Source organism: Cannabis sativa, chromosome X (genome assembly GCF_029168945.1).
Source record: "Cannabis sativa cultivar Pink pepper isolate KNU-18-1 chromosome X, ASM2916894v1, whole genome shotgun sequence".
Taxonomy (NCBI): domain Eukaryota; kingdom Viridiplantae; phylum Streptophyta; class Magnoliopsida; order Rosales; family Cannabaceae; genus Cannabis; species Cannabis sativa.
The window spans coordinates 67,541,213-67,613,301 of record NC_083610.1 but is presented as its reverse complement, the minus strand read 5'-3'; the positions used below and the strand labels follow the sequence as shown (position 1 = coordinate 67,613,301).

The 72,089-nt window shown below is 32.0% G+C and overlaps 8 protein-coding genes across 8 annotated transcripts; 4 read left to right on the top strand and 4 right to left on the bottom strand.

Annotated features, from left to right (window-relative positions):
* Positions 1 to 13,500: 13,500 nt before the first annotated feature.
* Positions 13,501 to 15,159, bottom strand: LOC133032323 (uncharacterized). The gene is made up of 2 exons (XM_061106229.1): positions 14,926 to 15,159; positions 13,501 to 14,865 (listed from the first exon to the last, which is right to left on the bottom strand). Exons 1-2 carry the CDS (start codon positions 15,157 to 15,159, stop codon positions 13,501 to 13,503), a joined length of 1,599 nt encoding a protein of 532 aa, XP_060962212.1.
* A 13,251-nt stretch (positions 15,160 to 28,410) lies between these two features.
* On the top strand, positions 28,411 to 29,426 carry LOC115713858 (uncharacterized). Its single transcript, XM_030642343.2, has 2 exons — positions 28,411 to 28,621; positions 28,722 to 29,426. Exons 1-2 carry the CDS (start codon positions 28,516 to 28,518, stop codon positions 29,225 to 29,227), a joined length of 612 nt encoding a protein of 203 aa, XP_030498203.2. The 5' UTR covers positions 28,411 to 28,515; the 3' UTR covers positions 29,228 to 29,426.
* Positions 29,427 to 29,961: 535 nt separating this feature from the next.
* LOC115713840 (1,4-alpha-glucan-branching enzyme 1, chloroplastic/amyloplastic) lies at positions 29,962 to 36,468 on the bottom strand. The gene is made up of 15 exons (XM_030642327.2): positions 36,225 to 36,468; positions 36,058 to 36,133; positions 35,854 to 35,967; positions 35,159 to 35,366; positions 34,979 to 35,048; positions 34,626 to 34,895; positions 33,555 to 34,461; positions 33,187 to 33,303; positions 32,925 to 32,987; positions 31,977 to 32,084; positions 30,881 to 30,982; positions 30,686 to 30,753; positions 30,524 to 30,605; positions 30,271 to 30,387; positions 29,962 to 30,162 (listed from the first exon to the last, which is right to left on the bottom strand). The coding sequence occupies exons 2-15, from the start codon at positions 36,112 to 36,114 to the stop codon at positions 30,079 to 30,081; spliced, it is 2,367 nt and encodes a 788-aa protein (XP_030498187.2). The 5' UTR covers positions 36,115 to 36,133; positions 36,225 to 36,468; the 3' UTR covers positions 29,962 to 30,078.
* A 7,533-nt stretch (positions 36,469 to 44,001) lies between these two features.
* On the bottom strand, positions 44,002 to 44,769 carry LOC133032322 (glycine-rich cell wall structural protein 2-like). The gene has a single exon (XM_061106228.1). The coding sequence runs from the start codon at positions 44,767 to 44,769 to the stop codon at positions 44,002 to 44,004; it is 768 nt and encodes a 255-aa protein (XP_060962211.1).
* A 4,421-nt stretch (positions 44,770 to 49,190) lies between these two features.
* On the top strand, positions 49,191 to 49,856 carry LOC133032321 (uncharacterized). The gene has a single exon (XM_061106227.1). The coding sequence runs from the start codon at positions 49,191 to 49,193 to the stop codon at positions 49,854 to 49,856; it is 666 nt and encodes a 221-aa protein (XP_060962210.1).
* Positions 49,857 to 51,356: 1,500 nt separating this feature from the next.
* Positions 51,357 to 51,992, top strand: LOC133032320 (putative glycine-rich cell wall structural protein 1). Its single transcript, XM_061106226.1, has one exon. It carries the CDS (start codon positions 51,357 to 51,359, stop codon positions 51,990 to 51,992), a length of 636 nt encoding a protein of 211 aa, XP_060962209.1.
* Positions 51,993 to 58,330: 6,338 nt separating this feature from the next.
* LOC115713831 (small nuclear ribonucleoprotein SmD3b) lies at positions 58,331 to 60,286 on the top strand. The gene is made up of 5 exons (XM_030642318.2): positions 58,331 to 58,649; positions 59,346 to 59,398; positions 59,526 to 59,592; positions 59,676 to 59,732; positions 59,926 to 60,286. Exons 1-5 carry the CDS (start codon positions 58,491 to 58,493, stop codon positions 59,983 to 59,985), a joined length of 396 nt encoding a protein of 131 aa, XP_030498178.1. The 5' UTR covers positions 58,331 to 58,490; the 3' UTR covers positions 59,986 to 60,286.
* Positions 60,287 to 65,625: 5,339 nt separating this feature from the next.
* LOC115713817 (BTB/POZ domain-containing protein At2g30600) lies at positions 65,626 to 70,348 on the bottom strand. The gene is made up of 13 exons (XM_030642309.2): positions 70,221 to 70,348; positions 68,797 to 69,787; positions 68,388 to 68,717; positions 68,055 to 68,285; positions 67,550 to 67,711; positions 67,262 to 67,474; positions 67,124 to 67,171; positions 66,986 to 67,044; positions 66,768 to 66,900; positions 66,601 to 66,675; positions 66,423 to 66,503; positions 66,280 to 66,348; positions 65,626 to 66,024 (listed from the first exon to the last, which is right to left on the bottom strand). Exons 2-13 carry the CDS (start codon positions 69,613 to 69,615, stop codon positions 65,806 to 65,808), a joined length of 2,439 nt encoding a protein of 812 aa, XP_030498169.2. The 5' UTR covers positions 69,616 to 69,787; positions 70,221 to 70,348; the 3' UTR covers positions 65,626 to 65,805.
* Positions 70,349 to 72,089: the final 1,741 nt, after the last annotated feature.

Sequence of the window (72,089 nt, the reverse complement as noted above, 5' to 3'; positions counted from 1 at the left end):
CATATAGAACACTCTATATGTTCCACGATATAGATACGCTATTAATTATCCATTGTTATAATCCTAATTTGATCAATGACCCTCTAATAGATGATCTACATTGAATAGGCATTAAATTACCGTTACAACTTCAATGTATTTTATCCTTAAAACACTTAGCTCTGTATAAATGATATTTCAGCGAAGTGAAATGAGATCTCAACCATTTATCTCTGTTTAGCCAAGCTCGAAGGATATCATCGTTTCACTTCTAAATTCCTATAGAAGTTATAGACTCCATATTTATGTTGGCGCTCCCACTCAGTTATACTATCATGTTCCCAAAATGTACGTATCACCCTGACCCAAAAGTAGGCTTAACTAACAAATCAAAGAACATGTATAATACTCTTGAGATCGAACCTAACCATATCAGAATTAAGATCATTTGATCTAGGATCAACGGGTGATATTAAATTGAATAGATATTACGGTAAATTTTAATATATCTAATCAAAGTTCAATATCGGTCCCTTCCGATGTATACTCCATACATCCGATACTAGTAAACTTTGCCAATGCCCTAGAAAGGACATAATGTTGGGTTTTATGCCCTAAATAAAACTCATTTCATATAATCAGGTTTACTTATTAATAAAGATCAGAAATAACATTTTATGTTGCATGGTTCACATGATTTATTTCATGATTATATGTATATAATGTATGAATTCTTTTTAAGTCCAGAACATATGAGTTGGTTAAAGATTATAGTGTTGTCAGCACAGTGGAATATAATCTTTATTATATGTTCAAAAGTTTATTCCCTGATTTGTCAGAACACTGGATTTAGACTGACATGGTATAATCAGCGATAGGTATTCTTACACCTTGGAAAAGTGTTATGTCCTTTCCAGGACATTGGCAAAGTTTACCAGTATCGGATGTATGGAGTATACATCGGAAGGGACCGATATTGAACTTTGATTAGATATGTTAAAATTTACCGTAATATCTATTCAATTCAATATCACCTGTTGATCCTAGATCACATGATCGAAATCCTGATATGGTTAGGTTCAATCTCAAGAGTGTTATTCGTTCTTTGATTTGTTAAGTTAAGCCTACTTTTGGGTTAGGGTGATACTTACATTTTGGGAACACGGTAGTACAATTGAGTGGGAGCGCTAACATAAATATAGAATCTATAGCTTCTATTTTGCAAATAGAAGTAAAGGATGATTTCCTTCGAGCTTAACCAAACGAAGATAAATGGTGGAGATCTCATTTCACTTAGGTGAAATATCATTTATACAGGGTTAAGTGTTTTAAGGATAAAATACATTGTAGGGTGTTACGGTAATTTAATCCCTTTACAGTGTAAATCATCTATATAGAGGATCATTGATCACATTAGGGTTATAACAATGGATAACTAATGACGTGTCTATATCGTGGAACATATAGAGCGTTTCTATATGATTGAGAGTGCAATTCCAAGTTCTAAGTGTGGATTCAATGAGGAATTAATAAGTTAGGGAATTTACTTGGTAAATTCGGTTCGACTTATTGGAAGCTCGGTTATATAGACCCATGGTCCCCATACTAGTTGAGACCATACTGCTTGTAAGACTCAGTTAATTGATTTTAATTAATCAATTATAATTCTAAAAGTTAGACTATGTCTACTTTATGAATTCTCACAGTTTAAGGATGAAATCGTAAAGAAAAGGGTTTCTAGGTTTAATTATTAATTAAGAGACTTTGTATGTCTAATTAATAATTATTTTAAATGACAATATTATTTAATAATCTATTTTAGTTATTAAATAATTAGTTTTGGCATTTAAATGATTAGAATTGGAAAAATGGCATTTTTGGAGAAATTGAAATAAAATTGAGGAAACTGCAAAATCCAAGTGAGGCCCATATCACCCTATGGCCGGCACCTCTTTGCTTGTTTTCCAATTATTATTTTCAATTTTAATTACCATGTAATTGCTAATCAAAGCCTAGCTATAATAGGAAAGTGGTGGATCACACTAAATAAGGCAGTTAATCAATTACACGGTAAAAGAGGAAACTGTTTATTTGGAAAGTTGTGCTCTCCTTTTTCCCTATATAAAGCAACCTTGTTCTCTTCTCTTGTATGAATGCATAAGCCATAAGCCACGAAATTAAGAGAGAAAAAGAGAGAAAATTTCGAAATCCTTGTGAGATGAGTAGTGCCCACACACATCAAGTGGTATCTCAATCATAGTATGGAAGACTATGGAATTTCTGCATCAAAGAAGGAGAAAAGAAGATCCAGGTTCAGATCTTGGTGATGCTCTGCTACAGAAAGGAATCAAGGGCTAGAGATCTGAACAGAAGGAGTCATATTATTCCGCTGCACCCACTGTAAGGTTTTCTAACTTTATATGTGTTTATTTTCATTGTTTTAGAATTCATATTAGGTTGTTAATCCAACATACTTGTTAGTAAATCTAGATCCTGGTAAAATAATTTCCAACAACTGGTATCAGAGCCATGGTAATGATTTACTTTCATGTAATATGAATTAAAACGATGATTGCATGTTTCTGTGTTGATTTGGATGGTTTCATGTTGGTTTATGTGCTTATGTGATGAATGTTAATGTTGTACCAAATTTTTCCATGAAATATATTTTTTCAATTTTTGAAAATATTTTATTTGGATTCTTTGTGAAAAATTGAGCAACTTTCGTTTTTACGGAACTCGATTCCGATAAAAATTGAGAAAGATATGAATTTTGGAAGATTGGATGCTGCATGAAGCCTATCCTGGCAGTTCCCCACAAATTGCGAATTTTTGAGGTTTTTTCCCCAAAAATCCAATTTTTTCATGGGATGGTTTCCCAAAATTCATTTTTCCTTTCTTAAATATTTCTAAATTGAAATGTTTCCAATTTTAAATATTTTCAATTTGGAATTTTTCCAATTTTTAAATATTTCTTTTTTGGAATGTTTCTAATTTTAAATATTTCCTATTATGGTCAGATTTAAAAATTTGTTAACTTCTTTAACATTTATTTATTATTTAATTATAAGATTAGATATTTTGATATTTAAGATATTTTAAATTAAAAGATAACTTTGTCTTTTTATTTAAAATATTATATTAAAATTATCTTAAATGGCAAATTAAATAATTAATAAATTTGAAATTAACATAGATATTTTTATAGATATACTTACCATAATATTTTTCAAATTCAAAAATTTGTTATTTTGTTAAATATTTAATTATTTATAAATTATAAGTATAAAAATGATATTTTTTTTCTATATATATATCATTTTTTCCTTATTAGAAATTTATAAATCATATCTTAAATATTTAAATAACATAGATATTTTTGTAGAGATTTGAATATTGCTTAATTTGAGATATTTTGACATATAATTATGGTAATTATTATTTATTTATTATTTTATTCCTAAAATAATAATTATCTAACCAAATCTATTTTAGAATTGGTTTATTTTATTAAATTATTGTAACGCCCCGATATTTTGCCTTATTTTACAAAAATACTATTTTCATGCATAATTTGAAAAGATAAAAAAAAATAATTTAAATACAACAGTGGATTTTAAAAAAAATCAAAATGCAACAGAGAAGGATCCTTCATTTGTAAAACAAGATACAGTAAGTAAATAATTTTAAATAATGCATTTCCACTGTGTTAGATTTATCAACTGCTTAAAATAAAACTAAGGCACCGCCGGCGTTCTAGATCGTTTGTTCGCCCGTAGCCGCTCACAGTATACGTGCAGGTGACCACACTCACTATACATACTTCCCTGTCTAATACCTGTAGGGGGAAAGTAAGGGGGGTGAGCTAAAAGCTCAGTAAGGAAATGCTTATCAAACAATACCATATAATATCACACATACCATTAATGTATTTATTAAGTTTTAGCAATATCATACATGCTCTTTTATAACTATAACCAAATAACTGTACATATGGAAACCTTTATCATACAAGTCTATACTATTTGTTCACACCGTACACATATACAGAGATCATAACTCCAATATCATACTCATAACATAATCATATCAATACTATAAATAATAATAACATTATCACAACATTGGCATATCATAGCCATTACTTACATAACCCGGGCCTAGCCTGACCCTACAATATCTTGGGCCTAATCTGCCCATATAATAACATGGGCCTATGCAGCCCTACCATTGTTATAGGATAGGGTATCTCTATATTCAACAGTAACATCACTGTATCATACCCACCATAACAATCTCATACACGACTCAGTAAAATGCAGGGTAGGGTATCTCTACATTCAACGACCTTATCCCGTATCATACCCCACCATGGTCCCCCACTTTACCTGAGACGTTAGCATACAACATACAACATATAACATGCAACATACAAATACATCATACAACACACAACCTGAAACATACAAATACAACATACAACATATACAAGTCATACAACCATAATCTATGTATCAATTCACAAACTCATATTGTGTCCATACCACACATTCTCAGTACCATATACATATTCATAAAAACAAATCATAAGTCATATTTCAATACATAAAGAATTTAAATTTATGCAGATAAACACATACAAAACTATCTAATTTCCTTACCTCAAATCCCGCTGCTTAAGAGTTGTTATCTCATCACTACTACCTATAATAAGACATGGGTCAAGGCCCTAATATTAAAATTCGTACTCTTACAGTACAGCAGAAAGATTATTATTTTTGACCAACAAATACACTAATTCAGTAAAAGTTGTCTTCATAAAAATTATAGAAAATTCCATTATCTTTCCAATGATATAAAGATCATTAAAAATGGATTAAAACTGAGAGAGTTATGATTGTTTTACTGAAACTGTTTCTGAGAAGGAATATGGAGTAATGAATTATACGACTTAGCAAAAATACAAACTTTTTGCATTGAAAGGTTCAGAACTAGAAGATAACATCTTCATAAAAGTTTTAGGAAATTAAATTCCCTTTCCAATGATACCAAAATCTCTGAAATTGGAATTATATTCAAAGAGATATTATAATTTTACCAAAACAGTTTTGGAAGAACAAGATTCAAGAAACGAATTACATGATACAGAAGGAAACTAACTTTTCTACATAGTATAACTCCGAATTCACGAAATGTTTCTTCATAAAACTTATGGCAAATTGAATGAGCTTTGAAACCATATATAGATCATTAAAAATGGACAAGAATTGAGAGAGTTATGGTATTTTAAGTGAAAGTACTTTTTCTGGGAATATGAAAAAAACGATTTACAACAATATCATAAAGATGATAATTTTCGACATAGAATATCACCGAAATGGTGAATAGTTTCTTCATAAAAATTTTAGATCATCGAATAAGCTTTCTAACGATACAAAAATTGCTAGAAACGGATCAATATTGAGAGAGATATGACTATTTTACTAAGACAATAATTTTCAGAAAAAAAAATAAAAAAAACGAGATTTCATAATTTAACCTAAAAGTTCACAACAATAAGTGGAAGAACTCTCTTACCTCTTGATGACTCTTCTTAATCAGTGCTAGATCTTGAAATCTCAAATTATTAGAATGGTGATGATGATCTCAATGTTATGTTGATGAAAATCATGAGTGTTGTTTGGCGAAGAGAATGAAACAAGAAGGAAAATTATAAATCTTTGATAGGTAGCGAGATGGATAACTTGTAGGGTATAGGATTTTATGAGTGTCTTCTCTAAGAATTAGAGAATTGTATTCAGGCTGAAAGAAAGAGATTGAGTTTTATTTTTCTCAGGGTTAGAGGCTCTGCATATTACGTATCAAGAATGTGATAGATTTAGGTTTTATAATCTAATTAAACCCATAAAAGAAAATAATAAAATATCCCTTGTAATCTGATACTAATTTAACTCTAAATAGAATAATTAAATAAAAATCTTATTTGTTAGATATAAGTTTTAAATTTGAATTTTAAAACTTAGGGTTTCTATACTAAACTTAACAGGTCGTCACTTTGTACCTTAATTTTGACCCAAATAAAGTTAAAATTACGATAAATCTATTTCTACATAATTGATAGATCTTTGAATTATCTTTTCAACGCCACTGAAATCACCTCAATCCGAGTTCTAGAACTCCAGATATGATCGTTTTAGTAAAACAGTTTTTAATCATGCGAATTTATCCAAACCTACGAATTTTTAACATTAATTCTATAATAATGTTATTTAATATCACTTATACCATTAATTAAAATCCACTAAATAATTTATAAAACCCTAATAAACTTTCATATTGGGCTTTAATTAAATGATTACCTACCTTGTAAAAATACCATAATATTTTACTTTCGTAGTTAATATAACTTTAACTCTCTCTAGAAAATTGGTACAACAATCTAAGCAACAATCTCAACTCACTAACAACACAAATATATAAGATAATTATCCTCACACAATTAATATCCCAAGGAGAGAAAAAAAAATTAAATACCATTTTAATCTGGATATTACAATTATAAGATCTGAAAGTGATATTGGAGATTCTTTCCTTTCAAATCATTGATCTTATTAGATATTTAATTTGATTCAAATAAACCTAGATATTTTAAAATTAGTTTCCTTTATTTGGTTAGTTTAAGAATAATAATTTAATTATATTAATATCTTGATTCACATCTGTTACATGGACAATGTTTGTTTATTTATATTGTTTATTCAAACTTTTTTAACAAACCTATTATTTATCTGATCTAAATTGCTATGATTAACTTGTTGACAGATCATGATCCAATGATCTGATTTTAATCATAGTCCAATTGACGATAGATCTTATAAATAATTTGTAACAGGTAAATTTTGTACTTCTTTCATCTGTATAAACCTAGTAACATGATAGGGCCCATCCAAATCATTTGACCTGTGTGAGCCTATATGTTTGCTTTTGGGCTTAGATGCATATAGGGAGCCCATTTAAGTTTTTACTAAGTAAATGGACTAGGTTGCTAAAATAAATTTTGACATAAGAAAATTTATTTAGGTCCAATTAGATTTGGGCTTATTCAATGAATAACAATTATTTATTTAAAGGTTAAATTTCTCTCTTTTGGGCCTTGTGTGAGAGTTGGGGGCCATAGAAGTGGGTACGACATACTGAACCCAGCTCCCCCTCACATGAACTACCCCAATTGTGAAGGCCCATTTGCCTTATTTAAATAATTGTATTAGGTTAATTATATTAGTCTAACCTAATTAAAATTGAATTAGCAACATAATTAACTTTTAAAATATATGAAATTTATTTTTCATGTAATATTTTAAAGTTAATTTTAGAAAAACACTTAGTCAATGATATATTTTAGATAGTTATTTCTAGTACTAGTTATTATTTCTAATATTTAATAGGAAAATATCATTGATTGTGAAATGAATTGTCTCATAATTAATTTTGGTACAATCTAAGTTTAGAATATTTTTCTGGTATTAAACTAGAATTAATAATTAAGTTTCCTCTTTACTTAATTATTTATTTCTTGAATTTAATACATTTAAATAAATTGAAAATTTCAATATCTAAGTTGATTTTCATCATGATACTTTAATATTGTTATTTTCATGTTATTTAATTAAAGTTGAAAATTATTTTAAGTTTGGAATCTTATTTCAGAATAACTTAAGTTTGAATAATTTTCAGAATATATTTTATTTTATTTTATTAATCATTTCCCAAAATTTCGAAATTACATTTCTTTAATGTAGAAATTTCGAATTTTATTTGAAAAATAGATTAAAGTTGAAAATTATTTATTTAATTTTGGACCAACTTAAATCAGTGACTTTTTCATTTGATGGTTAATTAAAATAAATGAACTAAAATATATTATAATTAGAAATTGGATTCATTAGTCTATGAAAGTCTAGATAGATATTATCTGTTTTGCTTGAAGTATTTTTCTAGTGATATTTAATTAAATAGAAAATTAATATTTAAGTTGATTTTTTAATCATGATACTTAAATATTTGAAATTTTTCTTAGATATTTAATTAAATAGGAAAATTATATTTTTTGTTGAAAATTAATTTTTATTAATTAATTTTGGGCCAACATAAAATTAGAGTAATTTTCCAGGATTTATTTTATTTTATTTTAAAGCATTTTCGAAAATGCAATATATATTTATAGAAAATTAAATTTGAGTTGTAAATTAATTCAAATTAATTTTGAAACAACTTAAATTGAATGATTTTCTAAATATTTATGGAAATTATTACTAAGATGGAAATAATTCACGTTATTTATCCATCTAAGTATAATTTATAAATATTAAATTAAAATTTATATTTGGAATTTTTCATTCTAAATTGGAAATTTTAATTAAATAAATATATATTTAAAATAAATTGATTAAAATAAATATTAGAAGAAAATACACCCCTCATTAAATAATGAGCTCTTTATTATAAGGACATTCGATCTCCATTGTTGGTTTTACATAGCTATTGTTTTAGTGAGTAATCCTCCCTAATGGAGGAACGTTCATTAGCAAGTTAGCACCGTTTAATCTCGAAAGATAAGTAATCTTGTAAGTTTTTTATATAGTTTATGATCACCCTAATGGTGGCGACTATATAAGACTTGCAAGAATATGAAACAATGGTGGAAGCTCATAAGATAGAATAGCCTTGACTCTCGCCTAAACGGGACAACGCGGATTCACATCTTGATCGAATAAAAGGTTGCTAGAATGTTTGACATTTTAGATGAGCTGACAACTCTATTCAATGGATGATAGCTTTGACTCTCGCCTAAACGGGACACTGATATCAGTTTGTTGAAAACCTTGGAAATTATTTAGGATTGTATGTTTTAGTATTTTCACTTGTCATTCCTACTTGCTATGTGCTTCATAATTTCTGAATTGTGTATGAATTTGTATTGAACCATGTTATTTTCTGTTATTAAATTGTAGTTTAATTTCGAATCTTCATTGTTGGTCTAACTTGATTTGTTTTTCTAATGAGATGAATCCCTAATGGATTTTCACCATTAGACTAACATGATAGTGTTAGATCACGAAAGATAAATATTGTATATGCAACATCTAGCTGTTCATCAATTGATGACACCTTAGACTAGTGTTTTACAATATGAAACAAGAAGATTGTATAAATAAGATTACTTTGACTCTCGCTAATCGGAGCATCGTTGGATTCTTATTTAAAACGAAATTATCCTAATTCCTCTTAGCTTATTCATTTCGAATTAGCTTAATGACATATCATTGGATGAATGGTCTATAAATCATATAAAGTCTTATTTTCTCTTAAGAAATTAGATGACGCATATGATTATATTCCCGGAATTCTATCCCTAAATGATATAAATCCTCAATCTTAGATATCTCCTACTTGTATAGGCAAATCATAGAGTTAGATTAGTAGTGGTGGTCAAAGAGAGAATTACTAATTATACAGTTACACTTTCACAAGTGTTTAATAACCATTTTCTTTCAATGGATTCAAACTGTATGAGTTTAGTATTCTGTGACCAGAATCTACTTGCACTATTCTAAGAACTCTTTGATGTAACTAAAGTAAGTCATCAAAAGATACAACCACATTTTATAAATCTATGGCATTTGTATCTTGTTCATAGTGGTTTTGACAAGATCATTCTCTGCAAAGAGTTAATATGCCTATATCCACTGAAAGTAATTTCATCTCATTCGCAGATGGATGTACATTCAGGGGTGGATATGAGTTTTCGTTGTATTCTTAAAACGATCACTCTAGATCTTACCTTATGCAAAAGAAATTTGAAATGTTTGAAAAATTTCATGAATTTCTAGCAATGGTGAAGGTAAGTGGTTAAAGATCTTGCGAACTGATAGGGGTGGAGAAAAAGTTAGTAGATATGCAGTTCAAAGATCATTAATTTGATTTTGAATAATATCCAAACTTACCTCCCCAGAAATTCGAGTTGCATATTGATGATTAGTTACTAGTCGTTGCCTAAATCCTTATATGGTAATAAAATTTCAGAATGATGTAATGGTTGTATACTTAATGTAAATCATTACTAGATTCATGGATGACCTAATCGAAATCTTAAGAAAAGCTAGAACTGCTAACCCTGGTTTGCATGTTTGTTAGCTATTCTAAGTGATTAGGGGTGGAGCATCCCATAGTCATTAGACAAGAAAGTGTTTGTTTAAACAAATACTACTTTTCTAAGAAAATGACTAAGTCTGAAAAATAAAGTAGCAAATAAAGGAGATATTTTTTATTGATTCCAAAAGTGTTCTATCATCTTATTTTACAAGATGATCCCACTGCCTCTGTTGTCTTAACACAACTGAAGAGGTCTATACCATTTAGTTTTCTTTGACATAGTTCACGGTACCTTGTTGTAGTGGGAGAGTTTCTAGGAACTCATCTTCTTATAACTTGGAAGACACTGGTGATTAAAATCCATTGTGAGTTTAAACAAGTAATGGATTGTCAAGATAAGAAACTAAGAAGAAAGCCAAGAGAACTATGGTTTGATCCATTCACATGGAGTAACCTAAAGTTTTCTGTCACAAGGACATGAAAGGAAATTTTTGTTAATAAGTCTATTCAATGGACTTAACAAAACTTAAGGTTCCTAGTATTATAGGTTTGAGTTTATCTAAACCTATGGCTTGTGGTATACCTGGTAATTACTTACTTTAATGCAAGCAACTTACTTTAGTAAGATGCTGAAGCATTTTCTTTCCAATGGCAATCTATAGAAGCTTCACAACTTCTTAGACATTTTATTTATCTAAGGAAAAGTCTCAACTATTCCAGAAAAGATAAAACCATGAAAGAATTTCTTGAATCAACAGTGAGAGGTCTCAGATATGCTTTAGTATGCCTTAGACCAGACACCTGCTGTTGAGTGAGAGTAATGAGTAAGTATCAGATTAATCCAGGAGAAGAACATTGGAAGACAATCAAGTAAATTTTAAGATTAAGAAGAGGAACTATATGTTAGTCAATAAGGGTGTTTTTAAAACTCTTAGACTACACCACATCAGATTTTGAGACTTGCCTGTGTGCTAGAAAGTCTGCTGATAAGATGGTGATTACTTTGGGGGTGGAGTAGTGATTTTGGAGAAGTGTAAAAACCTATCTGAAATCTCTTGGTCTACCAAAAAGAGACTGAATGTTAAAAGTTGCAGGAAAGATACTTTTTCAGTCTAAGGAAAGTTCTATACATTTGTGGCAGTGTTCCAACTTGCCTTAACTACTAGGGTTACTTTCTGAATAACGAAAGAGTAGTTGCCCAAAAGTATAGAATCCAGTATCCCAAAAGAGTAGACATATAGAGAGGAATTTCACATTATCAAGGATTTTGTGATTAAGGAAAAGTAATGGTGGAGAAGAGGTTGTGTTTAATTCAACCTGTCAGATCCCATTACGAGGAGTTTACTACTACTACACTTGATTTGTACATCAAGGTGTTAATGATTATTTGAAATGCACTTTTTGTTTTATATTAGTGCAAGTGGGAGTTTGTTGGGTTTTATGCCCTAAATAAAACTCATTTCAATATAATCAGATTTACTTATTAATAAAGATCAGAAATAACATTTTATGTTGCATGGTTCACATGATTATTTCATGATTATATGTATATAATGTATGAATTCTTTTTAAGTCCAGAACATATGAGTTGGTTAAAGATTATAGTGTTGTCAGCACAGTGGAATATAATCTTTATTATATGTTCAAAAGTAGATTCCCTGATTTGTCAGAACACTGGATTTAGACTGACATGGTATAATCAGCGATAGGTATTCTTACACCTTGGAAAAGTGTTATGTCCTTTCCAGGACATTGGCAAAGTTTACCAGTATCGGATGCATGGAGTATGCATTGGAATGGACCGATATTGAACTTTGAATTAGATTTTGAAACTTACCGTAAACATCTATTCAATTCAATATCATAAGTTGATCCTAGATCACATGATCGAAATCCTGATATGGTTAGGCTCAATTTCAAGAGTATTATTCGTGCTCTTTGATTTGTTAGTTAAGCCTAATCTTTAGTCTGGGTGATACGTACATTTTGGGAACACGGTAATACAATTGAGTGGGGGAGCGCTAGCATAAATATGGAATCTATAGCTTCTATTTGGCAAATAGAAGTAAAGGATGATTTCCTTCGAGCTTAACCAAACGAAGATAAATGGTGGAGATCTCATTTCACTTAGGTGAAATATCATTTATACAGGGTTAAGTGTTTTAAGGATAAAATACATTGTAGGGTGTTACGGTAATTTAATCCTGTACAGTGTAAATCATCTATATAGAGGATCATTGATCACATTAGGGTTATAACAATGGATAACTAATGACGTGTCTATATCGTGGAACATATAGAGCGTTTCTATATGACTGAGAGTGCAATTCCAAGTTCTAAGTGTGGATTCAATGAGGAATTAATAAGTTAGGGAATTTACTTGGTAAATTCGGTTCGACTTATTGGAAGCTCGGTTATATAGACCCATGGTCCCCATACTAGTTGAGGCCATACTGCTTGTAAGACTCAGTTAATTGATTTTAATTAATCAATTATAATTCTAAAAGTTAGACTATGTCTACTTTATGAATTCTCACAGTTTAAGGATGAAATCGTAAAGAAAAGGGTTTCTAGGTTTAATTATTAATTGAGAGACTTTGCATGTCTAATTAATAATTATTTTAAATGACAATATTATTTAATAATCTATTTTAGTTATTAAATAATTAGTTTTGGCATTTAAATGATTAGAATTGGAAAAATGGCATTTTTGGATAAATTGAAATAAAATTGAGGAAACTGCAAAATCCAAGTGAGGCCCATATTCCCTCTATGGCCGAGCACTCCCTTTGTGTTTCCCAATTATTATTTTATTTTTTTAATTGTCATGTAATTGCTAATCAAAGCCTAGCTATAATAGGAAAGTGGTGAATCACACTAAATAAGGCAGTTAATCAATTACACAGTAAAAGAGGAAACTGTTTATTTGGAAAGTTGTGCTCTCCCTTCTCCTTATATAAAGCAACCTTTGTGTCTCTTCTCTTGCATGCTATCAGCCACGAAATTAAGAGAGAAAAGAGAGAGAAATTTCGAAATCCTTTTGAGATGAGTAGTGCCCACACACATCAAGTGGTATCTCAATCATAGTATGGAAGACTATGGAATTTCTGCATCAAAGAAGGAGAAAAGAAGATCCAGGTTCAGATCTTGGTGATGCTCTGCTATAGAAAGGAATCAAGGGCTAGAGATCTGAACGGAAGGAGTCATATTATTCCGCTGCACCCACTGTAAGGTTTTCTAACTTTATATGTGTTTATTTTCATTGTTTTAGAATCCATATTAGGTTGTTAATCCAACATACTTGTTAGTAAATCTAGATCCTGGTAAAATAATTTCCAACAGTAACTGCGCCGAAGTCCACTAGGCCGGTCATCCGAGGATTGCGTTGTAAGCAGTCGGGCAGTCTACCACCACCAATGTGCAGTATTTAAAAGTGCTTTGGGGTGTGTCCGGGCACAGGGTTACTGGCAACCTCACTTTTCCCATTGGGGTAAGTTTTGTCCCATTGAACCCTGTGAGTTGGGAACCACTTGGCGAGAGATCTTTGTCCGTGAGGGCTATCGCCGTGAAGGCTTCTTTAAATAACAAATTCACAGAACTCCCATTGTCGATTAGGATTCTAGCCACAATCTTGTTGGCGATGGGAGTCTCTATGACCAGAGGGTCATGGTGAGGAAAACACACCGTCTTTGTGTCTTCTTCTATGAACGTAATGGGTTGATCCATGAGTCGGGGCCTCTGAGCTGGGAGCTGAGTAACTTGCCAAACCTCACTGTGTTTTACGGCCCTGGCGTAGCGCTTCAATTCCTTTCGGGTAGTCCCTCTGATATGGGGTCCTCCAGAGATCATAGCTACTCTTCCATTGGGTCTCAATGGCAGGCCACGAATCTGCTGAGGTTCCCCTGGGGGAGCGACTGGTGCCAACGCTCCGGACGCACCCCCTGGCACTTCTTGGGGCAAAGGTCCTGCTGCCGAAATCGGGTTGAGATGAGGCAACCGGTTCTTAATCCACTCGTAGAGATGACCCAATCGAATCAAGTTTTCGATCTCATCTTTAAGGTTTTTGCATTCATTGGTGTTGTGTCCAATGTCGTTATGGTATTCGCATCTTTTGTTGAGATCCCTTCGGGAGCTATCTCTGTACAGAGAAGGCGGTCTCCGGTAGTGCGTATTTTGCCTAGTGGCAAAATGCACGCGTTCCTGGGAGTTCGTCAGTTCCATGTACTGGGTGTATTGGGGAGTGTACCCCCTTTTCTGTCGCTTGTCCTCCGTCTGGTTGCTACCTTTTGAGGACCTCTTGCTCCGAGAGCCTTGAGAAGGTCCCGCTAGGCTTGCAGCAGGAGCGGAGTGAGACGAGACTTGTCCATTTATCCCAGAAGGATTCCCATAATGAGAAGATGCAAGAGCCAATGCCTGGCTCTGATTATATCCTGGGGTAGCGGAGAATTGTATGCCGCTCATTGGTGGAGTAGTCGTTGGTAGGGTTCCTGGGAGTTGGACTCCGGGCGCATACCCTGCTATTCCGGTCAGATAGTATCCCCCATAAGCCACTATTTGGGCCTCTTCTAAGTTGATGTACTTTTGGACTCTCTTCTGGAAGTCTTGAAGGTTGGAGGCTCCTTCTTGCTGTAATTCGTTCCAGAATGGAGTCCCTGTACGGATCCCTGCTTGAAGAAGTGCAAGCTGTTGTCCGTCATCAACTTTCATAGCTTTCGAGGCTTCTTCCTTAAACCTCTTTATGAAATTTTTCAATGTTTCCGTGGGCAGTTGCTTGATGTTAGTCAGGGCACTGACCTCAAGATTAACCTTTCTCGCGACGACAAACTGTCTCCGAAAACTAACTTGCAACTTGTTCCAGCAGTCCACTGATCCTGGTTCCAACTTCTTGAACCATTCCTCCGCGGACCCACTCAACGTTAGCGGGAAGCATAAACATTTGGTGTCATTGCTGACTCTCATGACCGTCATTACTCGGTTGAATCGAGACAGGTGATCGCTAGGGTCCGAGTTCCCGGCATAAGCTGCCATTTCGGGCATCTTAAAATTTTTGGGGAGCTCTGCCTCCAGGATGTGCCTGGCGCATGGCTCCCGGTCTTCACAGTCAGAATCTGAGTCATCACCTTTTTATCTCCGGGAGACTCGAGCAATGTCTTTGCGCAGTATGGTAAGCTCAGCCATAATTCCCTGGTTCAGCGTTCCCGTGGAGACCACCGGTGTATGTTTCTTTTGGTCTAGGTGATCCCGTAGGTCACCATGTTTTCCGTTGATCTGATGTCTTAGATCAATGGGAGGGTATCTTTGGCTCTTTCTTCCTTTCTCTCCGGGTTCCTGGTGCACAGAAATGCTTTTTCGGTCCTCTCGATCCTGAGGGCCAAGACTCACTTTTTAGAGTTTGCCCCTCTGCGGACCTTTCCCTTTCGGGAAATCTGAGCGGACCTTTCGTGGATCCTGCACCTTTTTCTTTTTCCCGGGGGTGGAAATAGGATTTTTCCGTTGGTTCCCTTCAGAGGGATACCTTATAGGGCTAGGCTCCCTGGATTTTTGCTTTTGGGTGCTTGGTAAGGACTCTTCTGGTGTTTCTCCAAGTCCTGCAGGGATGGCTTTAGGGTGTACATGGATCCCTGCTGCCTCCATGGCTTTCTGCATGGCGAGCATCACCTCTTGCATCCTTTTGTTTTGCTCTTTTTGGGTTGTGATTTCAGCTTCATGATCAGCAGTCTTTTGTCTCAAGAGCACTAGTTCTGTGTAACTACCTTCGTCATAGGCGTCGTACTCGTCGAAGTTTCCTTCATATTCGTCGTTGTTGGTTCCTTCTCCTACCTCAGAGCCCACGTTAACTCTTGAGGCCACTTCCTCATCTTCGGGATCTTGGGCATCTTGAGGAGGACGAGACTGACGTGTGTTGAGAGTCTCCACCATTGTTGTTTCGATTTATAAGGTTGTTGTCTATTTGCATATGCTTCCTTCAGCTCTCAATGAAAGCACCAAAATGTTGACCGAGGTTTTCGGCAACCGATTTAATAATATATAAGAAAACTTTAGGAAGTTTAATGCATGAGATTTTTACGTGGTTGGGGAATTAATGAGACTTAGTCCACGAGTCTTTTGTATTTATGAGAGTATTTATTACAGAGAATGTTCTTGGTAGTTTTTCTCTCTTTGGTTCTTATGAAACCCAGAATTCTCGACCCCCATCTTAATGTGTTTGGGGGGTATTTATAATGTTTTTATGGGGTGATTCCTAGAACCGAACTACATGTCCAACTGTATATTTTCAGTAGGGGCACGCATTCCCAGCAGATATAAAATGGAAAATACATGGCCTATACCCTAGGTATCTTAGGGGTTAGGTGGATATAATCCTTTATCCAGTCTTGACTGATGTGATCCCTCACAAAGTAACCGTCACGAGGCTTATTAATCATAGCGTAATAGCTGCAGAAGAGGGGTTACGCCGTCAGACTTAATACTTATGGCAGTTTCAATACGTCTTCTCCCATGCGACATTAAATGCAAGGTGACTGTTCAAATGGGGTATGGTGCCTCCTGGAGGTGCTTCGTTATAGCTCTGTCCTCTGGGAGTATGTGGACCCCTCATATCTTCTCCGGGAGGTATTTTCATGCTGATACTCTTGATCTAAAAAGACTTAATCAAATTATCTCAGAACCATATTCCTCAAATCCACGTGTCGCAGTCGCACTGGTCCACGTATTTTGGGAAAAATTAAGGGCAACAATATGTATTTGTTCATGATTATAGTGTCGTCAGCACAGTGGAATATAATCATGATTATATGTTCGAAAGTTTAATTTCCTAATTTGTCAGTTCATTGGATTTAGACTGGCATGATAATCAGCAATAGGTATACTTACACCTTGGATAAGTGTTATATTCTTTCCAGGGAATTGGCAAAGTTTACCAGTATCGGATGTATGGAGTATACATTGGAAGGGACCGATATTGATCTTAGATAAGATATCCTAAACTTACCGTTATATCTTTCTAAGTCAATGTCAATGGTTGATCTTAGGTCTATGGATCTTAATCCTGACATGGTTAGGTTCGATCTTAAGAGTGTTATTTGTGTTCTTTGATTTGTTAGTTAAGCCTACTTTTTGGTCTGGGTGATACATACATTTTGGGAACATGATAGTACAATTGAGTGGGAGCACTAATCATAGATATGGAATCTATAGCTTCTATAGGTATTTAGATGTGAAACGATGATTTCCTTCGAGCTTGGCTGAATAGAGATAAATGATTGAGGCCTCATTTCAGTAATTATATTAGTTTACTGGAGTATCATTTATAGGTAGCTAAGTGTTTTAAGGATAAAATACATTGAATGGTAGAACGGTAAATTTATCCCTATTCAGTGTAGATCATCTATAGATGATCCTTGACTATTAGGATTATAACAATGGATAATCATAACGTATCTATATCGTGGTACATATAGAGCGTTCTATATAACTGAGAGTGTATTCAATTCCAAATCTATAGTGGAGCAAGGCGGAATTAATAAGTTAGGGAATTTACTTGGTGAATTCTAGATCTACTTATTGAAAGCTCGGTTATATATGCCCATGGTCCCCTCACTAGTTGAGATAATACTGCTTCCAGACTTAATCAATTGATTTTAATTAATCAATTATAATTCTAAAATTAGACTATGTCTTATTTATAAATTTTCACTAAGCAAGGGCTTAATTGTGAAGAAAAGAGATTTTGGGGTCAATTTATTAATTTAGAGACTTTGTATGGTCTAATTAATAAATTACATAAATGGCAATTTTATTTAGTAATTAATTATAATTATTAAATAAATAGTTTTGGCATTTATAAGGTTGAATTGAAAAATATGGTATAATTGAAAAGAAGAATAAGTGGTTGAAAAAAGTGGCAAAATTATAACTAGAAACTGGTCCACTTCTTGTACGGCCATTAAGTTATTTTTTCCCAATATTTTATTCTTTTTTAATCCATATAATTCAACCCTAAGCCCTAGTTGAAACACTATAAAAGGAACATGATGCTCTCATCTCATCCACTGGACACTTTGTCAAATTAATGTCAACCTGACTGTTCAACCAAACCTAGATGAGAGAGTTCCTTCTATAGAGATTTCACCTCCTTCATTGTTCTTCAATTATTCGAACCTTGAGTGATGAGTGCCATGCCTACACATAGCAAGTCAAGTACTCAATCATAGTGAGTAAGACGGTGGTAACCAAACCCGAAGGAGAGAAAGAGATCCAGGTTCAAATCTTGATAATGCTCTGCTACAGAAAGGAATCAAGGGCTAGAGATCTTGAACGGAAGGAGTCATTATATTCCGTTGCAATCAATGTAAGGTTTTCTTAAACCCTTATGTGTTTATTTCATTATTTTAGAGAATTCATATTTAGGATGTTAATGAAACATACTTGTTAGTAAATCTAGATCCTGGTAAAATATTCCCAACAATTAAATATATTTTCTTATTATCATTGTCAAATAGAATTAGGAATTTAATAATTTGGTAGTTAACTATAGTCCTTGTGGGATCGACCTCACTCTTGTGAGTCTATTATTTGGGAACGATACGTTTACTTACGTATTGAAAAATTCATAACAAGTTTTTACATCATGGCTTTTCTTTAACAAAGGCTCTCCAGTTACTTCTGCTACATGATCTACCCAACTTTTTGTTTCATCATCAAGTCCCTTTTAAAAGAACAGAGTAAAATACTCACTTAAAAAATTTAGATAACATCTTTCTCCGAGCTCCTTAAATCCTCCCAAGAAAAATAAAATGACTCATTGTGTTGTTGGACAAAATTCACAAGGTACTGCTCTTGATATAACATTTAGATTTACCTTTCAGGTCAAAATTCAGTAAAACATTAGTAAAATCAAATAAAAAGAAACTAAATTAAAATAAAACTCAACTATCTTAATATTAATTGAAACAGTCCCTTGTAATGGTGCCGAAAACTTACCCACCTAAATCACCAGTGCAATTCACTTTCTTTCACGCAAATGAGCTTTCTCTCAACATTTATATTTTTGTAAATATAAAACTTTCATATAGTATTTTAGGAAAGTAACAATGTAAAATAAATCAAAAGACTTACTTATTTAAGAAACATATCCATATTAAATTTGTACACTTCACATGCAGCTAGGAAAAAATAATATTAAATTTTATCATCTAAAATAAAAAATAATGCAATTGTGCACACTAGAGCTCAAAATTAGCTGTGATTGAATTTATTTTTTTCTTTGAATTTTGATTCTGAGTTAAAGAATAATTATTATTATTGATTACAAAAGATGTTGAGAATAATTGGCCAAACATATAATCAAAATTGTTTTATTTATTAGAATATTTCTAATTAAGGAAATAAAATAATATTATTGATTCTGATAAATGAATATTTTATATTCATTGAATCTGGACAGAATCAATTACGTAATATTCTATATATGGTCAGATTTCTATATTCATTACCTGATTTGATTTTCTGAATTAATTGTCAAAATATTCTGACAATTAATGTGGCACAGATACTGATGGAGTATCTCACCTATAAATATAGGGTCTCGGTCCCCGAGCTCCTCACTCATTCTGTTCATAACAGCAAAATCCATCTAAAGAGAGTTGAGAGAGCGAGGAAGCCCGATTACCCACATCAACCAGTTTCCCTTGCAGATCAAAGCTTATGTGGGTTTGAAGCTCAAGAATCAATGGCTGGAGGTATTTCGATCCTTAAATTATAGTGCATATATGATTTATTAATTCCGCATTTTATTCATAATCATGTATGTTTTAGTCTATACAAATAAATGTCTAACAGTTAGTATTAGAGCGGATTATATATCTCTGCCTTGATTTTTTTTTTGAGTTTCATATATATATATATATATATATATACATTTACGGGGTTCTTCATTTATAATATAAATTATATATATTTTATATATACTTTTATATTATATAATCCCGATTATATATATATTCATACTCAATTTATTTTTTATATATACATATATATATTCATCTTCATATTTACGTTCATATATATATATTATATACATTCATTTATACCGTATAATATATATATTTCTGGGTATACTTTCATATTATTATTCATTTATTCATTGATTTCTTTCCATATAATTAATTATCATATTCTATTATATATTTGTATGATATTTATATGGTTTAATATGTATATGCAAGTATATATGTATATATATGTATACAGTATTAATTTTTGTTTATATATATATTTTATATATATATACATTTTCTTTTCATTTACGTATATATATTCATATTTATATATATACACTTTTATATTCATATTTCATAATCTATATGTTCATATGTATACACACATTCATATTTATATTCATATACTGTGTATATACATATAATTTTTCATGTATATATGTTTATATATAATACTCAATGCTTTCATATTTTTATTACATAAAATTGTATGTAATATTATCTTCCATACATTAATGATGATTTTATGCAGTATATACATTGTATACGAGTATATATATACATGAAGGTTTTATTTTTCGGTCTGTAATTTTTTTGTTTTCATTTTTTGGTATTTATTTCGAATCCTCTACTTATTACTATATTCATATAATATTTTAGATCGATTTTATGAATGAAAAGGATTTGAAAACCATCTGAAAACTGAAAAATTCTCTTAAGAACACGATCGGACCCGAAAGAATATTTATGAAATTAAAGTCTACATTTTACGTATTTTTTGATGCTTGAAATCAATATGGATCTCTTAATTTATTCATTTAGATCATTTTTTAATTGATTTCATGAATTTTAGTCGTCGGTGTTGTTTTTCAGGACAGTTTTTTCAAAAAAAAAAAAAGGAAAATTAAGAAAAATTTAAGAAAATTCCAAATTTTTTATTATTTTGATTTATTTTTGGAATTTTATTTTATTTCCTTATTTTTGTTTATTTAGTCAATTAAATTACATTTATTTAAACTTTCCATTCTTATTTAACATATATCTTCATATATTATATGTTATTTAGTAATAAATTATTATGGAAAGTTTTTAATTTGGTAAATTAATTAAATGCTTTATTTTTTACATGTAATTACATTGTGATATTTTAAGAATGTGAATATTTAATTATTCTACAATTAAGTGCGCAATTATTATATTTATTTACCAATTAAGTAATTTATTGATTAAATTAATTGATAATCTGCCATCAAGTATATTTTTTAATTTTGCATTTAATTTATTTCATATAATTAATTGTACTAATTTGTATATTTACCTTATTTATACAAACTAATTATTAGTACAAATATTTAAGATATTATATGGTTATAAATGCATAATTAATTACATATCATGGAATTAAGCATTTAATTTATTATCATACAATAATTGTTTTAATTTGTATTTATTTGGAAAATTTATTTTTAATACAATTAATTTTGATTTGTATGATTTAAATGCTACACATAAATTCTTTTTATAGTGCTAGATATATTTAGAAATATTCAAACATTAAGATAGGTTGAATATTTTATATAGCACATTAAGTTTCATAAAACTTCATAAAATTATTCATAAAATATTCATAAAACTTCCTAAAATGAATAAAATATGAATAAAATGTAAGTAATTTTGTGGTTTGACATAAGAAAACATGAATTTGGGACAAATGCTCATATCTAGAACGGTTTTTAATGATCTTCGGACGACCACACTAGGAGCATTAATCTCAGTGATTGTCTACTATGTTAATAACGAAATTACTTTTAGGTAGAGCCCAATACCTAATGTCAAAGTGAAAATATAATTTTATATAATTAGGGAGTAGTCACAGCATCCTTTTTTGTATAAAATTATATATTAATTAAAATTCACCTTAATGGACATAACTTGTAATTAATTATATAGGTATAATAATTTTACCCCACAGGGATTTTATTATATTTGTATAATTAATTAGGATAATATGTTAAATTAAGTTCTCTTAATTTACCCCACAGGGAGTTATGGGGATTTAATTTAATAGTGTTATCACAAATTTAATTAAAGATAGATAATAAACCTTCATTTTCCAAAACTAATTGTTTAATTAAATCTATCATAAAGTTCATCTAATTTTATTAAATTTAAAATTTAGCCCACAGGCAATTTTGGATTTAGTAAAATTTTAATCTTCAGTTTATACTTTGGTGTCTAGTGAACCACATAATTTTAAATAATTAGGGAGTAGCCACAGCATCCTTAATTATATAAAATTATATATATTAAGTGGATTAAGATCACATAATGGACATGAATTATGTGAACATAATAATCTTACCCTACAGGGATTTTATTATATTCACATGATTAATATGTTAAATTAAATTCTCTTAATTTATCCCACAGGAAATTATGTAGATTTAATTTATTAATTTTATCATAAAGTATAAAATTTTGAAACATTTATAAATAATTAAGTGTTTCATACCTTTCATTAAGATAGAAATATTAAACTTTAAGTTTTTCATAAATTGTGTAAATCTATCATAATCTACATCTAAATTAATCTTATTAAATTAAAAATTTAGCCCACAGGCAATTTTTGTTTAATAAGATTTCATATTTAAGCATGTTTATTCATTAGTAAAAACATGATTCATTTAAACCTCAAAACTATATATGTAATTTTATTACATCACTATTCATAAATTTCTTCCATACTAGTAGAAAATTTCTTCCATAACAGTAGAAATTTTCAAAATTTATTCTGATAACTTCATCTAGCATATACAGTTTTTACTGTATAATTAAGAAAAATAAATCACACTTTATTATCACCAATAAATTTTAATTTATTGTGTATGAATTCATTCTAATATAGTTAATGTGATTATTAACACATAGTGGATTATTTTAGATTGTTATTCCACATTCATAATTTCTTGCAAGGTTTACAAATAAACCTAAGAAAGTCAGTAACTGTGAGCAAATCTTATCCACAGACAAGATAAGTTCTCACATTTAGAAGTTTAAGGAACAAGCAATATAGTAGTGACTTTGTTTTAAAATTGGCAAAGATCTTTATGTTCCAAGATTCTATTGAAACTTGATTTAGACACATTTAGAGGTCTTTACTACAAATGATGTCACTCATAAAGATATGCAAGTTCAATCTGACAATAAGAAATGTTAGTAAATGGTGGGGATATTCATTACACTTGATTTTACTAACTTTATTTAGAACTTGTGTGAATTTCATTAAGAATATGTATTCCAACAAGTCAAAATCGGTGCATACTAGAATTCTATCATATTAGAAATCATACAAGTCAATTAATTTTGAAGACATGGACTCAAATTTTGCATCTCCTTTTTAACGATTACTCACATAAATAATTTTTCTACAAAAGTATAGATTTATATGTTTCAAAGACATTTAAATCTTAAGTAGAGAAATGGTGCATTTTGCATATTAAGATAGTGAGATCAAATATAAAATGGAGAATACTACATTAAAATTCGTGAGTATGGATAAACTCCCAGTCTATTTGTAAAGTTTCTTTAAAAGCATGGGTTCATTGCCCGATACATATGCTTGGTACACCCAAATTATAGTGTGTAACAGATTTAAGAAACTAAGCATTTTTTAGACATGGGGTGGAGCCTACATAGCAAACTCCAATCTTTCCTAAATCTTTGTCTATTGATACTCAACAATGGGGTGTACATATCGAATCGTGTTCTAACCAAAGTTGTTTCTCAAACATATTTTGAGTTGTGATAAGGTTGAAAACCGGCTTGATGACATGTACACATTTTATAAATACCCATATATAGTTAGAGTACAATTGTCAAAGAAAAAATCTGGGCCCTAAACAATAAATGAGCATATTTCATTTGAAAAGCTATAAGGTTTAAGGGTTACATATTTTATTATCCATCTCACAACACTAGAATTGTAGAATTAAGAATTGACTTGATCAGTGGGAGTGATCAATCTAGGAACCTAGTTTCCGAGAAAGATCATTCATATTTTCTCAAACTTCCACCTCAAGTGTTAGATTAATTATGATTCACAACAACCCTTAAGATTAATGGTTATTGAGAATTCATAACTAATCATTAATAATATACAAGTCATTGGTAAAATTCTAATAAGTTATGTTATTTAGTAATTGCTTACAATTTCTAAAATAACATGTTATTGAACCATTTGCTCTTTTAAGAGTTTGTTGGTCCATCCTTAAGATGACTTATTAGAACAGTAAGATCAATGTTTTCTAGTGATTACATTTTGTACAATAAGAGTTCAACTACAATATTAATTTGAGACATAAATTAAATTATAGAATGATAAAGAATTGAAGTTGTAGTACAACATGCCATGAATGAAGAAATAAATATCTTAAAGAGCGATTAATAAAGTTTATCTTTAGTAAAGTTGCCTAATGGGGTGGAGAACATTAATTAAGCATAAGTTTTTTCACCAATAATATTCATTAGGCAACATTGAGAAACATAAAGATATAAAAGAATATTCATTGCTAAGAAGTTCATTTTGAACTAAGAATCAATAACAAAGGAGATTTACATTCTCACTTGTTTTTATAAATGATTCTATTATAGACTTTGGCATTTGTTGCTTGTTTCAATTCATCAATCAGTTCCAAACAGTGAACTAGAGGAGAATGTATACAGACTGCCATAAATTTTTCCTCTAAAAGTGGTGAACATATGCAAGCTTAAGGTGTCTACCTGTAGATTAAAACAAACATCTCACAAATTGGTATTATATCATCTTTCCTTTAGGTTTGAAAAGAGAATTATTGAAATAATTATATACCAGAAGGTTAGTGGGAGTAATATTTGTTTTATACGTAGACAATATGTTACTTGCAAATGATGATAAAAGTTTTCTATATAAGTTAAAATAATTCATATCTCAAATTATTATTTTGAGATAAGGAATATAAATAATATATATAATTTTAATTAATTAGAGAGTAGCCACAGCATCTCTGATTAAATAAAATTATGTATTATTCATCTGATATAACTTTTATCTTTAAGTGTGATAAATTCAACTCGAACCAGCATCTGAAAAATGATCTGGAGTGAGAATAAATTAAGAACATTCATTCGCTTCTATTTTAGAAGCCTAATGTATGCCTAAGATTCTGAATAAGACTTTGCATTACATTTGTTTCAGGATCGTTAAGCAGTATCAGAATAACTAAAGTTAAGACCACTTTATTCTTCATACAAAGTGATGAGGTGTCTTTAAGATACTAAAAAAAATTATATTCATACATATTTTGTTAAGATGAATTGACCATCTGGAAATATAGTTAACCAATTAGATTCTAATGTACTTCACTGGTTGTATTGATTCACGTAAATCAATATTTTATTACGTCCTTAAGATTACCAGTAAGTTATATTATAGAGAATCTTGATTGTTATTTCTACTATAGAAGTCACATTCATTTATTGTTTTGAGGATACATCTCGTATGATGTATTATAGAGTTTCATAGTAGGCCTAGAGTTCAGAATTACAGTTTCATTAGGCCATTAAGAAAATTTTGCGATAAATTCAGCTACAATATTTATGGCTAATAACTCTAAGAGTACTGGTCGAAGCTAGCATATCGACATTAAGTATTTAGCCATAAAAAGGCGTGATAAGTGGTCATTAATCACGCAAACTGAATTGGGTGATCGCATAGATACTTGACTAAAGGCATGCCGCAACACAAATTCAAGGATCATAAAGTAAATATGGGATTCAGTTAACCCATATGTAGTTTTTTTTTTGTACAACCAAAAATTATTTAATGAAACTCTAATTTCGATATTTTCTCATATTTATGTGCACCTTAATTTCATCTAAGAAAATTATCGTAAGAGGACCTGAATAAACATAAGAGTTAGAGTTTATTCACTTAAGTGCATTGCCACATAAAGTACATTGTTATATAATAAATATATCGTAATACATGGAAGATAATATTCGACTTATAATGAGGACATGTCGCTATGATTCGTATGTTTATTATATAATGAGGAACGTTTGGGTTTGAATGTTTTAGTTTAAATGCTGACCAAGTGGGAGAATATTAGAATATTTCTAATTAAGGAAATAAAATAATATTATTGATTCTGATAAATGAATATTTTATATTCATTGAATCTGGACAGAATCAATTACGTAATATTCTATATATGGTCAGATTTCTATATTCATTACCTGATTTGATTTCCTGAATTAATTGTTAAAATATTCTGACAATTAATGTAGCACAGATACTGATGGAGTATCTCACCTATAAATATAGGGTCTCGGTCCCCGAGCTCCTCACTCATTCTGTTCATAACAGCAAAATCCATCTAAAGAGAGTTGAGAGAGCGAGGAAGCCCGATTACCCACATCAACCAGTTTCCCTTGCAGATCAAAGCTTATGTGGGTTTGAAGCTCAAGAATCAATGGCTGGAGGTATTTCGATCCTTAAATTATAGTGCATATATGATTTATTAATTCCGCACTTTATTCATAATCATGTATGTTTTAGTCTATACAAATAAATGTCTAACATTATTTAACACATTATAATATACATATTAATAAATTAAAAAGAAAATAATAGCCTGTGAACCCATTTTTTCTCTTCTAAATTTGACAATTTTTTTCTTATTTCCTAAACCAAATGGAAAGGAGGGAAGGGGAATGTAATTATGTTTTTGAATAATTAGTAATTTTTTATTCTGAACTTTCCATATTATTTGATTGTACCCCTTGAAAAAAAGACTTGTTAACAATTTGCTTTAACTTTTACATTTACAAAAGTGTAGTCCTTATGTTAGGTTCCGTCTCATTATTCTTTTAAATACTAACGTTTCTTTGTAAATTGGTAATTTTATCTCATAAATTTTGACAAATATCAAATCGTACCCTTCAAAATAAAAATGAGAAATATAACTTTTTTTTTTTAGTAAATCTTAAAAAATTAACTTAGGTCTTTAAAAAATTTATTTTAAATAATTAAGAAAATTAAAAAAAAAATAAAATAAAAATTTCAAAACTAATTAAGCGATTTAAAAAATTAATTATTTTTTTATTAAAAAAATCAATTTAGATATAAAAAAATATATTAAAAATTCACTTTTGTAAAAACTAAATTTCACGGGAACAAGTTTAAGTCTATTTTTTTTTTTCTAAAAAATCTAAATTTGTTTAAGTAAACATAAAAAAAAATTTAGTTTAATTTTTTAAAAAAATAATTTGATGTTTTTATTGAATTTTAAATTATTTTTTCTTTATTTTTTTATGATATGAGTTTATAAATATAAATAAGTTTTATTTTTTCTTCACAAAATTTTAGTTTGTTTAATTTATTTATTTGATTTTCAATAATTTTGGTTTGATTTTTTAAGATTGTTTTTAAATAAAATAAATTTAAAAATATATATATATATTTGAAAAATTTGAGTTTTTTAAGTAAATTTAATATATTTTTAGAAATTCTACAATACACTCTCTTAAAATGGGTATATTGATGCACTGTTATCTATTTCGGTATCTTTTATTAATTTAATACTTTTATCAATCTTTTTAAATTTTTTCAGAATTAATAGAAAATTATAGTTTTTACAATTAACTCTTTCTAATAAAATGGAGTAAAATTTTGTATTTTTTACAATTTAAGGGTAAAATAATAATTTTACGGTAAAAAAAAACAAAACTTAAGAGAATATATATAATTATGTAACTCTTATATTTTAGTAAAAAATTTAAGCATATATTTTAAGATGCAAGATCATGTAGTGTAAAAAAAATATTAACTATTCTATATTCTCAACAAAAAAAAAAAAAAAAAAAAAATTATAGAATGCACCCCCTTAAAATGGATGCACTGATGCATCCTTATCTATTTTGGCATCCGAAATAATTTTTTAGTCAAATTTTTTCTCATGGTCATATAAGTTATAACTATTTAAGATATTTTGTAAAATTTAACACGCCAAAAATAAAATTCAAAAAATATGTTACATGTGTGACTATTTTATTTTATATCACGTGAAATACATAATATCTACGTAAACCAATATGAAATATTAGACTAAAAAAATTTTGGTACTGCACCCTTTTATTTTTTTAAGGAGTGAATTAAAAAAAAAAGTACTGTTGAAAATTTGAATCAATCCAAATCGTCCGATCAAAAAAATATGACCGTTGGGAGAAGACGCTCCTTTATATTCTGATTTCAAACAGAGCGCTTTCTCTCTCTCTCTCTCTCTCTCACTGTTCTTCTCCCGACAAAGATTGCCCTAACTCTCTCTCTCTCTCTCTCTCAAATCAAAGAATGTCGAAGATGAGGTCGGTCAAGAAACCTCCGCTTGCGAAATCGCCCACCAGGATTCGACCCAGCCGGATTCCCCAACAGAATACCACCACCCAAACACCTCCTGGTTCGTTCCATTAAATCTTGATTCGATTCTACAGATCACTCATCTCTATTTTATTCATTCATTATCGTTGTTTTGATTTGTTTTATCCTACTGATTTCAGGTTCTCTGAAACCGATCCCTAATCAGTATTCTGAAGATTCTGGTTACCACACGATTTCGCGTGAGTTTTGGGCTCTAGCGAAGCAGGTTCGAGTCGAATTCGGAAACGAGGCGGAGAATCTCAAGCTCAAGACTGGAGCTTTATCAAATCCGAGTTCGAGTGTGATATTCGAAAGGGGTCGATTTTACGATGAGTACTCTGCTAGAAGGAATGAAAGATTGAGAAGGAAAATGGGTATTCAAACAGGTGAGGTGAGGAGTGTTAGTAAGAGCACGCAGAATCTGGGTGTTAATTTTGAATCTGCTAAGAAAACTAGTGCTAGTACTTCGAAGAAGATTGGGAGCTTGAGGAAATCGATCTCGGCGGCTTATTCGGCGGAGAAGACGATGGAAACTCCAAGGTATATGTTGCGAAGCATGAGCAAGGAGAACAAGAAACCACCATTGCCTCTCTACTCAGAGAAATCGGCCATTCCCATTGGAGCTCGAAGAGTCAAGAAAATCTAACCCTACACCATTGCCTCTCTACTCAGAGAAATCTGCTTATATTAGTATTGATTTTTCAATCTTTTATCTTCTTGTTTGGTATTGTTATTGATACAGTGATTTTGCTACTGCAAAACCCCAACATTCCTATGTGAACATTGTTGTTATTAATTGATATTAATCACAATCAATTACTATTACTACTACTATTGAAGGGAAATTGTGTCAAATTGTTTCATTTTATAAGTACAGAACACAATACAAATTCATGTTTATGAATATCCTCCATCACTGAAGAGAAATAATCACTACACTAGTACAGTAAAACATAGACATAGTCTAATAGTTTCACACTTATTTACAAAGAAGAAGTTAAGTTCGAATGTCCCCATCCGAAAGTCGAAAAAAAAAACATTTAGTTAAGAGAGCTACTCTTCTTATTGTGATATGGTTTTGAGGTGAGACTCTTTTCTCTTGATCAATGTGCAGTGTGGATAGCTAGCACTGCATATATGATGAGAAATGGTGCTCAGTTGGAGAATAAATTGGACTGCATCTTCAAATTTGTAGTCACTCTAAGAGATTCGAAACATTTCTAAACAAATTATTTGCAAGATAAAAAACTCATTTAATAGAAATAATACTGTGGTAGGGAAAAATGACATTTTTTTTATGTAAATAAAGCTCCATTTTCATTCAAACCTCCAAAGGCTATATAAATACTGTTCATTTAAAAGCTGACATGGCATCTCTACTTCACAACAAAGTATTTATACATAATTAACTCCATAGCAAAATCTACAAACTCAATAAGAGAATTATCTTATTTATTCACACCATCCTCTCCGGCTACAACAATCTACCAGAGCAACTTAGTCACTCCTCTTCTTCTCATTGCTTTGACTAACTTTACTCCCACTGTTTCCTTCACCAGTTTCATCTACTCTATAGTAAACCTTCAAAATAAAATACATCACAAACAGGAAAAAGAGAAAATAGATTATGCAATGTCACCTTGACAGGAGAGGAGTGATTGTTGAGAAAAAAAGAGAACAAAAACATACCACACAGGTGCGAGAGGGTGATAATACTTTGAAGGAGTTGGGGCGATTGTTAAAATTTGTCTCAGGTACTCCTGGTATTCCTTCCGGCGAGGTGAAATGGTCTGCATCATGGCCAACCTGCCAGTGCCAAATTATAACTAAAGTAAATTACAGTTTTTTGTGGGTAAACTACAAATTTGGCTAATTAAGCTACCACTCTTACTATACTGAGACATTCATGTTTAATAATACGGTACACAAATATTTTTCTTACTCTTCCATGTCCACCAAATTCTAAAGCATCGCTATCAAGCGCAACCCTGTACTTCCCAGGCAAGTCACACCCAACCTTGTACCTGCATATCACATATTCAAACCCACTCAAAAAGAAAAAAAGAAAAAAAATTGCTAGAGCTAAGATCAAAGCAAAAATTACCCATCATATGAAGTTTCTGGATGGAAATTGAATACAAAAACTAGATCTCCACGCTCGAAGACAATGACCTGTAATCCGCAAAAGTACTCATTTTTTCATTGTCCAAGCACTAGAAAATAGAGCCAAAAGCCCAATTGAAAATTGTAACTACACAAATAGTAAAGAAACGGCCAGACATATTATAGACTGTATTACCTTGTCTTCTTCATTCGTGCTGCTTACTATTTGTTTAGATGATGATACGAATGCAAATTTATCATCGAGCGAATTCATTGCCCTATCAAACGCATTCATAAACTGGACAAGTTTCAAGAATAGGGGAAGAATAACAAAGATAAATCAACAATTAGTAACTGCCCATAAATTAGATAAGCAAATCACATATAGAGCTGTTGCCTTGAGCATTATAGAAAGATTCTGCAACACAATGAACAGTAAACAAACACAAAGAAGGCTTGAAGAGAAACTCTGTACAAATTCTCTATTAAAATCCAATAGGAAGATGCTTCAGGGTTCTACACAGAAATAATAAGAAATGGGATGCAACAAGCCTTTGAATTCTTGAAGCAACCAATTTCATGATGAATTTTTTGAAGAAAACGGTTGAGAGCTAGCAAGAGAAAGCAAAAGTGTGATCAGTCTCTTTGGACATGGACCCCTCCAAGACCCTTTAAATAGTGATAGGCCTAGGCAAGTTTCACATGTTGCAATTTGAAAAACGCAACTTTAGAGCCAAAAATGCAAGAAAATGGCAACACGCCGTCACCTTAAGTGGCAACGCATCAATGCTACTTCCTTAGCTACTTAGTGTCTGTATGCTTTTCCACACTACAGTTTCGAAGCTTTCTCCCCTGCCTGGGATCTAAGCTTAGAATCTAAGAGATTGTGTGTCCCAGACAACATGTCGCCTATTAGGTGGCAACACGAAGTTACATAAGCGTCAACGTTGCCCTTGGGTCCTGCGACACATTTCCTGAATTTTGACCCATTATTCTTGCCCAAATCATCCCAAAATTGCCAAATTCCTCCCAACATGTTTAGATATGTTTATATACCTCAATGTATTCATCGAAACTCGAATTTTGTCAATTTTTGAAGCCAAATACTAAAAATTCAAAATTTAATTTCCTTGTAGCACAAAATTTAGTTTTCTTAATAACACACTATTTGTGTATTATTTCTATTTTGTATTTAGCCAATTATATCAAATACAACATAATTAATTTCAACCACTTACAGCTTTACTAATAATACTAGATAATGAAGATGCATTTTCAAGAGTAGTTCAAACCTTATATCGCAAATGCTCAGTATCCACCAGGTTCCACTGTCGTCTGCACTTTTCATAGCTCCATCCATTTCCTTCTCTTGGGAAGTCAATCCACTCGGGATGACCAAACTATAAATTTTTTTTTTAGGAAAAACGAAAAATGAGGAAAAGAACATAAATCAGAAAATGAGGCTTGGCATGCATGTTAAGACAAGAAGAAGCACAAGTTCATAGAAAAAATTATAGTACATGAATTTTTATGTCCTTTTAAAAGGTTTCAGAACTTTACAAAATATATCTTACACTTGAGGTTACTTGTTAATCATATCATTACGTATTTTTACATAGCACACCATACTATTAGTCCTGACAAAATTGTTAAGCAACTGATAGGAATTTCCTGTCAATTTGGTAAGAGCAGTAGCAAATAGATCAGAGAAAATAGAGGCAAACAGCTGATATATAGATATTAGAAGATAAAATGAAATGAACAATGGACAATGGACAAATGGGTATTCGAGAGACCCAGCACTCTTCCAAAAGCTATTGCTTACTCAACCAAACAATTCTTCACCCAAATCCCTTTTACTACCGTCTTATATATACTATCTCAATACCCCTGTAATGACCCATATACTCTTTTTTTTATATATATATTAAACTCCAATCCTAAGGGCTAAGTCCTAACAGCAACATTCCTTTCACCTAAAACATAATGAAGTAATTAAGAGGTTTCAGAACTTCTCAAAATCTATCTTACACATTAGACTTAAGGTAACCTATTAATTACATCATTACGTATTTTTACATAGCACAATATACCATTATTCCTTTCACCTATAACATCAAAATTTAAAGGCTAAAATTTATCAGTAGTAATCCAAAACAAATTACATCTGAATATAGTCAAGTCAGCTGCAGTATTGATGCCATAGTTTAGTAGACAAGAAAATAGGCTAGAGCGCTTACTTCATTTCCCATAAAATTCAGATAGCCTTCCCCTCCCAATGCCATTGTTATGAAGTGTATCATCTGCAGAGTGCGAAATATAAAACATGAAAAAATTAAACTTTCAAATCATAAAATTTATAATGTCCTTGTCATGCTATAAGGACAAATAATTCATGGTCTAATCAGTAACAAAAGATAACCATTCACAAAAATCAACCCGTTCACTAATAAAGTAGAGAAAACATGCAAACGATTATTACTACTATATGGCAAGACAAACCTTGTGAAGTGCTATCCCTCGGTCAACAGTAGGAGAAGCTTCTGTCAGACAGGACATGCCTGAATACATTTCTTTATCCATCAGAAAGAAGGCAATAGTCTTGTCACCGACAATTGCCTACAGGGGTAGTAACAAAAAAAAATTACGGAAGCAATGAACATCATTTTGATAAGACAAATAACGGAGGCCGAGGGAAAAGGAAAACAGATAACCATGGTTTACTTTTTTCTGCAAGACAGATAAGTAAAAGTATTGAAAAATATTTGCAAGAGTTATAAGACATTTACTACCCAAAAAAGTTGAAAGTACTTGATGAAGTGATCCTGTTCATGGGAATTCATATCAACAAAATCAAAAGAGCCAAATACCTGGTCGTGACTCTCAGCATAAGATATACACTTCTCACTATATCTCCTATTAGTCAAACTCCATGAGATTTCCGTCATTAACCACTCCATATCACTCTTGTTCTTCAAATAATCAATCCACTTATCAGGGACAGCCATTGCCAACCGGTAGTCAAAACCAACACCCCCCTCTGAGACGGGCCGACCAAGTCCAGGCATGCCTGAAACATCTTCAGCAATTACTGTTGCATCAGGCAAGATTTCATGAATCAGATGATTTGCCAGCATCAAGTATACCACAGCATCAACATCTGTGGCCTCACTAAAATACTCATTGTAATTTCCGGAAAATCCCATATTGATCCCATGATGATGATACAACATTGAAGTAACTCCATCAAATCGAAATCCATCGAAATTATACTCCTCAAGCCACCACCTCAAGTTGGATAAAAGGAATCGAAGAACTTCCCAATTAGCATAATTAAAGAGTTTGCTATCCCATAATTTGTGGTAACCTCGTTCTCCAATGTGAAAGTAGGAATCATGTGAGCTTTGACCAACATCAAAGCCATTTAGACCATCAGTGACATTGTTACTCGCATGGCTATGAACAACATCCATTAAAACTCGCAAACCAAGGCTATGGGCTTTGTCAATTAGATATTTTAGGTCCTCTGGGGTTCCAGATCTACTGCTTACAGCAAAAAAGTTTGTAACATGGTAGCCAAAGGATGCATAGTAGGAATGTTCCATCACAGCCATTAACTGGACTGTGTTATAGTTGTTTGCCCTTATACGAGGCAAAACATTGTCAGCAAATTCTCTATATGAACTGACAACAGGTTCTGAGCTACTCATTCCAACATGAGCCTCGTAGATTCTCGGGGCCAAAGGTTTTGGAGGACGAGGATGTTTAAAGTGATATCTGCAGAAGAGGAAGAAGATATTACCATTATTAACCACATTTCATTCTGGCCTTTGGCTATGCAACAACTTGGGTCTATAACACTCTCTGTTGTCATAATTGTAGAACTGGTCGTATATTCATCATATGCAAATTAGGGCAATAGAAAAGTGAAAAACTTGTACCTTTCTGATGAGGGTGGGTTCCAATATACACCATCATATGGTGCTCCAAAACTTGATGGGTCAACTGTGGCATATTTAATCCAAGCAGGGATGCGATCCGCCCAAACTCCATCACTGTGCTTGAAGCGGAACTTTACACGTGAATTATGAGGAATGGCTGACTTCCCATCAGAGTCAGGAATCTTGATACTCCAAACTCCAAATTGGTTCTTCTCCATCTTGTGGTTAGAACCATCCCATCCATTGAAATCACCAATAAGTTGTGCTTCCCTATATTTAAAATCATGACTCTTTGTTTACCAAAATGGTTCACAAAGTTTAAAAACCTGTAATTCAAAAGCTAAGAAACCTACTGAGCAGCAGGGGCCCATTCATGGTACACAATGCCACCTTCTTCATTGTTAAACCCAAATTTCAAATAACCTACACACAGGGATACAAACATGAATTTTAAGGGTTTTAACAAATTCAATCTGAAGATAACTATATCACATAGTTTTAACTATTTAACATAGTTTTAACAAATTACTAACCTCTTGCAAATTCCTCAAGCCCTCCTTCATGTTTGGTAAAAAGCTTTATCTGATCTACATATCTGCTCATTCTATATTTGAAGTGATCTTTATACTGTTCCAAGCTTGGATCAGTGCTCAATATACCAATATGTTCCATTTCTTCTTCCGCTGTTATTGATGAGTTGTCATCTGTTAAAACTGCCGAGGTATAAAAACAGCAATCCACCTGAAATAAGTAAGCCTTTTAGAGCCTCATTCTACACTTAAAAGTTATAAAAAAGGGCAAAAAAACGAGAGGAAAGCAATCCAATAGAGAAATGCTAAAAGACACGTGCCTATCAGCCTCCTAGGTGTTATAACATTGTTAGTGTAATTAAGTATCGAGTTACATATAATTTAATATAGTAACTTTTAGGGAATATCGCTAACCAATCATATCTTCTAAGGTGATTGGCACTGCCCAATAACAATACTCAATCCAATAATGTGTTGCGAAATGAAAGAATCTCCTTTCGGGAAGATAATAATGAGTTGGGAACCATAATGTCACTGTGTCACAAAAACTGTCCACTCCACAATTCTATCTTTGAGACTTTTTAACATTATTATTGCTCAAATAAAGCTTAGAACCCCATGAAACTTAACAAACTAAACCAAAAAAAAATAATAGCTCTAATGGCCAAATTTAGACTGAGAACTTCGAAAACACTTACTTTCCCATTAATTGAGTTCCTTGATGGAAACACAACTCTACGGTAAGCTAGCAACGGCTGAGATCCAGAGCTCCCGACTCCAGGTTGCGCAAAAATCCGACTATTTATAGCAACCTTTGTACAAAAATCAATTAAGATTATAATAGCATAAAAAACAAAAAAAAAATTGAATTGAAATTGAAATAGAATGAGAGAGAGAGAGACCTTGGAAGTTTGAAGAGAGAGTGTGGGAAGACGAAGAAGAGTGGAAGAAGCAATCATGGTGTCAGTCTCACTATCACTGCATCGCCATTAGAGAATGGTGAATGAAGGCAATTAATGATAATAATAATAATAATAAAAGTGAAGAAAATAAAAGAATTATTTAGGACCGTTGGTTGGAGTTTGAGCTGAGATTGAGATTGGATCCATTATAGTAAAGTAATAATACGGAAAAGCACTGAGATTGATTGACTACTTGCTTTTTCTTCCACCTGTGAAATGAATCAAAGAAAGGAAAAGAATTTGATTGCCTCTGCTACGAAACAAACCAAACCAAAGCATCAATCATAACATTTAATATATATATTATATATATATATTATTGAGAAATAAATAAGAAATTTTCATGTTCGTTCATTTCTTATATATTTTAAGCTAATTAGAATTTCTAGGCTTAGATTTTTACATGTATCACATCATATTTCTTGAATTTTTTTTTACCGTTAAAATTTTTTTCTAAAATATTGAGATTATTAGACTTAAAGATTTTTGTCTAATTTCATTCAATTTTACTAATTTAGTAATTATTTATGTGTTAAATCATGCTCTCTAGACTTTGATATCTACCAAATCATACCTCTCGAACTTTTAACATGTATCAAATTATATTTCATAAACTTTCATCCATGTTAGATTTTTATTACTAAAATTGGATAAAAGTTTTTCAATAATCTCAATAATTCAATAGAGATTTTTAACAGCCTTAAAAGTTCAAGGGATATAACTTAGTACATGTTAATATTTAAAGGACAAAAATACTAATTAGCTTATATTTTATTAGGATATTTGTAGCAATAATACTAAAAGAGTATTGCTATGAGGCACCCATGGTGCTTAGCACCAGTGTCGCCTTATAATTTGTTAGCGATTTTTTATAATATTTATTAAAGTAAAACAAGTAGGAGCCAATATTGAATTGCACTAATATCGATATTACACCTTACAAATAATACTAAACAACATGAGTGTCCTTTAACATTTTAATGGGTTTTTTTTCTTTTTTGAACTCAGAAACAAATTACATAGGATTAGGCATGTCCCGCTCAATAGCGAGACTTACACAAGAGGGATTAATCCCAATCCACATAGCACTAACTTTGTTCACCAAAACATAATTGGTCAAACCATGAGCGACCCCATTCGCTTCCCTATATATAAAAGAAATACCCATAACAAAATCATGCAACAATAAGTTTCGAATAGAATCTAATATCCCATCCACATCCCTACACCCATCCTCCTTTTTTTTTTGGATTAATTGGATAGCATGTAGGCAATCAGATTCAATACAAAATTGTCGATATTTCCTCTGAATTCCTAATTGGAGACCTTCCTTGATCGCTAACAACTCAGCTTGTAATGGAGACCCTTCCTGCTGCAGAGAAGTTGCTACAGCAAACTGCACCCGCCCATCACAGTCACGTACCACACACCCAATACCCATGCTTTGCCCTCCCTTTTTGACCCCTCAGTCTACATTGATCTTCATCATACCCTGCACTGGAGGAGACCAACGTGCTGTTGCTCTCTGTTGAGTACTATTCTCCCTCTAATCTTGTCCTTGAAATTCACTTAAGAACTTAGCACACCACTCCACCACATCAGCTGGCCGAGCCTCCTTCCCTCCATGTTTTGTGTTGTTTCTTATAAACCACTGTTGCCAGCATAACACCAGGAACATCTCATAGTCCATCTTAGTCCAAGCCTTAGCAAGTCTCATCAAGAAAGTCATGACATCTTCTTTACCAACTCTCTGCAGTTTGTTCTTGAACCCGCTCAACTTCCAGACCCTCTTATTGGTTTTACAGCCCCATATAGCATGAAAGACTGATTCCCTTGCGTTACTGTTGCACCTCTGACAGTAAGGATCAACGTTCGTCCCTCTATAAGCAAGAGCTGCATTTGTGGGCAGCCAGGAATGTGCCATTTTCCAAACAAAATGTATGACTTTTGGGGGAATTTTCAGCTTCCACATCATTTTCCACCACTCTCGAATGTGACTATCATCCGCTTGGCCTACCTCTTTCTGAAGCTCAAGTGCCATTCTATACTCGCTCCGAACCGAATACTCACCATTGTTGCTGTAATGCCACAAAATCTTATCCTCCAAACTGGGATTAGCCACAGGGAGTTGAAGGATGATATCTGCATCTTCCCGGTTAAAGATGTTGTGAATGAACTCCTCATCCCAATCTCCATTATGCAGTTTCAGATCTATAACTCTAAGTTGTGCAGGGATACTAGGCTTTTCGTACACCTTGAAGCTTCGAGGTCGAGGTAACCAAAGATCTTCCAATATCTTAACTGAATTTCCATTACCAATTCTCCATCCATATCCATTAAGCATTATTTTCCTTCCCCACACCAAGCTTCTCCACACAAAAAAAGCATGTGCCCCACACTTAGCATCCAACACTCCCTTCCCCAGATAATAGCTTGCCTTCAAAACCTTGCTGCAAAGTGATGTGGGTTGCCTTATACATCTCCAAATTTGCTTAACAAGCAAAGCTTGATTAAACATTTCAAGATCCCCAAATCCTAGCCCTCCCTCTTCTTTGGGTTTGCATAGTTGTTTCCACTTACACCAATGTGTCTTCTTGTGTTTTTTAGTTGAACCCCACCAAAATCTAACTGCCATCCTATGTAAATTGTTAATAGTACTCTTGGTAAGCCAGAAGCAACTCATGGTATAGGGTGGGATAGCTTGGATGATGGCCTTAATTAGTACCTCTTTGCCGGCCATAGAAAACATAGACATCTTCCATCCCCTTAGCTTATTCCAAACTCGATTCTTAATAACCACAAACACTTGCTTCTTATTACGTCCCACAAGAGAAGGAAACCTGAGATATTTCCCATGATTTTCAACCACCTTCATTCCCATATATTCTCCCAATGCCCTCTTTTCGATAATAATATTCAAATCTTTTTTTTTCGATAATAATACATTAATATTTTGTTACAATTTAAGTACAAAATGTTAATTTTTGTTGTTAAAACAATAATGTAACAACATACATTTAATAATTTATTTGTTTAGTTTATATTATATATTTTTTATGTTACGTAAATATTGTCACGTCATCATTTAACAGCAAAAAATTAGTAATTTGTACTTAATTGTAATAAAATATTAATTTTTTGTATTATTATAAAAAAAAAATTAAATATTAAAGTATAACAATTGAAAAAAAAAATACATATTGTTGTTTTCAACTTTTTATATTACTTTTATATTTATACTATTATTTATACATTATTTTTATATTGTAAAAATGAAATGAAAAAATTTACAAAAAAAATAATTATAATTCATAAAAATATATAGGAAATGTCTATGGTAGAGACCTTGGTTTTGTGCCTATGGTAGGGATATTTTTTTAGCCATTGATTGTTGATCTAATGGTAATAAAGTTGAGGAAATATAATAGTAATAGTGGAACCTAGCTTATAATATTTTTACACATTTTTTGTCTTTACACTATTGTCTTCTTCTTTTTTTATTTTTTTTTTAAAGTAAATTTAATAGTTATTTTATTTTACTTTTTAGTACACTTAATTAGTAATTTCTTATTATTTTTCATATTCTTCTAAGGATATTTTTTTTGTATGTTGCTTTCAAAAAATATTTATTTTAATAAGCTTATTGAGGACCCTTTTTAAAATTTATTTTCTAAAAATTATATTTTATGTCTTTCTTAGATTTATTTTCTTTATAATAAAATCAATTTTTGAGCAATACAACTTTTTAGTTCATAAAAAAAAAAATCTAATAAGTACAATAATTCATAATAAAATTAAATTAATATGTATACATCAACGTATATTTAAATAAATACATAATCAAGTAACTCATATTAAAATAAATGAGTAATTTGCAGTATAAATATCTAAGTTTAACTTTCGATTGTAGATAAATATTTAAGTTTAATTTTTGACAATAATAATACCTAAGCTAAAATTCTTAAACTTCCCTAGGTACGTGGTCATTAAGTGTTAAGTTAATGCCCACATGACAGACCTTAATTAATCTAGATCATTAAATTTTATTTTTTAATTAAAAATTAATTTAAATATACCAATAAAAAAATAACACGTGTATAATAACTTGACACTTAATGGCCAAGTAACTAGAAAAGTTCTTAAAATATAACTTAGGTGTTAATATCGTAAAAAATTAAACTTGCGTATTTATCTGCAATAAAGAGTTACACTTAAGTATTTACGCCACAAATTACTCAAAAATAAATTAATAAACATTTTTTAATTCATATTAAAATAAATTAATATTACACATGATTGTGTAATTGGTTTAAATTTTATTTGTAGGGATGCTAATCAAGTAGCACATACTGTAGCCAATCATGCATTGTAAATAATGTTACATGTGGTATTTGGATTGAGATTGAACTTACCATTTTTACACGTAAACAAATATGCATACTTTTCAATATCGAGTTGTATTTGAAAAACCGTGTTTTTGCAAATGTCAGTTGTATATACGAAAATATAAAAACTGTAAGCGTTTGCAGCAGCAGAAAGTAATTCTGCTACAGCAAAACTGAACAGGCAGAATATAAAATATTTGCAGAAAAATAAATAACTTGACACAAGAGATTTGTACGTGGTATCAGTGTTCTCCCGAACACTCCTAGTCCACGGGGCCACGCCCAGAGAATGAAATCAATTAATAAAGTATCAAAATTACAAAGACAATTGACTTAAACAAGTTTAGACTCCCTCTAAAGAATTGCCGCAATCCTTTGTAATCCACTTTATGAATCTGACTTCTTGAAACACCTTCAAGCCCGAACTCCCTTCGTCTTTGAAGTGTGAGTGCTTACTTCCTCCCGAAGTAAGGCTTCAACAAGTCTTCTCCCGAAGACCAAGTGCTTACTTCCTCCCGAAGTAAGGCTTTATCAAGTCTTCTCCCGAAGACCAATCTCTTGTTCAGTCAAGTAGTTCTTCACAACCTCTAGGATAGAGTAAGAACAGAAATAGAACAACTAGAACCTAGATGAACAACTAGGCTCTCACAAAACAAAGAAAGACTCTCTTCTCTCAAAAGATAAATGCAAAAAATGAATAATGGAAGAGGTAATTCGAATGGTTGCTCTCTAGGCTCTATTTATAGAACATAGAAACCAAAGAGGCAACCACAAGTTCGAATTAGTAGCTGTACAAAAACTTTCCAAAAGAAACACGATCTGCTACATCAGATTCGGATGTTGACGCAGCAGATCTGACCAAAAACGGGAAACTTACTAAAATCGGGTCCGATCTTCTATCAATGCTTGATTCCTGCCAAAAATAGATTAGATATTCTGATTGTATCAAGATACAATCGAAATTAATAAGGAAAAGGCAATAATCAAAGTTTCCCTAAAAAAGACAACTTTCCAAAAGAGAATTCCTTCTCTTTTGAGAAGTTTTCAACAAAGAAAAGTTCAGCTGAAAGTGCAACTTTCCAAACAAGGAAAATGGCAACAACAATCCGAATTTATAAGGTAAGAAATCGAATATGAATGCACAACAATCTTACCATAAATGAAAAAATTATTTTGTCAACTAACTTGCCAAAAAAAGACTTTACAGTATTAACATTAAACCATTATTAGAGTAGTTCATGTTGTTAGTGTTCTGAGTTGTTAATACCTAGTAACTGTTCTTAAGCACGAATATAGTGAGTGTTAGTTAGAATTAGTTGTAGGTGGTAAGTTATGTGTATACTTTCCTTACATTGTAATCGGTTCTCCATGTAGAATAAGAGTAATATATGACTCTCATTATAAAGAAGGTACAACAGGAATAACTACCTTCAACTAATTTTAACCAACAACCTCCTATACCCATCTTTATAACAGGTACTAGTAGTTTGTAACAACCAAAAGCTTTGTAAAATACATGTTTCAGTCCGATTTTGTATTTTGCACACACTCCGTGATCTAACGTCATAATTGCTTCAATCCCTCCATGATCTATAAATTTTGTCGTCCTTGATGATTTGATTGCAATAATATTTCACACCGCATACTTGTGTGCGAAGCTATAGTATCTTTGCAAGTGTCGTAGAGCTCGGTTCTCCATTGGGTTGTAAGCGGAAACATCAGTGCTTATTGGATGTAATGCGGTAACATCAGCTATAAGGCAATGATCTTCCATTTGGTAAATGATGAGTATGCGTCATGTTTAATTATTTGGGATCATAAATAAAAATCAATTAATATTGGTACATATTACAAAATTAAGTTGTTGAAAAAGTGATTATTACATAATTATCTTAAATTATTGATAATTATGCGGATGCATAAGTATGAGACTTTATGTAATTTGGAGGAATACTTTATTCGATATGCAAAACTTAATTAAGTAACCATAAATCAGAGAACATATCATATATACCAATTCAATTAAGCAACCATAAATAGAGAACATATCAAAGTATTTTTGTAAATAAGATTAATTTTAGATACAATAATTAAAAAATCTCATTACTAATTCTAATTTGTTTAAGGGATTATTTTACAAAAACATAAAAACAACAAAAAAATTACAAAAATACGGTTTCACGGAATTTTAAACCTATTTACGATTTTTTTGATTTTATTTACAGAAAATACGGTCTTTTTATGTTGTAATCTTGTTAATTTGTTGTTATATTTATGTTATTTTTTTGTTGTTATTTTGATGTTTCTTTTATGTAGTTTTCTTGTTGATTTTATGTTGTTTTCGTGTTATTTTTTGGAAAACCGTAAAAATGTAAAAAAAACATTCTTTGAACGTAAAAATGTAAATATTTTACAAAAAATGGTGCCTTATGTAATTATTCTTTTGTTTAATCTGTTATCAGTTTATTTTTTTTATGCTCTGCAAAAAATAATCATACTCCAAATTATTATTTTTTCCTTATCCACTTACATTTTATTTTTATAATTTTATAAAATACATTTAACATATAATAGTACAATCTTTTTTTTATAATATATTAATAGCACAATTTCAAGAAAAAAGAAATTCATTTTATGAAAAAAAAAAAAGTTAACCTTCCAATTGTACTATTTTAATTTTATCGATTTTTTTTGTATTTATTTAATAGATACTTTTTTTTTGCAAACATTTGGCCAAATGGAAATGCACTTTTATGATTCCAATGCATTTTATAGGGTAGTAGACTAGTGTCTTATCAAAAACTACTAATTCTCACCTTTTTACTTCGGTGTGAGATTTTTTTTTTTCAAAAAAAAAATTAATAACCTACAAACAAATACATCTTACACAATTTTGACTTTTAAAAGTCATAATAATTAATGGTTAAAAAAGTGTAAATATATTATAGGAACAAAAAGATAGTCATTGCCATAAAATTATTCTATATATATATCTAGATAACATTAGTATTAGTAGTGTTGTGTATCTAGATTCTAGTGTATAATAATAAAATCTATTAATTTAAATTAATAATCGGGTTATATTATAAGTTTTATCTAATATTCCTGTGAAAATAAAAGTATTTTTTATAATTATCGAAGGTAATAAAAAATTATAATATATGTAAGAAAAAAGATATTATATTTGTAGGGTATTTTAAAATATGATATATTACTTTTCTAACAATATATATGTTTGGGAAATTATACTGTTTATAGTTACACATATATATATTAATTTATTTATTTCTTTTTTTTTGAAAAAAAAAAGAAAGTACTAAGGACATAAATAATAATAAAAAGCAATATTTTTCAAAAATAAACCAAGACTGAAAGGAAAGGCGGTATAACCATTTTCTCTCAGTCCTCCTCACGATTCACTTCACTGTATTTGCATTTTCTTCTTTTCCCTCCCTCTCGATCTCGCCTATATACACCATGTTTCAAAATGAGGATAACATTATTCAAAATGGAAAGAAGAATTATAGCCATTATCATCGTTTTTGCCTCTGCTGTTTTCAGATAGTTTTTTCAGACTCGGACCACACGATTCTCCATCACCACCACCTCCACCTCCACCTCCGATGATCGATTCTCCATCATCACCACCACCTCCACCTCCGATGATCGATTCTCCATCACCACCACCTCCACCTCCACCTCCGATGATCGATTCTACATCACCACCACCTCCACCTCCGATGATCGATTCTCCATCACCACCACCTCCACCTCCACTTTCGATGATCGATTCTCCATCACCACCACCTCCACCTCCACCTCCGATGATCGATTCTCCATCACCACCACCTCCACCTTCACCTCCGAAGATCGATTCTCCATCACCACTACCTCTGATGAACGATTCTTCATCACCACCACCTCTGATGATCGATTCTCCATCACCACTACCTCCGATGAACGATTCTTCATCACCACCAACTCTCATGAACGATTCTCCATCATCACAGCCTCCAATGAACGATTCTCCATCACCACTACTTCCGAACGAAGAATCGATTTCATCCTCCAACTCTCCATCACCTCCTCTCAACGATTCACCATCACCACCACCTCCGAACGAAGAATTGATTTCATCCTCCGACTCTCCATCAACTCCTCTCAATGATTCTCCATCACCTCCTCTCAATACGAACAATGGTGCTAGTAGTAGCAGAAGCAGCAACGACATTATTCGTGATGTGGAGGTATATGGATCGTCTGTCATCCTAGTAACACACAGGTCCGATCAAAGTCCACTGACAGCAGAACCAGAGATTAATCTACCGGAACAGATATTTAAAAGAAATCACGACATGTGTGACCAATGTGGATTATAACTTAGGAATGAATCTCGAGTTATTGAATGTTGCCATCACTGATTCCACCTTCGTTGTTTTCTGAATTTGTGTGCGACTAGATGTCGATCATGTCCCCTCTGCTGCTGGTGGGAGGTAAGTTACTAATTTCTATCAACAAATAACTAATTGAATAACTAATTGATTTGGTGCTGTGTTGATTTTAGTTACTATAACTGAATGTTGTAGCTAAATTTTAATTTATCAATAAGCTGTAATATTTGTTTAATATAATAATCATGTTAGCATATTTAAATCGATCATATTGAGTAAACTGAACTAATTGAACTAATAGTTTAGCATTATTTTTGTTGTGTGTAAATAACATTTTCACTCAAAACTCAAACATAGAATTTGTAGACAAGATAGGAAGTTTGAAATGCATAAGTACTCAATTTTTTCTTGTTCTATATTTTTAGCAAGTTTTTTTTTGAAAGTACATTAGTTTGATGGTGCATTGTGCTTTCATTCTGCAGGTGTGGTTTCAGTTGTTTGTCTACGGAAGAGGTGATTTCGGTGGAAGCTAGAACGAGTCTTAATCAATAATGGAGCAGTGGATCAATGTGGTTGCTCAGCTTTTTTTCAGGAGAATTATGTTCTATTCTGCATTATGTTACTATAAGAGAACTTTAGAGCCTTAAGTGTAAATTCTTGAATAGAACAGAGCCTTATAGACATTTTATGTGTTAAATACAAATGGAGTTATATGAGAATCATAGATACTAATCCAATAAGTAAATCATTTATTTTGTTGATCATAATTCCATCGCCCAAATTGAGGGTTCTTAGTAGAGTTCCATCAGAGAAACTGATCATATTGTTAGGTTGTATAAACTACATAAAAGCTTCAATTAGAAGAAAGAGGAAAAAAAAAAAAAAGAGATGACGATTACTTCAATCGAACTATATTTGGAATCCTTCTCTTCTCTTTCTTTTGCATTTTTTTATTACTTTCAAGCTTATATTTTGAATAAGAAAGAATGTTTGTAAATATTTTAATTTTATTTTTGTTAACTTGTCAATTAAATTTTGTTGTTGTGTAATTTTTTAAAGATATGCTAGAAATGAATTTTATAATATTGACTTTTATTTTAAAAGTTGAAAAGTTGAGAAATTAGATATTTTGAAAGTTGTCATGTCTTATTTGTTATTTATTTAGAAGGCTTATTTAAGGAAACTTACACAAATAACTACATGACACGTAAAATATAACTTTTATTCTGTGTCCTAACTTTTTTCAACAAAATACTGCAACACGACAAAAAAAATACAATTTTGCGCCACATGTCAAATTTTGCATGCACAAGACTACAATAACTATTAATTTTTTATTTTTTTTTAAAAAATGGATCTGAGTAAAAATATCAGCCCCCACCCACACCATTTCTTCTGTTTTTAACTAATATTCTATTTATGAGCATTGATATAAGGCACCAGTAGTACTTAGTATCACCTAAAGGTATTATCTTGTGATTGGTACTGCATGAAATTTCATATTTTAATATTACCACTTTATTATTTAATTAATCAATTAATTAAATGTCGAATAATAAAGGCTAATTAGTAATTTTTCCCCTCGAACTTTGACATGTACTAAATCATGTCTCCTGAATTTTTTTGCCATTAAAAATTCCTTTGAACTATTAAGATTGTTAGATTTAAGGACTTTTGTCTAATTTTAGTAAAAAAAATCTAACATGGATGAAAGTTCAAGGGGCATAATTTAGTACATGTCAAAGTTTGAGGGGCATGATTTGGTAGATATCAAAGTCTGGGGAGCATAGTTTAGGACATAAACAATCACTGAAACAGTAAAATTGAAAGAAATTTAAACTTTAATAACAACAGGAATGAAAATAAACCTGTAATACTTTAAACTTTATAAACTAGAAGTTACAGATGTTGGGATCCCAAAAATATTTACAAAATATTATTACAAGTCATTTTCTTTCAGCCGGCCTAAGCGGGAAAACAGAGTTTCAAAAACACAACACTGGTAGACCCCAACCCGCTTGGTCTGATATGGCCCGGACATGTACATTCTTTGTCCAGCTCCTGCACTCATGGCTTATCAGCAATAGATTTACCCTTTCCTGCACAGTAGAGCACCCATGAGCCAAGCCCAGCAAGACAGTATAGAATATCAATAACATGTTTATCATACTATATAAACAATAATGCCAATCTCATATGCCTGTATGTCACAGACTTGCATGTTAAGCTCACATGCCTATTTATGTCTACGTGGCATAGACCTACGTATTGCGCTCACACGTCTAAATACAATAAGGTCTTAGAATAGTTCATCTCGGTTCTGGTTACCGAGTCCAACCTGATTATGCCTTGAACGCATAACCCTTAATCTCAATATATATATCACATAATTAATGGTGCCACAACACTATTTGTCTATTTGCTATAGACATGCATGTTACGCTCACACGCCTATTTGTCTATTTACAAACATTCTTTCTTATTCAAAATATAAGCTTGAAAGTAATAAAAAAAAATTCAAAAAAAAAAAAAGAGAAGAGAAGGATTCCAAATATAGTTCGATTGAAGTAATCTTCATCTCTTTTTTTCCTCTTTCTTCTAATTGAAGCTTTTATGTAGTTTATACAGCCTAACAATATGATCAGTTTCTCTGATGGAATTCTACTAAGAACCCTCAATTTGGGCGATGGAATTATGATCAACAAAGTAAATGATTTACTTATTGGATTAGTATTGTTGACTTCGCTTTTAGCCAACGACAATGAGTCTTTTTGATAAGCGATAAACGATGTGTCGTAATAAGAATACGTAATAAAGCAAATAATAATAATAAGAAGACACAAAAATTTTATAGAGGTTCAGCCCCGAGCAGTTCGGTAATAGCCTAATCCTCGTTAGTTGTATTGACTTAAGAATAAGGAAGAAGATTCCTTTTCTTATAGTCTTATAATAGTATCTCTGAATATATAATTCTTAGATAACATTAGCTTATAGCGTTTCGGCGTATGATCTTTGTTTTACAGTTTCCGTCCCCCTTGCCCAGTGAACATTCCTCACTATTTATAGGGCAAGAGACTTGAGGAGGAAGAGTTTCCTCTCTCGTTACAAAGCGCATAATCACAAGATCGTGGGATCATTGCTGAATGCTAGGATCGTGGGATTGAGGCTGTATACACCGATAGTGGAATTGTGTGTATGCCACATCCACGCAAGTTGATCCCTGAGTTATAGGGATTGAACTGGTGACTCACGAAGTGCTTGGCTGAATTCGCTAAGTATTGCTCATTCTGCACGGCTCGTTGAGTATTCCATCATGGACATGCCAGCGAGGCATCCTGCTCGGCATGTTGATCCGACCAGGTGCTCTAAGTTAATGCCACATGTCACCATTCTTGTGATGCCACGTCAGAGTGCCAATTCTGGGATAACAAGTATCTATGATTCTCATATAACTCCATTTGTATTTAACACATAAAATGTCTATAAGGCTCTGTTCTATTCAAGAATTTACACTTAAAGTTCTCTTACAGTAACATAATGAAGAATAGAACATATTTCTCCTGAAAAAAACTGAGCAACCACATTGGTCCACTACTCCATTATTGATTAAGACTCGTTCTAGCTTCCACCGAAATCACCTCTTCCGTAGACAAACAACTGAAACCACACCTGCAGAATGAAAGCACAATGCACCATCAAACTAATGTATTTTCAAAAGAAAACTTGCTGAAAATGTAGAACAAGAAAAAATTGAGTACTTATGCATTTCAAACTTCCTATCTTGTCTACAAATTCTATGTTTGAGTTTTGAGTGCAAATGTTATTTACACACAACAAAGTAATGCTAAATTATTAGTCCAATTAGTTTAGTTTACTCAATATGATCGATTTAAATCTGCTAACATAATTATTATCTTAAACAAATATTACAACTTATTAATAAATTAAATTTAACTACAGCATTCAGTTATAGTAACTAAAATCAACACAACACCAAATCAATTAGTTATTTGTTGATAGAAATTAGTAACTTACCTCCCACCAGCAGCAGAGGGGACATGATCGATATCTAGTTGCACACAAATTCAAAAAACAACGAAGGTGGAATCGGTGATGGCAACGTTCAATAACTCGAGATTCATTCTCAAGTTGTAATCCACATTGGTCACACCTGTCGTGATTTCTTTCAAATATCTGTTCCGGTAGATTAATCTCTAGTTCTGCTGTCGGTGGACTTTGATCGGACCTGTGTGTTACTAGGATGACAGACGGTCCATATACCTCCACATCACGAATAATGTCGTTGCTGCTTCTGCTACTACTAGCACCATTGTTTGTATTGAGAGGAGGTGATGGAGAATCATTTAGAGGAGGTGATGGAGAGTCGGAGGATGAAACCAATTCTTCGTTCAGAGGTGGTGGTGATGGAGAATCGTTGAGAGGAGGTGATGGAGAGTTGGAGGATGAAATCGATTCTTTGTTCGGAGGTAGTGGTGATGGAGAATCATTCATCGGAGGTGGTGATGATGGAGAATCGTTCATCAGAGGTGCTGGTGATGAAAAATCGTTCATCGGAGGTAGTGGTGATGGAGAATCGATCATCAGAGGTGGTGGTGATGAAGAATCATTCATCAGAGGTAGTGGTGATGGAGAATCGATCATCGGAGGTGGAGGTGGAGGTGGAGGTGGTGGTGATGGAGAATCGATCATCGGAGGTGGAGGTGGAGGTGGTGGTGATGGAGAATCGATCATCGGAGGTGGAGGTGGAGGTGGTGGTGATGGAGAATCGTGTGGTCCGAGTCTGAAAAAACTGTGTCTGAAAAAAGCGGAGGCCAAAACGATGATAATGGCTATAATTCTTCTTTCCATTTTGAATAATGTTATCCTAATTTTGAAACATGGTGTATATATAGGCGAGATCGAGAGGGAGGGAAAAGAAGAAAATGCAAATACAGTGAAGTGAATCGTGAGGAGGACTGAGCGAAAATGGTTAGACCGCCTTTCCTACAGTGAAGTGAATTGTGGTCTTGTGCATGCAAAATTTGACATGTGGTGCAAAATTGTGTTTTTTTTTTTTTTTGTCGTGTTGCAGTATTTTTTTTGAAAAAAGTTAGGACACAGAATAAAAGTTATATTTTACGTGTCATGTAGTTATTTGTGTAAGTTCCCCTAAATAAGCCTTCTAAATAAATAACAAATAAGAAATGACAACTTTCAAAATATCTAATTTCTCAACTTTTCAACTTTTAAAATAAAAGTCAATATTATAAAACTCATTTCTAACATATCTTTAAAAAATTACACAACAACAAAATTTAATTGACAAGTTAACAAAAACAAAATCGAAATATTTACAAACATTCTCTCTTATTCAAAATGTAAGCTTGAAAGTAATAAAAAAATGCAAAAGAAAGAGAAGAGAAGGATTCCAAATATAGTTCGATTGAAGTAATCTTCATCTCTTTTTTTTCCTCTTTCTTCTAATTGAAGCTTTTATGTAGTTTATACAACCTAACAATATGATCAGTTTCTCTGATGGAATTCTACTAAGAACCCTCAATTTGGGCGATGAAATTATGATCAAAAAAGTAAATGATTTACTTATTGGATTAGTATCTATGATTCTCATATAACTCCATTTGTATTTAACGCATAAAATGTCTATAAGGCTCTCTTCTCTTCAAGAATTTACACTTAACACTCTAAAGTTCTCTTACAGTAACATAATGCAGAATAGAACATATTTCTCCTGAAAAAAGTTGAGCAACCACATTGGTCCACTGCTCCATTATTGATTAAGACTCGTTCTAGCTTCAATCGAAATCACCTCTTTTGTAGACAAACAACTGAAACCACACCTGCAGAATGAAAGCACAATGCACTATCAAACTAATGTATTTTCAAAAGAAAACTTGCTGAAAATGTAGAACAAGAAAAATTGAGTACTTATGCATTTCAAACTTCCTATCGTGTCTACAAATTCTATGTTTGTGTTTTGAGTGCAAATGTTATTTACACACAACAAAAATAATGCTAAATTATTAGTTCAATTAGTTTAGTTTACTCAATATGATTGATTTAAATCTGCTGACATGATTATTATCTTAAACAAATATTATAGCTTATTGATAAATTAAAATTTAACTACAGCATTCAGTTATAGTAACTAAAATCAACACAGCACTAAATCAATTAGTTATTGAATTAGTTATTTGTTGATAGAAATTAGTAACTTACCTCCCACCACCAGCAGAGGGGACATGATCGACATCTAGTCGCACACAAATTCAAAAAACAACGAAGGTGGAATCGGTGATGGCAACGTTCAATAACTCGAGATTCATTCTCGAGTTGTAATCCACATTGGTCACACCTGTCGTGATTTCTTTCAAATATCTGTCCCGGTAGATTAATCTCTGGTTTTGTTGTCGGTGGACTTTGATTGGACTTGTGTGTTACTAGGATGACAGACGGTCCATATACCTCCACATCACGAATAATGTTGTTGCTGCTTCTACTACTACTAGCACCATTGTTCGTATTGAGAGGATGTGATGGAGAATCATTGAGAGGAGGTGATGGAGAGTCGGAGGATGAAATCAATTCTTCGTTCGGAGGTGGTGGTGATGGTGAATTGTTGAGAGAAGGTGATGGAGAGTTGGAGGATGAAATCGATTCTTCGTTCGGAGGTAGTGGTGATGGAGAATCGTTCATCGAAGGTAGTGATGATGGAGAATCGTTCATCAGAGGTGTTGGTGATGAAGAATTGTTCATCGGAGGTAGCGGTGATGGAGAATCGATCATCAAAGGTGGTGGTGATGAAGAATCGTTCATCAGAGGTAGTGGTGATGGAGAATCGATCATCGAAGGTGGAGGTGGAGGTGGAGGTGGTGGTGATGGAGAATCGATCATCAGAGGTGGAGGTGGAGGTGGTGGTGATGGAGAATCGTGTGGTCCGAGTCTGAAAAAAATGTGTTTGAAAACAGCGGAGGCAAAAACGATGATAATGGCTACAATTCTTCTTTCCATTTTGAATAATGTTATCCTCATTTTGAAACATTGTGTATATATAGGCGAGATCGAGAGGGAGGGAAAATAAGAAAATGCAAATACAGTGAAGTGAATCGTGAGGAGGACTGAGTGAAAATGGTTAGACCACCTTTCCTACAGTGTAGTGAATTGTGGTCTTGTGCATGGAAAATTTGACATGTGGCGCAAAATTGTGTTTTTTTTTTCGTGTTGCATTATTTTTGTTGAAAAAAGTTAAGACACTGAATAAAAGTTATATTTTACGTGTCATGTAGTTATTTGTGTAAGTTCCCCTAAATAGGCCTTCTAAATAAATAACAAATAAGACATGACAATTTTTAAAGTATCTAATTTCTCAACTTTTCAACTTTTAAAATAAAAGTCAGTATTATAAAACTCATTTCTAACATATCTTCAAAAAATTACACAACAACAAAATTTAATTGACAAGTTAACAAAAACAAAATTAAAATATTTACAAACATTTTTTCTTATTCAAAATGTAAGCTTGAAAGTAATAAAAAAATGCAAAAGAAAGAGAAGAGAAGGATTCCAAATATAGTTCGATTAAAGTAATCTTCATCTCTTCTTTTTTTTCCCTCTTTCTTCTAATTGAAGCTTTTATGTAGTTTATACAACCTAACAATATGATCAGTTTCTCTGATGGAAATCTACTAAGAACCCTGAATTTGGGCGATGGAATTATGATCAACAAAGTAAATGATTTACTTATTAGATTAGTATCTATGATTCTCATATAACTCCATTTGTATTTAACACATAAAATGTTTATAAGGCTCTCTTCTATTCAAGAATTTACACTTAAGACTCTAAAGTTCTCTTACAGTAACATAATGCAGAATAGAACATATTTCTCCTGAAAAAAGTTGAGCAACCACATTGGTCCACTGCTCCATTATTGATTAAGACTCGTTCTAGCTTCAATCGAAATCACCTCTTTTGTAGACAAACAACTGAAACCACACCTGCAGAATGAAAGCACAATGCACTATCAAACTAATGTATTTTCAAAAGAAAACTTGCTGAAAATGTAGAACAAGAAAAATTGAGTACTTATGCATTTCAAACTTCCTATCTTGTCTACAAATTCTATGTTTGTGTTTTGAGTGCAAATGTTATTTACACACAACAAAAATAATGCTAAATTATTAGTTCAATTAATTTAGTTTACTCAATATGATCGATTTAAATCTGCTAACATGATTATTATCTTAAACAAATATTACAGCTTATTGATAAATTAAAATTTAACTACAGCATTCAGTTATAGTAACTAAAATCAACACAGCACAAAATCAATTAGTTATTGAATTAGTTATTTGTTGATAGAAATTAGTAACTTACCTCCCACCACCAGCAAAGGGGACATGATCGACATCTAGTCGAACACAAATTCAAAAAACAACGAAGGTGGAATCGGTGATGGCAATGTTCAATAACTCGAGATTCATTCCCGAGTTGTAATCCACATTGGTCACACCTGTCGTAATTTCTTTCAAATATATGTTCCGGTAGATTAATCTTTGGTTCTGCTGTCGGTGGACTTTGATCGGACCTGTGTGTTACTAGGATGACAGACGGTCCATATACCTCCACATCACGAATAATGTCGTTGCTGCTTCTGCTACTACTAGCACCATTGTTCGTATTGAGAGGAGGTGATGGAGAATCATTAAGAGGAGGTGATGGAGAGTCGGAGGATGAAATCAATTCTTTGTTCGGAGGTGGTGGTGATGGTGAATTGTTGAGAGGAGGTGATGGAGAGTTGGAGGATGAAATTGATTCTTCGTTCGGAGGTAGTGGTGATGGAGAATCGTTCATCGGAGGTGGTGATGATGAAGAATCGTTCATTGAAGGTAGTGGTGATGGAGAATCGATCATCATAGGTGGTGGTGATGAAGAATCGTTCATCAAAGGTAGTGGTGATGGAGAATCGATCATCGGATGTGGAGGTGAAGGTGGTGGTGATGGGGAATCGATCATCGGAGGTGGAGGTGGAGGTGGAGGTGGTGATGGAGAATCGTGTGGTCCGAGTCTGAAAAAATTGTGTTTGAAAACAGCGGAGGCAAAAACGATGATAATGGCTATAATTCTTCTTTCCATTTTGAATAATATAATTCTCGTTTTGAAACATGGTGTATATATAGGCGAGATCGAGAGGGAGGGAAAAGAATAAAATGCAAATACAGTGAAGTGAATCGTGAGGAGGACTGAGCGAAAATGGTTAGACCGCTTTCCTTTCAGTCTTGGTTTATTTTTTAAAAATATTGCTTTTTATTATTATTTATGTCCTTAGTACTTTCTTTTTTTAAAAAAATAAATAAATAAATTAATATATATATATATATATATATATATATAAATGTGTAACTATAAACAGTATAATTTCTCAAACATATATATATTAGAAAAGTAATATATCATATTTTAAAATACCCTACAAATATAATTTTTTTTCTTACATATATTATAATTTTTTATTACATTCGATAATTATAAAAAACACTTTTCTATTTTCACAGGAATACTAGATAAAACTTATAATATAACCCGATTATTAATTTAAATTAATAGATTTTATTATTATACACTAGACATATACACTAGAATCTAGATACACAACACTACTAATACTAATGTTATCTATATGTATATAGAATAATTTCATGGCAGTGACTATCTTTTCGTTCCTATAATATACTTACACTTTTTTAATCATTGGTTATTATGACTTTTAAAAGTCAAAATTATGTAAGATGTATTTGTTTGTAGGTTATTAATTTTTTTTTTTAAAAAAAAAAATCTCACACCCAATTGAAAAGGTGAGAATTAAAATATTTTTTAATAAGACACTAGTCTACTACCCTATAAAATGCCTTGAAATCATAAAAGTGCATTTTCATTTGGCCAAATGTTTGCCAAAAAAAATATCTATTAAATAAATGCCAAAAAAATCTAAAATAAAAATAGTACAATAAGAAAGTTAACTTTTTTTTTTTCATAAAATGAATTTCTTTTTTCTTGAAATTGTGCTATTACTATATTATATATAAAAAGATTGTACTATTATATATGTTAAATGTATTTTATAAAATTATAAAAATAAAATGTAAGTAGATAAGGAAAAAAGAATTGGAGTATGATTATTTTTTGTAGAGCATAAAAAAATAAACTAATAACAGATTAAACAGATTAGAATTAGTAATGGGGTTTTTTAATTATTGTGTCTAAAATTAATCTTATTTACAAAAATATTTTGATATGTTATTTATGGTTGCTTAATTGAATTGATATATATGATATGTTCTCAGATTTATGGTTAGTTAATTAAGTTTTGCATATCGAATAAAGTATTCCTCCAAATTAAATAAAGTCTCATACTTATGCATCTGCATAATTATCAATAATTTAAGATAATTATGTTATAATCACTTTTTCAACTACTTAATTTTGTAATATGTACCAATATTAATTGATTTTTATTTATGATCCCAAATAATTAAACATGACGCATACTCATCATTTACCAAATGGAAGATCATTACCTTATAGATGATGTTAGCGCATTACATCCAATAAGCACAGATGTTTCCGCTTACAACAAAATGGAGAACCGAGCTCTACGACACTTGCAAAGATACTATAGCTTTGCACACAAGTATGCGGTGTGAAATATTATTGCAATCAAATCATCAAGGATGACAAAATTTATAGATCATGGAGGGATTGAAGCAATTATGATGTTAGATCACGGAGTGTGCAAAATACAAAATCGAACTGAAACATGTATTTTACAAAGCTTTTGGTTGTTACAAACTACTAGTACCTGCTATAAAGATGTGTATAGCAAGTTGTTAGTTAAAATTAGTTGAAGGTAGGTATTCCTGTTGTACCTTCTTTATAATGAGAGTCATATATTACTCTTATTCTACATGGAGAACCGATTACAATGTAAGGAAAGTATACACATAACTTACCACCTACAACTAATTCTAACTAACGCTCACTATATTCGTGCTTAAGAACAGTTACTAGGTAGTAACAACTCAGAACACTAACAACATGAACTCCTCTAATAATGTTAATACAACTCGATATTGAAAAGTATGCATATTTGTTTACGTGTAAAAATAGTTTTAAAGTTCAATCTCAATCCAAATACCACATGTAACATTATTTACAATGCATGATTGGCTACAATATGTGTTACTTGATTAGCATCCCTACAAATAAAATTTAAACCAATTACACAATTATGTGTAATATTCATTTATTTTAATATGAATTAAAAAATATTTATTAATTTATTTTTGAGTAATTTGTGGCGTAAATACTTAAGTGTAACTCTTTATTGTATATAAATACGTAAATTTAATTTTTTACGGTAATAATACTTAAGTTATATTTTTAGAACTTTTCTAGTTACTTGGCCATTAAGTGTCAAGTTATTATACACGTGTTATTTTTTTATTTGTATATTTAAATTAATTTTTAATTAAAAAATAAAATTTAATGATCTAGATTAATTAAGGTCTGTCATGTGGCCATTAACTTAACACTTAATGGCCACGCACCTAGGGAAGTTTCATAATTTTAGCTTAGGTATTATTACTGTTAAAAATTAAACTTAAATATTTATCTACAATCGAAAGTTAAACTTAGATATTTATACTGCAAATTACTCATTTATTTTAATATGAGTTACTTGATTATATAGTTATTTAAATATACGTTGATGTATACATATTAATTTATTTTTTATTATGAATTATTGTACTTATTAGATTTTTTTTATGAACCAGAAAGTTGTATTGCTAAAAAATTATTTTTATTATAAAGAAAATAAATCTAAGAAAGACATAAAATATAATTTTTAGAAAATAAATTTTAAAAAGGGTCCTCAATAAGCTTATTAAAATAAATATTTTTTGAAAGCAACATACTAAAAAAAATATATTTAGAAGAATATTAAAAATAATAAGAAATTGCTAATTAAGTGTACTAAAAAGTAAAATAAAATAACTATTAAATTTACTTTTTTTAAAAAAAAAAATAAGAAAAGAAGAAGACAATAGTGTAAAGACAAAAAATGTGTAAAAATATTATAAGCTAGGTTCCACTATTACTATCATATTTCCTCAACTTTATTACCATTAGATCAACAATCAAAGGCTAAAAAAATATCCCTACCATAGGAACAAAACCAAGGTCTCTACCATATGTATTTCCAAAATATATATATAAAAATTCATTTTAAGTAATTTACAACAATAATACCTAAATATATCTCTTAGTTACACTTCAATACTTATGTAAAAAGTTTCCCGGTGACAATACATTTTTACTATACTTTTGGAACTTTTGTAAGTATTTAATAATTAAGTGTCAGATCAATAGTTACACGAAAATATCTTGTTGGTCTAAATCACTTATTAATTGTGTTTTATTTAAAATTTTATTTAAACATTTACAAATTAAATTAAAATGGTTTAAAAAGTAATATATATTTTTTTTAAAAAGGTGTACTTTAATTACCTAATATTATAAATCATTAATTAAATCATTAAAACTTGATTAGTAATTAAAATTTTAAAAAAAAAAAAATCACTCAACTATTTTTTTGAATAAATATTATGTATAAATGTATTGATCAAGTTTTCATTAACTTAATAAATATAAAAAAGTTTTTGTTTTTCGATCAGTACGGTAGTTTCTTAAGCTGGGAAGATGTATTCTTATTTGCTCGAGGAGAACTAAAGTATAGCAGAGTCAATGATTGTTCTCGGATCAGAATCTTTTTTGTATTCTTAGTAATTTTATTTTTATGTTGTTAACCATTTTTTGCATGTCCCTGGCTTTATTTTGCTTCAATTTTGTAGAGAATTCCCAGACACTACAGATGGACCTCCTAAACTACGTACTCGAAACTATTGAGATAAGGTCTCAAGAGGTCCGAGCCCAGGTGACAGCTGCCGACTGTCGTTAAGAGCAAGGGCAAGTCTAACTCCAGAGGGTCCTCAAGCCTAGGGCCCAATACTTAGTGCCTCCGGTTGGGGCTAAAGGGGCAGTTCTGGCTGTCCTGGCAAAGGGGGCTCCCCCTGTGGTTGAGGGCATCCGATTGTCTCGACTTATGTATACGTGGACAGTCTACTGTGACACTTAATTGAGGCTTTTAGAAGAAAGTGTAAAGAGCAAAGCAGAATGTAAATTTAGTAGATTTTACCATCAAAAAATCGGTTTATGTGATTAAGTATTAATATAAAGTTGAGTTAGTTTGAAAATTATTAATCTCTAGCAAAAAGGAATAAAAAAAATATTAATGTCGTTGAAAGCAAGAAACGACACTCCGTTCTTTAAACTAACATCATAGCCGAAATGACGAGAAACACCCTATGTGCAGAAGCCGCCTATATGTTGGTGAAAATGAAAATAGTTTTGGATCCACAGAGCAAAGCTGAAGCTGCAAACTACTGCAAGGTTTTAGGTTAAAAGGGTTTATTAGGGTTTTTTTAACAGAGAGAGGAAGGAAAGCAGTGAAGTAGAAGCCATGAGCAGGAGTTTGGGAATACCAGTGAAGCTTCTCCACGAAGCCGCAGGGCACGTTGTAACGGTGGAGCTCAAGAGTGGTGAGCTCTACAGAGGAAGCATGATCGAGTGCGAGGATAACTGGAACTGTCAGCTCGAGAACATCACCTTCACTGCTAAGGTAATAAGTTTTGTTATTGGCTTTTCCTTGCTCATTTTCAATTTTTAATGTCTTTTTGAGCCTTACTCCTGCCTTTTTTCGCAAGAATTCACAATGTTTTTCTGGATTTGGTGGTATTAATTTTTGAAATTGGTGAAAGTTTATGAAAAACCTAGAACAGGACTTTAATAAACCCTAGTTTCTGTACTTTCCATGAAATAAGCAAGATATGGGGATTATAAGCTAAAATTGTTGAATATTGGACTTTGAGCTGTTCATAGATGAAATTCAATTGGTTGGGTTTAGGTTGTTTCCTTGATCCGGGGACAGTAGTGTGTACTTTTATAGCTCTTAAGCAGCATCATTATAGTATTGAATCATTGCTTATTTTGTTTATTTCTCAGAACTTTACAAGTGTGTTACAGGTTGTTTTAGACAGGAAAATGAAATTTTGCCTACAATTGTCGTATAAAGGCAATTTCTTTTAAATTTGTGTAAAGAAAATTGCCCTGGCAGTTGCTCAAACTGTAATATATTTACTCAAGTAATTGGAAGTTGAGAGGACTAGTAGAGAACTCATTTAAGCGTATAGGTGGTTGGATTGTTTGAAGCATTCCTTCCATTTGGATTAAGTATTTTAATCATTAAGAAAGATAGAGCACTTCTAACCCTGTACTTTTTCCCTAACATTGCTTGGTTTTGTTTACTCATTCTCAGGATGGGAAAGTCTCTCAGCTTGAACATGTATTCATACGAGGCAGCAAAGTTAGGTATATATAAGTTACTATTTGTCCAACATCAATATCAATTAATGCATGTGCACCCTATTTGTGCCAATGTCATCAAAAAAAATGTGCAGCTTTTTACCTTTATCAATTTGATACGAATCTTTTGCAGGTTTATGGTGATACCAGATATGCTAAAGAATGCTCCAATGTTCAAACGTCTAGATGCCAGAATCAAGGTATCAATTTCATGGATTTTCTTTAAATGATTATGTTGTTAATTTCTGCCTGTTCTGACTAATGTTCTCCGATCCATTTGAAGGGTAAGGGCGCATCACTTGGAGTTGGAAGGGGTAGAGCTGTTGCAATGCGGGCTAAAGTAAGTTTTCCCAATTCCAATATCTTAAGAGTGCCCCAATTTCTATACCCAAACAGCAGAAAAATATGAAATTTAAAAGTATTTGAGTGTAAGATTGACACCTACCATGGATTGCTGATTTTAGTTTATAATCTGTCTTGTTAAACTTACATATGTAACCTGAATATGGTGTATATTTTCCATTATTGTTCAGGCTCAAGCTGCAGGGCGTGGAGCACCTGGTAGAGGCGCTGTACCTCCTGTACGGAGGTAATAATCCTCGCCAGAGTATGCATGCCTTAACGATATGTAAGTCCATTGGTACCCGTTGCATGTTACCATCAGAATTTGGTGTAAAAGTTTAGTGTTAGTTTGCTTGGGAAGAAGGAAGGAAAGTAGTAGTACTATAAATCTAATCAATCGGAATCGTGACAGGCTGCTCTCTGTTTGTATGCATGTTTTGGATGGTAAATCTTTTTGACTGTTAAAAATGTATCTGGCTTTTCAGAATTCTTATAGAGCCTTTATTTAATTCACTATGCCTATATATTACGTACTGGTTCGTTCGTGCCTAATATTTTGTCGCAAGCTCGTTAATATTAGAGAAATGCTAAAAATATTAACTTCTTATGTGTCAATATTACTATTGATCCAATTAAGTATCGAGTCTCATATAATTTAGTGTAATAACTTTTAGTGAGTATCGTTAGCCAATTGCAAGTCGACATATTTAGAGGTATTAGACACTACTAGAGTTTAATAACAATGCCCTTAATATTACTCAAAAGCATAAATAATATTGTACTAATGATTGTGACACAATTAAATTAGGCATTTAATGATGTGTAATTATTCTCACATACTATTAAAAGTTAAGTGATCCTGATTTAAAATTGTATATGGTTTTATAAATTTTGTTAAGGTATATATTGTCAACAATAATTAGTATTTTTGTTATTGAATTTTTTACACTATCAATTTGTGTCCTCTATAGTATACGACTCGTTAATAATATTTTTGAAATATAACCTTTATAGTAACGTGGTCTTTTTATCATATTTTATTCAATTTTATCTAAAAATGAGTAATGTGGTGTATGTTAGTTAATAAGTGAATGTAAATTAAATATCTTTTATTTTTTTTACTTTAATTGTTAAAAAACTAAAACTAAAACTATAAATTATATAAAAAAGAAAGTCTTATTTTATTATTCATTAATGTAAAAAGAGTGAAGGGTATTTAATTTGTATTTATTTATCAACTACTATTTATTATTTTACGATAAAATTGAATAAAATTTGATGGGAGGACTACACTACTGTATAAAGTTATATTTTGAAAAGTATTATTAACAAGTCGTATACTATAAGGGATAGAACATTGATAGTGTAAAAAGTTCAATGGCATAATGCTAATTATTCAATTGTTAAAATTGAATGTTGTGTATAAAAATTGTGCAATTCGTATAAAAGTTGTGCAATTTGAATACATTAGGAATAATTGCGGCATAAGTTTCCAGAAAGTCCAGTTTGATGTAGATAAGTTCTAACTTCAAAATTTGACGGTAGTAGTCCCCAAGGTCATAATTTTTATTAGTCTGTTACTACCTAAGTTAACTGTTTCGTTTGTGTATTTTAAAAATGTCACGTGTTGAAATATTATTGGTCTAAATCATAATTTTAATTACAAATAATTTAAAAAATAAAAATATTTTTTATTTTTCATTTTCTTTTCTGTTTTTTTTTTTTCGTTTTTTCTCCGACATTAGGCCTACATTGGGTTGCATCTTCAACATTTATCCTTTTTCAATAACAAAAATTCGTTGGGCCTTTATCGGGCTTGCATCGGACCAGGCCAAAAATTAATTGATTCCAACTCTAAATCTAACCCAAATTTAAAAATCACAGACCTTTAACCCTAAATTTAAATAAACATATCAATAATTTGATATATTTTAACTCTAAATCATGCAAAAAAAAAAAAAAAAATACTTACCTTTGACGACATTGCCAATGGAGAAGTCGTTGGATCTGTTGGTCGTTATAAAAATTAGTAAAAAAGTAAAAGAAATTCAATTTTAGGTACCTTATATAATTTCTTTTTCTAAATATCTAAATTTTAAATTGTCATACAAAAATATTAGAATAATAATTACTGCAACGTTGAAAATATAAAATAAATGCATCAATACACTCATTTTTTTTAGGAGAATTTAATTTAAATTTTTCTATATTTTATAAGTGTAGTACATTATAAACATATATATATATATATATATATATATATAAAATTACATTCTGTAAATATTTTAATTTTAAAAATAACTTCTTTTTAAAAAATTATAACCTCTTAATGAAAAAACATCTTTTATCCATGAAAGAGTTTTTCCTATAAGCCAAAAATAATATATAAAACAAAATATAAAAATACACATTTTATGAGTTTTTAAACTGTGTAAAAATATGGATTTTTTTTTTTTAAAAAATATATTCATGGAGAAAAATCAAGAAAAAAGTCAAAATATACGGGAAAAAAAATATAGTATACCTTAATTAAATATTGTGTTTGGCTCTGTTTGGCTTAGCTTCTATAAGTTCTTTTTTAGCTTTTAAAATTAAAAAATTCATTTTAAGTGTGTTCGGATAAAAACTAAAAAATTCTTTTGGAAGAAGCTAGGATTTGTAGCTTCTTTCAAAATGACTTTTGAGAAGCTATTTTTAAAAGTAAAATACTTTACATAATTCTTAATTTACTCACAAAAGATATTTTTTAATGATATTCAAACACTTTTGTGGTATAATTCCTTCAAATGAAAAGTCTCTAAAAACTATTCTTGCTATGGAAAGTTAGATGACATTTGAAAGGGAACGAGACAGTAGAAGACTATAGGAGTAGAGGCAAGAGTGGCTTGGTTCTTAAAATTGATTTTGAGAAAGCTTATGACCGAGTGGAATGGGACTTCTTAGATCTGGTCTTGTGTAAGAAGGGTTTTGGGGAAACATGGAGGAAATGGATTAAAGGGTGTATCTCCTCTACCTCATTCGCAGTCTTCGTCAATGGCACACCAAAAGGAAAGTTTGTTGGGTCTCGAGGACTCAGACAAGGTGATCCACTCTCTCCCTTTCTTTTTACCCTGGTGGCGGATGTGCTAGGGAGAATGTTGAATAAGGCAATTAGTTCAGGCAATCTTTTCTGGATTTCTGGTGGGCAAGGAGAGAGTCCATGTCAGCCATCTTCAATTCGCAGACAATGCATTATTTTTTGTGGATAACGAGCAGTCACTATACAAGTTGTTGCGGTTAGTAGAAGCATTCTGCGCTATATCTGGACTAAAAGTTAATATGACTAAAAGTCAACTATTGGGCATCTGTATGGATGAAAGTACCATTGCAAGACTCGCAGGCAGAATTGGTTGTGAAGTGGGAAGTTGGCCAATGCAATATTTAGGTCTGCCTTTGGGGGGCTCACCTAGAAAATGGAGCTTCTGGGAACCAGTTCTGAACAAGTGTGCCAAAAGACTAGATGGATAGAAATGTGCATTCTTATCTAAAGGGGGTAGGCTGACACTCATTCAGTCAGTTCTATCTTCTCTTCCCTTATACTTCCTATCACTATTTAAAGCACCTAAGTCAGTGATTAGAACAATGGAGAAAATGATGAGAGACTTCTTCTGGGAAGGCAGTGAATCTACAGGTGGGGACCATTTAGTGGCTTGGGAGGAGATCTGCAAGCCTCGAGATGAAGGAGGTCTGGGAATTGGGAGATTAGAGTTAAGAAACAAAAGTTTGCTTATGAAGTGGTTGTGGAGATTTCCTTTAGAGCAAAATTCGCTGTGGCACAGGGTGGTGGTAAGTAGATACGGTAGGGCTGATAATTTCTGGGATTCCAAGAATGGAAGTCGTTTGTCTCCCAAAGGCCCGTGGAGGGACATCTTAGATCTGTATGAGGAGTACTTGGGTTGGTACATTTCAAAATTGGAAGAGGGGATAGGATCTGATTTTGGGAAGACATCTGGCTTAACGATTCTCCCTTGATTAGTGAATTCCCTGACTTAGCAGTAATATCAAAGGGAAGGAATGCTCCTATAAAAGAAATGATAGTGAATGGAGAGTCACCAGGTGGATGGGTGGAGAACTGGAATTTCTAGTTTAGAAGGAACTTAATGGATAGAGAGATGTCAAGCCTTATATCATTAATGCAAAAGGTGGAACATGTAAGAGTGTTGAGTATTTCGGATGATAGTCGAATTTGGAAACCGGACCCATCGAGAGTATTTTCTTGTAAATCAGCCTTCTCTTGGTTGACATCAAACCCATCAACTGAGGACCTGGCTTGGACAAAGACTCTATGGAAAAGTTGTGTGCCATCAAAAGTTAAAGTATTTGGGTGGCTAGTCGCCTTAGACAAAGTGAGTGTCCATGACAAGGTGCAAAAAAGGAAGCCTTTCCTGTATATATCCCCTAGCTGGTGTGTTTGTTGTAAAGGCAGTGGAGAAGATGTGGAACATTTGTTTCTGGATTGCAATTTTATTCGGTGCTTATGGAGACATGTGTTAGAGGAGTTTGAATTGGCGTGGGTTATGCCAAGGTCCGTACCACAAATGATAGCTTCCAAGTTAATTGGCAGCAAACGCAGAACAAGCTTTGGAAAACTGTGACCTTAGCAACAATTTGGGCTGTGTGGTTTGAAAGAAATGCTAGAATTTTTGAAGGGGTTGCTAAATCAGAAGCGGATGTGTGGGAGACAGTTAAATTTTGGACAGCTACTTGGGTCTTTAAAACAAAACACTTTGAGAATTTGTCCTTTTTAGACTTAAGCAGAGAATGGAAAACAATTTTATAAGTTGTCGAGAATGTTCCTGTCCTAGGACTTTTGTTTGATGTTAATTGTAATCATGGTTTTCCTCTGCCATAAGTGAGGCTCATTAATAAATAACGGGAAGATCCCTCGATATGTGGGTCTATTCCCTTTTCAAAAAAAGAAAGGGAGTTCGTGGAAGTCTAAATTGTCTATCCAGAAGAAGTCTCGTGGAGTGATAAATGTCATCTAGAACAGATGCCTATCATGTCCACTTAGGAGGAGTCTTCAGGAAAGCTAACCTCCCTTCGAAAAGGAGTTTTGAATGGTCAGTTGTTCCCCCTTGAAAGGGAGTCCCTAATAGTCGACTCCAGTTGTTGCCTTTCCTATTCGGGAAGTTCCTTCAACGCACGCTTTGGTCTGTCTTTTAGAAAGTGTACGTCTCACCCGAAAGCACTTCAACTTATGCTAACGTAGAGATACTATTACGAGGGGTTTGTAAAGTCGTCACTAACTTCACAACTTAACATCTGCAGCCACCAACTTTAGGATTTATGTCCTAAACCTATAAATACCACCAACACTTAGCATTTCAAAAAAGAATAAGTTCATATGAGTTTCGAGAGGTGATCTTGATAGAAAAAGATTGAGAGGTAGAGAGAGAGAGGTACAAAGAAAAGAGAGAGATTGAGTTTGAGTTTTGTATAAAGAATTTTCTGTAAATGAAGAAGATTCTTGAATAAGAGTGTGAGAGATAAACACTTTGTGAGAATCTTACAGAGAATCGATCTCAACTGTATTGTATTCTGTTCTTGCTCAATCAATAAAGAAGATTTAGTAGTATTTCAAAACTCGAGTAAAGCCATAAATCACATCGATCTATATGACTTGAACCAATATATATCTTGGTGCTGTTTTGTTGCTTTATTTGTTTTTGGTTTCAATTACTCCATTCATTCCTATTTTATCTCCGATTAGTGTTTGTGGATGGTTAAATCTTGTCATTGTTAATTATTTGCTGTTTAAGTTTGAGTTAATTTAATTCTACACTAAATTTGTAATTTTCCCACAACTTTAAAAAATATTTTTCATTAAATTTATTTTTATACAATAATTATTTAAACGCTAAAAATAAGTCAAATTTTTATTTATTTTATACTTCTAGCTATAAGCAAGAGTAAAAGTTTAACTAAGTAAACATTGTAAAGTAAGAAAGAAAAAAAGTGTTCTAAAAACTAGTCTAGATGAAGGTGTAGATTACATGATATTGCAAAGAAAATATGTGTTTAAGTAGTTACTAATGGAAAAAGCCATAGAGCTCCAAAAAGCAAATGCAAATGTTGAAGGGGTTGGATACATCAGTAGTAGGACCCGTTAGAACAACCCTAAAGAACCTAAATGGTCGCAGAGCATTTGGTCCTATTATGGGCCACGATGCAAACTGCCCTGGTTTGCATACTGTTTGATCATTTTCATGCACTCTCAAATTTGTCCATGTTTTCCCATCCAAAGATCCCTGCAAGTAACAAAAAAAAAAAAACAAAAACTCATGTTCGGCCGGTCCTAAAGTATATAGGGCCTAAAGCAAAATGAAAATGATAGTTCTAGTGCTTTAGTGTAATGGTAAAGCTTTTAAAAACTCTTAAGAGTTCCAACGTTCAATCCTTCATAGTTACACGTCAAATACCCTCAGTGCCGGCCCTGTTCATGTTCATTACTTAAGTTTCTCCACCACAGGAATATAATATTGAGAATAAATAGCCATTTTCACCTGTAGATTCCAATATCTGTTGTAAGCCCTGGATCCATCCTGCCTTAAGGTGTAGTAGTTGCACATAAGCTGTACCAATTAGACCGATCAGAAAGTTGGTGTAGAGTAATCTTAGCATGAGAAATAAAAACACGAAAACAAACCTGATGGTTGGGGCCGATGTCAACCATCCACCACGCGCTACTATGTCCATCTTCTATCCTTGGTCCAGCAAAAGATGTTCCCTGCAGTGAATGTAACTTTGTGTTTTTCGTTAGCTGTTTAACGATGGATGCTCACATTGTTCAGTAAGTTGTAACGAACGAATTCTGGATTTTATACCTGGTAAGTTCTAGACGCCAAAACTTTGGAGTCGGTGAATCTTGAAGGGGGGCTGCTAGCTGTAATTGTGATTGTCTGAATGAAGCAAACAATTTAAAAAGGATTAGGAACCATAATAAAATGATCTCTTGGTCTGAAAAGACAAGAAGTTATTGACAATGCATTACTTTCGCGAGAACAGGATTAACCCACTGATGTTGCCCGTATGATGTGCCCGCGAAGTAAAGAACTCCATTACTATCTCCATCACACAAGTACTGAAGCTCCTTATAACTAGATCTTCTTAGTTGAAATCTAACACTACAAAAATAAGTAAGTTCATGTTAGAGAAAATGCCACTCTAAAATGTCATATAATAATTCTGTTACAACTCCATGGAACTTACTTTTGATCAAATTCAGGCTCACACAATCCATGTTCAACATAGCTGATGGCCTCTTTCACCTACATAATCAATAGAATTTTCATGAATTGAACAGATTCAAAAAGATTGTCCTTATAAAGAGAAAAGGTTTCAACTCACAAGAAAATCGAAACTAGGAATGTGCCTGCTGATGTTGCTCTTCTCCAACTGCATGATGATACAATGAAAGTCAACTGAGGAGCATGCCTCTAAGTTCTAACAAGCTCATAAATTGTTGTGTATCAAAGCTTTACTTACCTTCTTGAGCAGGACAAGAGGCATGATTGGAAATCGCACAGAAGATAAGAAATTGAAAACCGACTCTAGTCTGTCCCCAAAGAGAAGTTCAGGCGTCGAATATATCATCAGCTCATCCACCACCTCCCATCCATATGCGTTCTTCGCTTTCATACCCCACATTAAGATTGCATCAAGAACTTTTTCTTCAGATGTTACAGTCAAATCTGGATGCTGCAAGTGCAAGACCATAACTTTTTCTTCAGATGTTACAGTCAAATCTAATGTGATCTGTTATAGTGGACATACCCGTATGATATTGCTAAAATTCGCCTCTTCTAAGAAGATGAAGTCAATGCTCGCGGTTGTACAATAGTCGAAATGCATGGAAAAGTTCCTCTCGCAAGTTTCTTCGATGAGTTTACACGACGGAATTGATGAAACCGCCTGGAGTATTGGACATACTGTGTCCTGCAACAAAGTTCAAAGGTTAGCCTTATATGTACCAAGTCTCAATTACTTTGCCAAAACTGTTCTTCTTCCACGTCCATAAAAGTTGTGCATAATACAAAAATTTCCAGTAGTGTATGATCTTCTTCCACTAGGAGAACTCCATTCATTCCTGCATTTAATATGTAACACGAGACGTATCAATATTTCATAGTTCGTTATTTCAAAATGGTTCTTCTTTTTGTTTTTCAAAAGTCACCAAACCGCAGGTCACTTCTCCCTTCTTTAAATTCTAGTCAAACAAACCAGCTTACTCAGTATGATCACAAGCTAAAATTGGATTGGATTGGCATGGCAAAACTACCTCCGAAAGACATTCTAAAAGTATTTTGCAGCATTCTTGATGGAGGAGAGTGACTCCAAATTGATCAGACAATAATAGCATTTGTAGTAACATGGCACCAGATTCCATGGTGTTTTCCAAATTAACTTCCCCGCTATACATAAAATCGAGCATACCCTCGAACGCTTCGGGGGATACATCTCTTAGAACAACTCTTGAGGAATTGGTTTCACTCATTCCATTTGTGAACATCTGCCAGTTTACAGAAACAACATCATCAATTGCATCAGTCAGTCCATGAAAGTAACAATGTAACAACATAATTAGCATAAGGGATCATGATGAAATGACCACCTTTGCAAATGGAACACTCCATAAACTTAGAATAATTTTATGTGGCTGGGAAACAAGGCCACCTCCTTCAATATATATGTCTACATCACTGTACTCGCCACTTGAATACAGCTGTTTAAGCCTCTTCTTATCAACAGCAAGTCCAAAAGGGAAGGCTCTGTAGCAATGTGGTGAAGTGTTTGGATATGATAATTCAACTCTCTTGCCCGAATCAAATAACTTGTCATTGATTTTAAACTGTTGTATGATCTCTTCACATTGCTTTACCAATGTCATTACTTCAAATTCCAGGCTTAGAATCATCAGTGAAGCAAGTTGGGACTCTAGAATCTACACCAAGCACACACTAGTATTAGAACTTTGAAAAAGTTTGAACTTTTATAGTATTTTGTCAAAGAAAAATGTGTACCTGGGTTCTGCCTTTGTAGATGTATTCAAGGAGAGAGTGCAGAACAGGATAGGTTACCCCTTTAAGGACTATCACCCCATCAGGTGAAGTTAAAGGAAAATGACCAGAAGATGACAAGATAACCTTGTGAGCAGGAACATGCCTTTCCTCCATACCAACAATAAATGAGACATCAGACAAGTCCCAACTCTCCAAAAAGTTTTGAAGGCCCCATTTATCATAAGCTGAGAGTTCATCTTCCAACTCTTCTTGGCCACACTCCTCATGTATATAGTCACCACCATAACCCACATCCACATGTTTCCACAAAGATAAATGGTTTTGGTGCATTAATGGTAATACAATGACATTTCTATAACCAACATGTTTATCCCAACTACTAAGCCCCACATAACGAACACTACAATTGGGGTTAGTGTCTAACCATTGAAACACAATATTCTGAAAAGGGTACCTACCTTTACCAATACTAATCAACCCATCATAAATACTAATCCAATAACTCTGAAAAGCAGAAGAACATAACCCAACTCCCTCCACATCAACAACAGATTTCCCATCCACCTCAATCTTCAACCTCCTATTCCTATGACTACCCAATATAACAGTATAATGAGGACTGTTATCTCTTTTGTAATGATAGTGTTGACTTCCCACATTCTCCCGGAACACCAGTGTGACATCATTCCGAGCAAAAGCTTCAAAAGCCACACAACCACGACCAGCTTCCCTGAATTTCAAGTCCTTTGGCCAAGCACACTCAAAGGGTGGCACTGTTAGAAACTCACCCTCTTTCTTTTCTTCCATCATCATCATCATCTCTCTCTCTCTCTCTCTCTCTCTCTCTCTCTCTCTCTCTCTCTCTCTCTCTCTCTCTCTCTCTCTTCCTTGCTTCTAGGTACAACAAGCCTATGTTGAACTGAAGTTGTCGCTCTTTTAAAAATTAACTCAAGTAGTGAAAGAGACCCCAAAAAAATATCGAGCAAGACCCCTTTAAACAAAACAAAAAAACATGTTCAATAATGAAACAACTAGCTCTTTGAATCGTGCAAGTTGCACAAAACCATACAAAGACATATATATAAATAGTTTTGGGTTGAATAGAAATAAAATCATGAGTCATGCATGAGTCATCACCGATCAAACTTGTCTATCAAAGAGAGAATAACTTAGAAGAAGACAAGGTTTCACAACTCACAACTTGGCACGAAAATCTCTGAAACCACTAGAATCCATAAAAATCAAACCTGAAAATCACTATCAATCCTACACCACAAATCTTATCCGGTATAAAGACCAAAAGAAAAAGATCTCAATGAAACCTCATCTCTTGTCAACTTCATCTGACTCATTTCATATTAGGATGATGGCATCAAATTATTATTAAATACAAAAACCATTAAAAATGAAAATTCTCATGGTACCTGGGTAAACTTATTTGATGGGCCCTCTCAAGTTGTAGTATTGTTCATAAAAAACATGATATTTTTGCAAATTTGAAACTAATCTGATGGCAAAAGGGACAGACGAAGGAACCATATTTAATGTTTTGCATTAATTAGTTAACAATATCTTTTTGGACATAAATATTATTATTGTTAAGGAGAATCTTTTATCTTTCGTTTTAAATTATATTATTATAGGGATAAAACGGTCGGAAAGTGGCGGTGGCAGGTGTTGACGAACCACACGTGGCGGCGGAGTATGGATTCCTTGTAAGCTGTCCAATCTTTTGTCGGCCATTAAACGTGTCTGAAACCACAATTCCTTTAAACGACATTGTTATTCTTGTCGTAACTCCAAAGGGGATAAGTTTGTTTCTTTTTATTAATAATAACATCTCCAAATTACTCTTTTATTGATAACATATAAAGATAATATTTTTGTTTTTATATTTTTTAATTATAAAAAAAATAAAAACGTGTTTTGTAATTTTTATTTTTATTTTTATTATTGATTTTATTTAAGTTGGGTCGATGGCCTAATTCGGCTCTAAAGCCGAGGTCCAAGTTCCAGGTTTAGGTCCTCATTTGGGGTCCTAGTCCAGATTCAGGTCTAGGTTCGAGTCGGGTCCGGTTTAAGGGTTAGGGGTCCAATTTCAGTTTGGGGTTCAAAGTTTGGATTGAGGTCTAAGTCCGATTATGGGTCCGAGTCCAAATCGAGATCGTGTCCAAGTTGGGGGTTGGGTCTAGGGTTGGAGTCCGAATTCGGGTTTTGGTTCGGGTCGGGGCCTGGGTTCCAAGGTCTAGGATAGGGTTAAAGTCTAGGTTCAAAAGTCTATGATAGAGTCAGAGTTTAAAATATCGATTAAGAAAAAAAAAATCTGTTTAAAAAATGTTTGAAGATAATTTTTTTTTCTTTCAAAATTTTGATTTTCAATTAAAAAAAGTAAAAAAGTAAAAACAATTTATAAAACACAATTTTGAATTTTTTTTCACTTTTCTAATTTAAAAACTAAAAAAAACTAATATAAAAAGTATTACTAAACTTACACATAACTTATCTTGCAAAATGTTTGGTTTGGATTTTAGTGTGTCAAAAATTAATCCAAATTTGCCACAAACAAAAGTTATAAAAATCTAAATCACAATAAAACATTTTTGTATGACAATAAATGTAATATTTTTATATTATTTTTAATATTTTATTACTAAATTTAATTATTACATTAAATTATAAATATTTTATTTATTTTAAATAAAAATAATAAATTTTTAAAATAAAGATTACGTTATCTCAAAATTTACACTAATAACGTGGCCATAAAGTAGCAGAGATGTACCATGCGTACCAAAAATTTAATTAGATCGGGTAGGATGTAAATTTTAAAAATCTAATTGGATCAGATTGATTGTTAGATAAAACATCTGATCCAATTATCATCTTGTTGTCACCCCATTATATTTATATGTTTTTAAAATATATTTATTAATTTTATATATTTATTTAAAATATATTAATTTTAATATGCATCCCCACACATGAAATTAGATAGAATTTTTTTTATTTTTTATGCATCACATCTCACATATTTATAACATTAATAAATATATTTTAAAAACATATAAAAAATACATATTTATTAATTTTATATATTTTAAAAATATATTTATAAATTTTATTAACTTGTATCTTATTATTATCTTATAAATGTCATGTTATATATATATTAATATGAAAATTAAACTTAAATTAGCTAATATAATTGTTATTAGATAGATCTATTTCAGTTTAATAAAAAATCAGTTAATCCATTAAATGGTTGAAACCGATTTATTTATTAAATCGGATTA

Excerpts from the sequence above, each read along its gene's own strand:
- LOC115713840 (XM_030642327.2), bottom strand. The coding sequence starts at position 36,114 with ATGATTGCTTCTTCCACTCTTCTTCGTCTTCCCACACTCTCTCTTCAA. Across the intron at positions 35,367-35,853 it reads GGAACTCAATTAATGGGAAA|GTGGATTGCTGTTTTTATAC; the intron begins GTAAGTGTTTTC and ends TACTTATTTCAG. Across the intron at positions 30,983-31,976 it reads CTGAGCATTTGCGATATAAG|TTTATGAATGCGTTTGATAG; the intron begins GTTTGAACTACT and ends AAACTTGTCCAG.
- LOC133032320 (XM_061106226.1), top strand. The coding sequence starts at position 51,357 with ATGACAGACGGTCCATATACCTCCACATCACGAATAATGTTGTTGCTG.
- LOC115713831 (XM_030642318.2), top strand. The coding sequence starts at position 58,491 with ATGAGCAGGAGTTTGGGAATACCAGTGAAGCTTCTCCACGAAGCCGCA. Across the intron at positions 59,399-59,525 it reads ATACGAGGCAGCAAAGTTAG|GTTTATGGTGATACCAGATA; the intron begins GTATATATAAGT and ends AATCTTTTGCAG. Across the intron at positions 59,733-59,925 it reads CTGTTGCAATGCGGGCTAAA|GCTCAAGCTGCAGGGCGTGG; the intron begins GTAAGTTTTCCC and ends ATTATTGTTCAG.
- LOC115713858 (XM_030642343.2), top strand. The coding sequence starts at position 28,516 with ATGTCGAAGATGAGGTCGGTCAAGAAACCTCCGCTTGCGAAATCGCCC. Across the intron at positions 28,622-28,721 it reads CACCACCCAAACACCTCCTG|GTTCTCTGAAACCGATCCCT; the intron begins GTTCGTTCCATT and ends TACTGATTTCAG.
- LOC133032321 (XM_061106227.1), top strand. The coding sequence starts at position 49,191 with ATGTCGTTGCTGCTTCTGCTACTACTAGCACCATTGTTTGTATTGAGA.
- LOC133032323 (XM_061106229.1), bottom strand. The coding sequence starts at position 15,159 with ATGGCAGCTTATGCCGGGAACTCGGACCCTAGCGATCACCTGTCTCGA. Across the intron at positions 14,866-14,925 it reads CGAGAAAGGTTAATCTTGAG|AGGTTTAAGGAAGAAGCCTC; the intron begins GTCAGTGCCCTG and ends AATTTCATAAAG.
- LOC133032322 (XM_061106228.1), bottom strand. The coding sequence starts at position 44,769 with ATGACAGACGATCCATATACCTCCACATCACGAATAATGTCGTTGCTG.
- LOC115713817 (XM_030642309.2), bottom strand. The coding sequence starts at position 69,615 with ATGATGATGATGATGGAAGAAAAGAAAGAGGGTGAGTTTCTAACAGTG. Across the intron at positions 67,712-68,054 it reads TTTTAGAATGTCTTTCGGAG|GACACAGTATGTCCAATACT; the intron begins GTAGTTTTGCCA and ends ACTTTGTTGCAG. Across the intron at positions 67,475-67,549 it reads ATTTTAGCAATATCATACGG|CATCCAGATTTGACTGTAAC; the intron begins GTATGTCCACTA and ends TTGCACTTGCAG.